Here is a 72,089-nt window from a genome sequence, read left to right on the forward strand (position 1 = left end):
CGCCCCTGGAACTGGTTCTAGCCGGCAGATGCGTAGTGAGCACCGGGGTGCCACTCCGCAGTCACCTTCTTGCAAAGCCCTACCTACCCAGAATACACAAACCCTGTCTGGGACGGTGCGAACACCGCCCTTGACAGGAAACCCTTTGTCCAAGCTCTCCTCGCTGGAAGGACTCCCAGCAGCAGGAGGTCAGACTCGTGTCTGTGGTAGCAGCGTCCATTTTGTGGAGCTGAGGCTTCAGTTAACTTTAACCGGGGTTCACAGTTACGTACATGTCGTGTCCCTCTAGAAGGGCGGAATGCTAACCTCGTCGCCAGAATTGGTGAGGGGGCAGCATCCCGATTCGTATGACACCTTACTCGACATGTCTTGATAACGCAATACCGAAGTTACCTATATGATACGCGTTATCATGGAACAGCCATTGGGTCTTGGTTCCGCAAGCTGCAACCGGGCTCGGCTCGTGCCGAAGCCCAATTCACACGGTTCCATGCACTCTGCCTTCAGGATTGTCAAGGCCTGCCATAGGAGTGACTGAGAGGAACTCGAGTGTCCATTTTAAGGTTAGGCATAGGGATACTACACCTACAGCAGCGGGCGAGTACGCCACGTGGCCCCAGCTGTCGTGCAGCCAGTTGTGTCAGATTTAGATGGCCATCCAGGGGTGGCATAATACATGCTTCAGCCCCTGGTAGGCCCTGGGTACACCGATGCCCTGAGTTACAGGGTCTGACAGGGTGGCCCAGTTCCAACTGGGTAATGCACCTAAGGTACACATAGCAATTTAGTGAGAGAACAGCTAGGCTGTGGGTCTGATTGGCAGGCCCACAGCCCGAGAAAGTCATAAACCAGTGAAACAAAAGCAAAAAGTCCGGGTGATCATAGGATTGCAGACCCTACTCTCCTACATGACCCCCCCCAAACGTTGGGACAATAAGCTAACCTTGACCAGGTGAGTCTTCTTGTTCTAAGTGGAAATACCTGGAGAGCCCATCTGCATTGCCATGATCAGTGCCAGGTCTATGCTCCACTGTGAAGTCCATCCCCTGTAGGGAAATGGACCACCTAAGCAGTTTGGGGTTTTCACCCTTCATCTGATTTAGCCATAGGAGGGGCTTATGGTCGGTCTGAATCTTGAAATGAGTGCCAAACAAGTATGGCCTCAGTTTCTTCAGGGCCCACACCACAGCGAAGGCCTCTCTCTCTATAGCTGACCAATTTTTCTCTCTGGGGGTCAGCCGTCTGCTTATAAAAGCAATGGGCTGGTCATTACCATCAAAATTCAGTTGAGATAGAACAGCTCCCACACCCAACTCAGAAGCATCTGTTTGGACAATGAATGGTTTGGAGTAGCCTGGACTCTTGAGGATAGGTGCCGTGCACATGGCCTGTTTTAGGTCATCGAATGCTTTTTGACAGCTCGCTGTCCACTGAACCTTTTTTGGCATTTTCTTACTCGTCAGTTCATTGAGCGGGGTCACAATCGATCCGTAATTTCTGACGAACTTCCGGTACTAACCAGTCAGGCCCAAGAAAGCTCGAACCTGAGTCTGGGTGGTTGGAGGAGCCTGATTGACTGTATCTTGCTCTCCAGTGGTTGAACTTGGCCTCCACCGACAAGGTGGCCCAAGTATACAACCTGTGTCTGCCCTATCTGGCACTTGGTAGCCTTGATAGTGAGACCTGCTGCTTGCAGAGCCTCTAACACTTTCCGCAGGTGGACCAGGTGATCCTCCCAGGTGGAGCTAAAGACAGCAATATCGTCAAGATACGCCGCACAGAAGTCATCCAGCCCAGTGAGAACGTGAATCACCAACCGTTGGAATGTGGCAGGTGCATTTTTCAAACCAAAGGGCATCACCACGAACTGATAATGCCCACCAGGGGTAGAAAATGCGGTCTTAGGCTTGGCGTCCTCAGCTAACCTGATTTGCCAATACCCAGCTGTCAGGTCAAACGTACTTAAGTAGTTGGCCGAAGCCAATCTATCGATAAGCTCGTCTGCCCTTGGTATTGGGTGGGCATCAGTTTTAGTGACTGCATTGAGACCCCTGTAGTCTACGCAGAACCGCATCTCTTTCTTACCGCCCGGGGTGTGAGGTTTCGGCACTAGAACTACGGGACTAGCCCAGGGGCTATCCGAGGGTTCAATGACTCCCAGCTCCAACATTTTCTGCACTTCACTCTTGATGCAGTCTCTAACGTGATCAGGCTGCCGGTAGATTTTACTCTTGACGGGCAAGCTGTCACCAGTGTCAACCTCATGGGTGCACCAATTGGTCTGACTGGGTGTTAGAGAGAACATATGCCGGAAGGATTGAAGAACCTGTTTACAATCCTCCTGTTGATGTTCGGAGAGGCTGCCACAAAAGACAACACCATCTACCGATCCATCGTCAGGATTCTGAGTGAGCAGGTCGGGGAGAGGGTCACTCTCCTCCTCCTGTCCCTCATCTATGGCCATGAGCAAACTCATGTCCTTCCTGTCGACATATGCCTTGAGCCTGTTGACATGGAGCACCCTGTGGGGGCTCCGGGGAGTTCCCAGGTCCACCAGGTAGGTGACCTCTCCCTTCTTCTCCAGGATGGTGTAGGGCCCGGACCATTTGTACTTGAGTGCTGCTGGGGCCACTGGCTCCAACACCCACACCTTCTGTCCGGGCTGATAAACAGTCAAGACAGCCTTTTGGTCATGCCAAGCTTTTTGGAGTTCTTGGCTGGCCTTAAGGTTTTCGGATGCCTTCTCCATGTACTCAGCCATCCGCGAGCGGAGACCAAGCACATAGTCCACTATGCTGGTTGCAGGCTTTTTGAGAGGTCTCTCCCATCCTTCCTTCACCAAACACAGGGGTCCTCTTACAGGATGCCCGTACAAAAGTTCAAAAGGGCTGTAGCCAACCCCCTTCTGTGGGACTTCTCTGTAAGCGAATAAAAGGCAGGGGATCAGGACGTCCCATCTACGCCGAAGCTTTTCAGGTAGTCAATGAATCATCCCTTTCAGGGTCCTGTTGAATCTCTCAACAAGCCCATTGCATTGTGGATGATAGGGTGTAGTGAACTTGTAGTTGACACCACATTCCTTCTACATAGCAGTTAAGTAGCTCGACATAAAGTTTGCACCTCTGTCGGAGACGACCTCCTTAGGGAAGCCCACTCTGGAGAATACTCCAACTAGGGCTCTTGCCACAACAGGCGCTGTAGTGGTCCTAACGGGAATAGCTTCAGGATACCTGGTGGCATGATCCACTACCACCAGTATAAACTTGTGCCCTGATGCTGTTGGTGGTTCCATGGGACCGACGATGTCAATCCCCACCCGTTCAAAGGGCACCCCCACCACAGGCATTGGTATAAGGGGGGCCTTGCTCGTGCCACCTGACTTACCACTGGCTTGGCAAGTGACACAGGAGCGGCAAAACTCCTTGGTATCGTCGTTCATGTGAGGCCAGTGAAAGTGTGAGACAAGCCTGTCCCACGTCTTCGTCTGGCCTAAGTGTCCTGCTAAGGGAATCTCGTGGGCCAAGGTAAGGAGGAAACCACGCTGAGACAAGGGGACGACCAGCCTCCTGGTCATGCCAGGCTTGGGGTCTCTTGACTCAGTGTACAGGAGTCCATCTTCCCAGTATACCTTGTGGGTACCTGTGGCGTTCCCAGCAGCCTCAGCAGCAGCCTGCTGTCTGAGGGGTTCAAGGGAAGGGCAGTCTAACTGGTCCTTCCCCAGGTCCTCTCGTGTGGGTCCCCCTGAGCCCAGAAACTCAACTTGATCAAGTTCGAGTTCTTTAGGTACAGTTTCCCGCTATTCTTGGAGGTCAGCCTCCTCTGAGTCCTGATCCTCGACCTGGGGCAAGGGGGAAGGCGAGGCCTTAACCCGACTGCTCTTCTTCTTGGGAGGTGTCTGGTCCGTTGTTCCAGGATCCAGCACCTGTTCAGTGGGGCATCGTCTGACCTGTGACCTGGTCACAGCAAACACGTGTGCTGGCAAGCCTAACATCTCCATGTGAGTCCGTTGCTCCACTTCTGACCATCGTGATGACTCCAAATCATTGCCCAACAAACAATCCACTGGGAGGTCTGAACTAACAACAACCTTTTTCTGGCCATTTACCCCTCCCCAGGAGAAAGCAACAATCGCCATACTATGACTGGTAGTGACGTTGCTGGCATTGGTCACCAGGAAATCTGTACCTGGCATGATCTGTCCAGGGTTCACAAAGTTAGGCGTCACCATGGTGACGCTGGCACAAGTGTCCCTGTAGGCCTGAGCCATTCTTCCATTTATTAAAGGCGTCTGTCGGCATTTGCCCAAAGTATTGGGACTGACATCAGGGGATATATCCACATCCCCTGTACAGACAAGGACAGCCTGAGTGAGTGTACCAGCTAAGCTGTCACACCCCTCAGAACCCAAGGTTAACCCAACTAGTCCCTTGGGAGGCGCACTACTACTGCTGGCTGTACTAGGGGGCACAGGTGCCTTAGGGGCTGCAGTAGCAGGAGTCTGCCCTCCTTTCTTGGTGCACTCACTAAACCAGTGAGTTTTACTTTTACAGTATTGGCACCACCTTTTCGATTGGCCTTCTTGATTCTTCTTTTTCTGGGAAGCCTGACCCCCCCCCTCTTTGGGTTGTTGGGGACCTGTCGAAGACTTCTGGTCAGTTTGTTCCCCTTTCGAATCTTTACCCTTCTGGTCTGCTTTCTTCTGACCACCCTGGTTCTGGCCCTGGTTTTGCTTAACCCTTGTTCTGACCCATCTGTCTGCCTTCTTTCCCAATTCTTGGGGAGAGGTCAGATCCGAGTCGACAAGGTGCTGATGCAACAACTGGTTCTGACAATTGTTTAAAATCTGTTCTCGCATGATCAAATTATACAATCCCGTGTAATCAGTAACCTTACTGCCCAGCAACCAGCCCTCCAAAGCCTTAGTGGCACAATCAACGAAATCAGACCAGTCCTGAGACTGAGTTTTCTGGGTATCCCTGAACAGCAACCTGTACTGCTCAGTGGTTAGGCCGAGCCCATCAATCAGTGCGTTCTTCAGGACCTGGTAATTGTTAGCGTCCTCTACTCTAGTAGTGAGGAGCTTATCTCTACCTTTACCTTCAAAGGAGAGCCAAAAGATAGCCGCCCACTGACTCTGGGGGATGCACTGTACAGTGCAGGCCCGCTCCAAAGCAGTAATCCATTTGTGGATGTCGTCCCCTTGCTTAAAGGGGTGCACTATCTTATTCAGGTGCTTAGTGTCTAAACTCCTGGGTTCCCGTGGGGGAATGCTGCCACCAGTGGGACTTGTCCCACTCAACTCTTGCTCTCGAGCAAAGGCGAGTCTCTCTTTGGCTAGGGCAAGTTCTTCCCTCTCGATCCTCAGATTGACTTTCCGCTCCTTTGCTTCGTACACTCTCCTCTGAGGTGATGTCATCCCTCTTCGAGCAGAGCCTTGTGAGCTATTGGTTCGAGCGGATCTGTTAGAGCCTCTCGACAGAGACCTAACTCGTCCGTTCCCAATGTTAAGCTGGCCCGAGAGAGGGCCCAGGGGTCCCCTAGTACCAATCTCGTGCCGGCTTAAGTTGTCCTGAGTTAGCTGACTAACTATGACTGGACCTTTGTCTGCCTCGTCCCCAGATGTCTCCGGTTCCTCGTTCTCCTCTTCGCCCTCGGCGGAGAGATGGATAAGGTCAGGGTCACCTCGGGTTCCCTCGAGGGGAGGCATATCCACTTCTGGATGAGAAGGGTCGGTGTTACCCGCCCTCCTAGCATCATAAGTCTCCAAGAGACCAATCAGAAACAGAATGGTAGGGTTTGCACCCTGTTTTAACTTCCGAGATGTACAGATCTGTCGCATCTCATGGAAGCTAAGTGCAGCATATCTGGAGGTGACCTGTGGAAGGTCGACTGACACAAGGGGAGACTCAGAGTTTCCTCCTTTGTCTGACATGCTGCTTCTAGTGTGGTGTAAGTGATGCACCTACCTACACTATGGGTTTACCTACTGATCCCTTGCTAAGAGTTGTAGCCAAGGTGTGCTAAGCCTTGAGGAGCTACAACAGCTGGTTCAGTAGAACTAAGTTATATGTACCTGGAGTACTTATGTGATCTTTCACAAGATATTCTTAGGATACGCGTGGTAAAACAACAGCAAGCTCAAATCCCAACCGCTGCTCACCAATGTGAGAAGGTGGCCCGATATGCAGCGTTCGCTATTCTAGCGACCACTATGTATCGTTCCAACGACCCTTATGGTGATTGGTTGTAAGTCAACCTTAGACCAGCTATCCTAGTAGCGTGGATACGAGCAGTCTTCGGGCTAAACTCTAGAGGGCGTGTTAAGCCAGCTGTTATACCATCACATACCCCTTGAACACCAAGTGAAAGGACACCACACAAGTGTTTTGAAAATGAACAGTATATTTATTAGAATCACAACAGCCCTGTACTCTTTATGAGGACAGGGTACTAAGCACAGAACCAAAAGCTCTTAGAAAATACTTCAAGTGCACAATTAAAACAAGTGCCCGAGGGCACGGAAAGTTTAGTGGTCTCGGGCGGACCCGATAAGGCAAGTCGGAAGCGAGGGACTCGGGACCCTAGAGTAAGGAGGCTATGCAGGCACCGAAATGCCGAAGTTACCTAGCCACGAGGGCTGCGGCTGCACAAGTCTTACAGGCGTCGGGGGTCTTCGCTGACGAGCCAGGAGCCGGAAGAAAAGGAGTTGCTGGCCGGCGACCAGTGATGAATAGTTCGTAGTGATCCAAGCCTGGATCAGTGATCGTTGATACCTGAAAGCAGAGGGGACCAAGTTCGTACTACTAGCCAGTAGTCAGAGGGTACCAGGAAGGCACCGGATGGCCGTCACCTCGACTAGGTGAGTGGGCGACGCTAGGCTCTGCAGTCTCACGGACCAGGAGGCGTTGTCGGCGACCAGGATGGAGGTGCGAGCTGTCCCACGAAGGTTGATGCTGTCGGCGTCGCTGGGCCCAGGATTGGGGCAACAAGCCTTGGCAGATTTCAGGGCCACGTGGTGGGCCTAAAATGGCGTCTTGAGTGGACCAGGAGGGTCCGGGGTGCTCCTCTCGAAAAAGGGAGCAAGGGCCGATCTGGAGCAACCAGACCAGCAGCGTTGGTTGTCGGATGTCGTCAAGGAAGGGCACAAGCCAGCGGCTAGTGACCAGACAACGTGCTGAGCAGCGAGCAGAAGGGCCCCACGCAGATCGTGGAGATGCTGGGAGACTGCACTTCGGTGCTGGAGCTACTCAGGGTCGGGGCTTCTCGGACCCCAGAGCACTCACCAGAGAATTGCTTCGATGGTCGTGCTGATTAAGAAAGCGTGCAGGTTTTGATGATGGCCGGTCCCTCGAGGTCTCGTCGCACCCACAGATCTCAGCTGAGCTGACGATGTGGGTAGAGGTCAGAGGTGCCAGGGAAGCCGGTTCTCGTCGAGCTGGGCCGTCGGATCCTTGAGGAAGGACTTGCAGCAAACCGCAGAGTTCTTAGATGGTGCCTGCGGGTGCAGGGTGACTACTCCTTAGCCACAAGGGAGAAATCTTGAGAAGAGTCTCGAAGTCCTTTCGTAGAAAGTATTCTTGATTCAAAGATGATCTAATTTGGAAGGGTCCCCGCTCCGGCCTTTATCCTAAAGAAAGGGGTGGGTACTTGACTAGGTCCTGCCCTAATGGTGGGACCAGGAAGGGGGGTAGTTACACCCCTCTCCCCCTGCTGGACTTTCCCCAGGTCAGGGGCTGCGCGCCCCTGGAACTGGTTCTAGCCGGCAGATGCGTAGTGAGCACCGGGGTGCCACTCCGCAGTCACCTTCTTGCAAAGCCCTACCTACCCAGAATACACAAACCCTGTCTGGGACGGTGCGAACACCGCCCTTGACAGGAAACCCTTTGTCCAAGCTCTCCTCGCTGGAAGGACTCCCAGCAGCAGGAGGTCAGACTCGTGTCTGTGGTGGCAGCGTCCATTTTGTGGAGCTGAGGCTTCAGTTAACTTTAACCGCGGTTCACAGTTACGTACATGTCGTGTCCCTCTAGAAGGGCGGAATGCTAACCTCGTCGCCAGAATTGGTGAGGGGGCAGCATCCCGATTTGTATGACACCTTACTCGACATGTCTTGATAACGCGATACCGAAGTTACCGATATGATACGCGTTATCATGGAACAGCCATTGGGTCTTGGTTCCGCAAGCTGCAACCGGGCTCGGCTCGTGCCGAAGCCCAATTCACATGGTTCCATACACTCTGCCTTCAGGATTGTCAAATGAGTAAGAGGAAGGGGTCCCAGTAGCATAGGAACAAATAACCACAATGGTGCACTTAAATCAATGAAACAAAAATTAATTAAAACATTGTTTTATTCACAATGGGAGAGCACAATAGAAATACACTGTTTCAAGACAATGAATTAGTGGTTTTCACAGTGCCCCATAGCAGAGGGGAGAAGGGGAGGGGGGGGTGTGTGATAACGTGAGGAAATAGTGAACAGGAGAGGAAAATTCTTAGGTGACGATATAATCAACAAATATAACTCATATGTCTATGTCACGATTTATGTACACAGAACAGGACCGTTAAGTTCATACAAATGTTTTCAAATAAAAATCATACTCCGCAAAGTTCAATGGATGAAAGCAATGGGGTGTGGAGTCGATTTAATGGGCAAATGGTTGTCGACGTTTCGACCCTCATATGTGCAGATAGTGGTGATCTTGCTGCGGGGTCTTCTTCAGGACTGGAAGATGGGGACACACAACCTGTACGGTGTAGAAATATATATTTTTAATTGAAGAAGGGAAAGTTAATCCCTAGTTTAATCAATGACATGAAGGCACATCAGTCCATAGTAGGATCTATAGGGGTCAGTTAAAGTTAATAATTGCCAGAGTCCTGCCCAAGTTACTGGGAGAGTTCTGGGAAAGCTACCATGCGCTAGAGCAGTCACAGCTATTCAATACATGATTCAAAACCAGAAGGGTCAACGAGCCATTGAGGATTCAAAACCAGAAGGGTCACCGAGCAGTTGAGGATAGGCCGGCCGGCATGGGTGGACAGGGTCATATGTTTCTGAATTTAAAAACACGGATTACATAGTGAATCCGGGAGGTGGAGACTGAAGTACCATTTTAAATTCCAAGTCGGACAAGTCAAGGTTAGGTAGTGCTAGTGATAAAATCATCAACTGTTAAAGTTACCACATGTGTGGTATAGACAGGACGCGATGTGGTGTTTAATTAGAGGTCGATATTGATGATCTAAGGGATTAAAATGTACAATTATACACGACAATATTGGGGTGGAGGCGTGTCTTAGAGGTAAGTAATAGTAGATGACTCACTGTAATGTGAAACATACGTTGAGTGTAGTAGTTAGAGGGCAGATCGTGGTCCTAGATACCACCGATAATATGAAATCTATCGAGGAAATAATAAATAGGAGTTGCATTCAGAGAAACACAAAAGAACTTAAAAGCATCGGAATTGAAGGTGCAATTGAGAGAGAGCACTCACCCAGTCGCCGTGAAACACGTCCGACGGGTATGCACGTTAGGATTGCAGTCTGATTGAGAGGGTCTTCATTAACGGATCTAGAGAAAGGGGATCGAGTTAACTTCAGGGACAGAGCCAGCATGAGAATTCAATCGGCTTCAGCTCATAGACGAGTGTTCATGCAGTTGGAAAGGCGCTTACCTTCACACGGAGTGTGTCACGTCTCAAGCGCTGCTCCGAATCGCTATGGCGAGATCGGGTTCTGGGTTTGGTGAAATCACCAAGGGAACAGGGTCACGTGATGCAGACCCGTGTTAAACACAGTAGACGGACTAATTACGTTGCTAGGTTACAACATGTAAACAATGAACCGAGTAGAAAGACTATTTGCGCTGCCGTGTGGCGCTGCGCTCAGTAATATGACCTGAACAAGCCGCTACACACAATTGATTGCCTAATTAAGCCAGACAGTTGCGTCCATCAGCTGACTGCATGTATATTTAATTTAATTGTGTGGTCTGATTGTGAGTGCAACGTGACAAGCAAATCAGGGGCAAACCTTGTTGGAGTAATTGGTAAATTACAAGTTGCGAGGCATGCTTGACAACTTAACACTTGTTACTAAGCGGTGGATATATGAATAAAACATTGAAGATAAGTATCTTAACCTCGGATATTATAACACGGAGTGGTGTACCTCTCACAAGAGGGTAAAGACCACATCACAGAGCATTATATTTCAATAAGATTTTGTATTGAGATCAGGGAGTGGCGTACTTCTCACATGAGGGTAAAGACCACATCACGAAGCATTGTTATACTGAGCGTATAGTTCATAGAAGTCGGAAATAACTAACAGCATACTATACACTTTTTGAAGAGAGGACATTTTAACATTGAGAGTGTTGTTTATACTGAGCGTATAGTTCCCAGAGATGGTGAAGCATTCGGGAATGACTGACAGCATACTATACACTTTTTAAAGAGAGAACTTCTTGACAATGAGAATTATGGCATACCACTCGCATGAGGGTAAAGGCCACATAGCCAATAAGTGAAAAGTGTTTAGAGCAGGGTGGCTAACTGAGAGAAGGAGCTATCTTGTTCATTAAGCCCGGACTCTATCGAGTCAAATGTGTACATCCATTTCAACTCCCGGGTGTTAAGGATGTTGGCGATGTTGCCTCCCCTGGGTCCCAGTGTGACTTTCTCAATGATTACCCACTTAAGACTTTCTGGTGAATGTCCAGCTGTGGAGAAATGATCCACCATTGGTGCGCCCTGCACCTGGCAGCGAATTCTACTCATATGCTGGAGTATTCTCACTTTAGCTTTTTGCTGTGTCTGTCCAATGTATATCAGTAGACATGGGCATAGGATGGCATAGATGATGTTTACAGAGTTGCAATTGGTGTATGACTTGATGGGGATAGTGTGAGAAGGTGGCCTGATATGCAGTGGTCACTATTCTAGTGAACACTATGTATCAGTCCAGCAACCCTTATTGATGATTGGTTGTAAGTCAACCTTATAGACCAGCTATCCTAGTAGCATGGATACGAGCAGTCTAAGGCTAAAGACTCGAGAGGGCGTGTTAAGCCAGCTGTTATACCACACATATACCCCTTGAACACCAAGTGAAAGGACACCACACAAGTGTTATGAAAATAAACAGTGTATTTATTAAAATCACAACAGCCCTGTACTCTTTATGAGGACAGGGTACTAAGCACAAAACAAAACTCAAACGAAAATACTTAAGTTAGCACAGTATATACAAATGCCCGAGGGGCACGGAAAACCATATACTCTGAAAGTGGAATGCGAAATTACTAGCAGGTAAGTACAGTACTAATAGGCTTAGGAATCGCTAGGACTTGACTATAGAATCTTCAGATTACTTCTAGGAGGCCTAGGGGACTCGGGTGCAGAGTGTGCACTCTCACGCGTGATGCGGGACAAAGTCTATGGTAGCTAGTAATGACAAAGTGAGTGTTCTCGGGCGAACCCGACCTGGTAGGAGGAAAACCAAAGTGGATCCTGACCCTTGGATAGTGAGGCTATGCTGGGGCACTGAAATGCCGAAGTTACCTAGCCCAGGGGCTGCAGCTGCATAGGTCTCAAAAGACATCGGGAATCCTCGTAGACGGACCAGGAGCCTGGAAGAAAGAAGTTGCTGGCAGGCGACCAGTGAAGAAAGTTCGATGGATCCAAGCCTGGATCGAAGGAAGATGACACCTGAAAGCAGAGGGGACCAAGTTCGAGACTACTAGCCAGTAGTCAGTGGGCACCAGGAGGGCACCGGATGGTAGCCACCTCGACTAGGTGAGTGGGTGACGCTGTGCTCGCAGATCTCACGGACCAGGAGGCGTTGTCGGCGACCAGGATGGAGGGGCAAGCTGTCCCACGAAGATTGAAGCTGTCGGCGTCGCTGGACTCAGGATTGGGCAACAAAGCCTTGGCAAATTCAAGCCCACGCGGTGGACTCAAAATGGCGTCTGGAGTGGACCAGGAGGGTCCGGGGTGCCTCTCTTGAAGAAGGAAGCAAGGGCCAGTCTGGAGCAACCAGACCAGCAGTAGTGATGTCGTCGGGCGTCGTGAAGAAGGCCACAAGCCAGCCGGCTAGTAGCCACACAGCGCGGTGAGCACGCAAAAGCAGAAGGGCCCCACGCAGATCGTGGAGATGCTGGAGGGCTGATCTTCGGTGCTGGAGCTGCTCAGGGTTAGGGCTTCTCGGACCCCAAAGCACTCACCAGTGGAGCACACGGTGGGCTTGTTGCAAAGAAGTTCTGCAGTCTTGGCGATCGTCGGTCCCTCGAGGTCTCGTCGCACTCACAGTTCTCAGCTTTGCTGTAGAGGTGAGTAGAGGTCAGAGGTGCCAGGGAAGCCGGGTCTCGTCGAGCTGGGTCGTCGGATTCGTGAAGAAGGACTTGCAGCAGACCGCAGTGTTCTTAGGATGGTGCCCGCTTGATGCAGGGTGACTACTCCTTAGCCACAAGGGAGAATCTTGAAGAAGGAAATCTTGATGTCTTTCGCAGAAAGTCGTGTCTTGATTCCAAAGATGATCTAATTTGAACAGGGGGCCCGCTCCTATCTTTATACTAAGAAAAGGGGATGACCCGGTGACTAGGTCCTGCCTATGGGTGGGACTAGGAGGGGGGTGGTTACACCCCTCTGCCATGCCGGACTTTCCCCAGGCCAGGGGCTGGTGTGCCCGTGGAACTGGTTCTGACCGGCCTATGCGTAGTGAGCACCGGGGTGCCACTCAGCAGTCACCTTCCTGTAAAGCCCTGCCTACCCAGGATACACAAAACCATGTCTGGGACGGTGCTAGCACCGCCCCTGACAGGAAACCCTTTGTCCAGGCTCCCCTCGCTGGAAGGACTCCCAGCTGCAGGGGGTCAGACTCGTGTCTGTGGTGGCAGCATCCATTTTGTGGAGCTGAGGCTTCGTTTAACTTTAACCGGGGTTCACAGTTACATACATGTCGTGTCCCTCTAGAAGGGTGGAATGCTAACCCCGTCGCCAGAATTGGCGAGGGGTTAGTATTCCAATTCGTATGACACACTACTCGACATGTTTTGATAAAGCAATACCAAAGATAGCATTTAACCGCGAGGATTATAATGCACTTAAGAGTATATGGTATGCGATATCATGGAACAGCTATTAGGACTTGGTTCCGCAAGCTGCAGACAGGCTCAGCTCATGCCAGAGCACCATCTCACACGATTCCAAGCACTCTGCCTTCAGGATTGTCAAGGCCTGCCATAGGAGTGACTGATAGGAATCTGTGTGTCCATTTTAGGGTTAGATATAGTTATACTATATCTACAGCAAAGGGTGATTACACGACTTTGCCCCAGCTGTCATGCAGCCAGTTGTGTCAAATTTAGGAGGCTAGGGTGGCATAATACATGCTTCAGCCCCTGGTAGGCCCTGGGTACACCTATGCCCTGAGTTACAGGGTCTGATAAGGTGACTGGGTGTCAGAGAAAACATATGTCTGAAAGACTGAAGAACCTGTTTACAGTCTTTCTGTTGATGTTCAGAGAGGCTGCCACAAAAGACAACCCCATCTACTGACCCATCATCAGGATTCTGAGTGAGCAGGTCTGGGAGAGGGTCACTCTCTTCCTCCTGTCCCTCATCTATGGCCATGAGCAAGCTCATGTCCTTCCTGTCGACATATGCTTTGAGCCTGTTGACATGGAGTACCCTGTGGGGACTCCTGGGAGTTCCAAGGTCCACCAGGTAGGTGACCTCTCCCTTTTGCTCAAGAATTGTGTGGGGCCCAGACCATTTGTCTTTGAGTGCTGCTGGGGCCACTGGCTCCAACACCCACACCTTCTGTCCAGGCTGGTAAACAGTCAGGACAGCCTTTTGGTCATGCCAAGCTTTTTGAAGTTCTTGACTGGCCTTAAGGTTTTCAGATGCCTTCTCCATATACTCAGCCATCCTGGAGCGGAGACCAAGTACATAGTCCACTATGTTGGTTGCAGGCTTTTTGAGATGTCTCTCCCATCCTTCCTTCACCAAACACAGGGGGCCTCTCACAGGATGCCCAGAACAAAAGTTCAAAAGGGCTGTAGCCAACCCCCTTTTGTGGGACCTCTCTGTAAGCAAACAGAAGGCAGGGAATCAGGACATCCCATCTACGCCTGAGCTTTTCAGGTAGTCCATGAATCATCCCTTTTAGGGTCCTGTTGAACCTTTCAACAAGCCCATTGCATTGTGGATGATAGGGTGTAGTGAATTTGTAGTTGACACCACACTCCTTCCACATAGCAGTTAAGTAGCTTGACATGAAGTTTGCACCTCTGTCAGAGACAACCTCCTTAGGGAAGCCCACTCTGGAGAACACTCCAACTAGGGCCCTTGCCACTACAGGAGCTGTAGTGGTCCTAAGTGGAATAGCTTCAGGATACCTGGTGGCATGATCCACTATCACCAGTATAAACTTGTGCCCTGATGCTGTCTGGGGTTCCATTGGACCAACAATGTCAATCCCCACTCTTTCAAAGGGCACCCCCACCACAGGCATTGGTATAAGGGGGGCCTTTGTTGTGCCACCTGACTTACCACTGGCTTGGCAAGTGACACAGGAGCGACAAAACTCCTTGGTATCCTCATTCATGTGAGGCCAGTGAAAGTGTGAGACAAGCCTGTCCCAAGTCTTTGTCTGGCCTAAGTGACCTGCTAAGGGAATCTCATGGGCCAAGGTAAGGAGGAAACCTCTCTGAGACAAGGGTACAACCAGCCTCCTGGTCATGCCAGGCTTGGGGTCTCTTGCCTCAGTGTACAGGAGTCCATCTTCCCAGTATACCTTGTGGGTACCTGTGGCGTTCCCAGCAGCCTCAGCAGCAGCCTGCTGTCTGAGGGGTTCAAGAGAAATGCAGTCTAACTGGTCCTTCCCCAGGTCTTCCCTTGAGGGTCCCCCTGAGCCCAAGAATTCAACTTGATCAAGTTCAAACTCTCTAGGCTCAGTTTCCCTCAATTCCTGTAGGTCAGCCTCCTCTGAGACTTGATCCACAACCTGGGGCAAGGGGGAAGGCACAGCCTTAACCCTACTGCTCTTTGTCTTGGAAGGTGTCTGGTCCATTGTTCCAGGATCCAGCACCTGTTCAGTGGGGCATTTCCTGACCTGTGACCTGGTCACAGCAAACACATGTGCTGGACTACAGGCAAGATGGCGACCGTGTGAGACGGTCGGGAAGCAGCTCGTGTGAGGTGGAGCGCTATGGAGGATTAAGGCCCCGTATTTCCCCACTAAATCGGAATTGGATGAATAGTTGAAGTTCGAGTCTCTGAAAACGTTTTGAGAGAGGAGATCAGGTGAAAAAGAAGAGTTTCTAGAGGAGGCGCGGCTGGATGAAACTGACCTGCAGCTTGCCGCTGAAGCGGCTGCTCCTGGAGATCGCGCAGCTGACACGGAGGCTCAGAGGCGGAGCTGTCATCGGACCGCAAGCGGAGGCGGCGGAGCTTACGGAGTTTGTATTCAGCCTGGAAGCCTCGCGGAGTTTGGTTTGGAGGCGGCGAACCCGGCAGAGAAAGAAGCAAGGGAAGGCGGTTTCGAATCTATCGTGTGGCGAAAGGGGGCAGACAAAGAGCACTCTGGAGGGCATCGGAGCTCTGCAGATTGAGGCGGAGACGGAGACGGTTGAAAACGGAGATCTCCCAACCGGTAAGGAGACATTTGGGCCAGAGGAGAGGCGGAGGGAAATAATGGCCCCTAAGCAGAGTGCCAGTGCAAAAGCGGCTGCTAGGAGGAAGGCAGCAGCGGAGTTAGCGGAGGCATCAGACATGGATGGTTGTAAGGGGAAAAAAAAGCAAGGGTCCCCTCAAGTTAAGAAATCAGTACAGCAGGGCACCGGTAAAGGAAACCCGGATAACGCGGGTACTATCCCAATTTCGGATATTTTTCAAAAGTTGAACAAGACCAAGGACATAAAAGAACAAAAGGAAGATAACATACAGGCTGTCCCTGCTGCCCCTGCTACCCCTGCTCCCCCTGCTTCCCTTGTTGTTGTTGGTAATGAGGAAGCTTTACCAGGTATTACAGTGGAAGAACCTGCCGATCAACCAAATACAGTAATAGTGGGTGAAGGTGAAGGTGAACATCAAGTGGAGATGACAGTAGGAGCTCAGTTGGGGGATAGTAATACACTTCTACCTGGCGTAGAAAAAATTCTGGAAGACAATACTGGGGGAAGTAGTTGCAGTAAAAAAGAGGCACTGAGTGAGGCATTTTTCTCAGTATCTGAAGGCGGTGAATGGTCGGAGGATGGAGAAGACAGTTCGGGACAGGAAACCAGTGACATAGAGACTGGTAGCGATTTAGAACTTGAGGAAAGTAGTCCCCCTAATACAGCAGTAAAATTGGTGGGGAGAGCGAAAGTCTCTAATCAAAGCAAAGATGTATTACAACCGATTGCCTCAGCAGATAGCTCAGAAGGAGACTCAGCACAAATGTCACTCTTGGAGGTCATCCACCAGGAGATACTGGCTCACAGAGAAGAATCACGGCAAGAAAGTCGGAGATCACAGGCGGCGGTTAGAAAAATGCAAGGGGTGGTGAGAAAACTTACCAAGGCCTGTGTGAACCTGGGTGAACGAGTGACCAATTTGGAAGAGAGAGTGGTGTCCACAGAAGCGGATGCTGCAGCAGCAGTTGATAAAGTTGACACTCAAGCAAAAAATCTTACGGACATCCAATGGAAATTGGAGTCGTTAGAGAATAGATCGAGGCAAAATAACTTGCGCGTCCTGGGAATTCCGGAAGGGGCTGAGGGGACAGACATGAGAGGTTTCATTGTTAAACTGTTTTCATCCGCCTTCATAGAACTTAAAGATTGGGATTTCGATAGGGAAATCCAGAGAGCGCATCGCACCCCATCTAATATCTACAAAAAGGCTAAAGAGGGGGATAAACCTAGGGCGATATTAATTTTTCTGGGTAATTTCAACCTAAGGCAAGCAATCTCTGAGAGGGCAAGGCCTGACAAAAAAAGAACAGTAGATGAGTATACCTTTTTTGTCCGTCCTGACTTTTGTCACATTACAGTTGAGAGGCGGTGGAGGTTGCGTCAAATGATAAAACCTTTTCAGGACAAGGGTATGCAGGCTTATCTGATTAATCCTGCCCAGCTGAAAGTAATCCAGGGTGGGAAAACATTTTATTTCTCCTCAGAGATTAAAGCCAAAGAGTTCCTGCAGTCTTAGATGGAGTTATAGATGGAGTACAAGGAATGCCAAATAGTACTAGGAAATTTGCTTAATGAACTACTGAAATATTCGTAGGGGGAGTGTTCAACTTTTGGGTGAGATGTTTTCATTGAGGGGTGAAAGGGGGAAAAAAGAAAATGGTGAAATAAAAAAAAAAAAAAAAAAAGGGGAAGGGGTCTAGTTAAAGTATAAAAGGTTGAAGCGTGATCCTTTCCTCACACTAAGCTGCAACCATCACATGCACAGACCTCAGGTCTGAGCGCCTCTAGTCCAGCAGGGGGGGTGAGGGGAGGCCCTAAATTGGAGCCTCGGAGGGGGAGGGTGAGAGTGCAGAGGGAGGAGTGGGTGGGGGTGGGGAGGGAAGGGGGGGTGAAAATAATGAAAAAAAAATTTGAGATGGAAAGGAATAGTTTTCAAGCTGATATCAGGTATCTGGATATGATTTTTTGTGGGAAAGGTAAATTTGTAAAATATGCCAGACATTAGAATATGTAGTATAAATGCTGGGGGGTTAAATGACTGGAAGAAACGGCAGAGAATGAGTCATCTGGTGAGTTCGAATAATATGGACATAGTTTGTGTCCAGGAAACCCATATCCCTTGGAATAATAGGAAGGTCTTAGAACTGTATGGGTTTACATTGATCGGATGTTCCACCCAGACAACAATGACAAGGGGAGTGGCTATATTAGCTAAGAATTATCTGGGCGGTGCTAAACGTATAAAAACGGATGGTTCGGGTAGATGGATTTTAGCGGAGATGAGTATGGGGTTTACATTATGTGTAATATATGGTCCAAATGAGGATGATCCTACGATATTCGACAAGCTAGAGGAGGAATTGGCTAACTGGACAGCCCCAATGATAGTATGTGGGGACATGAATATTTCTATGGATTGGCAACTGGGGACTATTTTTACAGGGCGCAAACGCAAAGTTAATACAGCGATCAGCTCTATGTTACAATCCCATGGCTTGCTTGATGTATGGGGAGAAAAGATGCCAGGTGATCGTGGTTATACGTATTTCTCTCATCCAGCACAAAAGTACTCTAAGCTGGATTATTTTTTTATTTCACAAGAGGAGATAGGCAAGGTAAATATTCAGAAATTACCGAGGGTAATCTCTGATCACAACCCGTTGATACTTGAATATAAAGTTCCCAGTGTAGGTAGGAAAATATCCAGATGGACTTTTGAGAGAAAGTTATTAAATGATGAAAGATTCCTAAAACATATGAAAAGATGGACAAAAGAATTCTTTGATTGTAACAGATATAGTGCCTCCAGGAATGGGGTTTGGGAGTCGTTCAAAGCTGCATTAAGGGGGGAGACGATTAACTGTTCATCGAGAATCAGGAAAGAGGACAAAATTAAGATAGATAAATTGACAGCAGATCTGGCAGAGAAAGAGAGATACCATATTGATGAAATAATAACTGGTAAGGATAGTAGTGAGACCATAAGAAATATGGCCAGGATTAAGGGGGATCTTTTAAAATTAATTACCCAAAAGGAGATTTGTGAATATCAGACACAAAGAGCGAGGCGTTATGAGACAGGGGAGCAAGCTGGGAGAGCATTAGCATTGCGTATAAGACAAGATCAGAACAGAAATAAAATTAGTAAAATGAAATTTAATGGGAGTGAGTACAATTACCCAAAATCCATAGTACAGGTGTTTCAAGAGTTTTATCAAAAGCTTTATGATCATGAGCCAGGGAGGGTATCCCATAGAAAAGATCAATTTCCTATAACACCTAGGGTTGGGGAGGATGATAGGGATCGATTGGAAGCAAGCATAACAAGCGAGGAGATAATGAATGCTTTAAGTGAACTGGCATTGGGCAAAGCAGCTGGCCCAGATGGAATTCCGATTGAGGTTTACAGGGCTCTGAGTGAAGAAATTCTCCCAGTCCTTGTGGATCTTTTTAACGGAGTTATATGTTCAGGTGTTATCCCAGATACGTGGAAGCAGACTAACATTGTGGTATTTCACAAAAAGGGGAAGCCAGAGGATAACCCTGGGTCATATAGGCCAATTTCATTGATAAATACAGACGCGAAACTATATTCAAAGGTTTGGGCTAAGAGACTAGGAGGAATTATAGGTCATCTGGTGTCACCCTGGCAGCATGGTTTTGTCCCAGGGCGAGGTACCACCGAACATACAGCCAGGGCTATTGCATTATTCGATGCGGTTACTGCTGCCGGGAGTGACATGGCCATGATTTTATTGGATGCCGAGAAGGCGTTCGATCGGGTTGAATGGAATTTTATGTGGGAGGTGTTGGAGAGAAGGGGTTTTGGAGAAAACTGTAGGAAGGGTATTAGGGCTATGTATGTGAATCCGGTGGCTAGAATTACCACCATGGGGCTCCAATCAGAGGAGATATCGATTAAAAGGGGCACACGTCAGGGTTGCCCGTGTTCACCCATTTTGTTCGCGCTATACATAGACCCTCTGATCAGGAAAATTGTGGCGACGGAGAGGATTTCCCCTGTGATATCTCACGGTCATACTACCAAGATTTTAGCATATGCAGATGACCTAGCAATAGTTACAAACAAACCGGATACTGCAATACAAGAATTAAACAACCTGGCTCAGCAGTTTGGTATATATTCAGGATATAAACTTAATACTGATAAAACAATAATAATTTGTACAAAGAACATCCCGAAAAAAGATCAAAGATATGTTGATGCGGCGATTTATTTAGGAATTAAAATCAATGCTGATGTGGGTAAAATAACTCAGGAAAATTATCTGCCAGTATTAGCGGAGATTGAGAAAGAACTAAAGAGGATTGATATTTTACATCTCTCCCTGATTGGACGAGTTAATGTGCTCAAGATGACAATGTTTCCAAAATTGTTGTACTTATTCCGGGCTATCCCGCTGCTAATTGATGAATCCCTGATGAAAAAAATGGACTCAGTCTTTTCAAGATTTTTGTGGCAATACGGGAAAGTGAGAAGATCATTGGCTAAATTGTCATTACCAATAGAGAGAGGAGGGCTAGCAGCTCCTAATCTAAGGTTATATCATTGGGTATGCTTATTGCTACATATGAAACACCTACTATGTTTTAATTTAACTGATGATCCTCCTAGGGTCCCTACAATATACGAATTGGTAGTTGGTGAAAAAGCCAATGGAATTTTAACCCGGGAAGTGAGTGCTCAATTCTTTAAGAGGAGTAAAAGTAAGGTGATGCTAGGTGTATGGGGGGTTTGGAATTTAATGTTGAAATTTCTTAAAATCCCTAAAATCAATGGAATTATAGACCTGTGGGAGTCAACCCCATTCATACATCTGGGACAGAATAGAAATAGTGCTCTCTGGAAAAGGTTGGGCATTCAGTATTTGGGGGATGTTATGAATAAGGAAGAGATGTTGGGATTTGAGACCCTACAACAAAGGTATGGTATCTCAGCGAATCACTGGATGTTGTACAACCAAGTAGAACAATCGGTGAAATCGATTAGACCCAAGATCTCTATTCAGGAGATGAATCCGATTGTTCAATATGTAAGGAATGGGGGCAGGAAGATTAAAATAGGTTATGGCTTCCTGTTACAGGCCATGGAAGATGATGTTGTACATGTGGAAAATGCTTGGGCTACTAAAATCGGGGATCCAAATGTGGATGTGGATTATGCATTGGCATTGAATAAGAAAATTTTAAGAGCAACTAACCTAAAAGCTCAACACTATAAGATGATTTTTAATTTATATTACACACCTGCGAAATTGTATCAATGGGGAAAAAGGGATACGGACAGATGTCCAAGATGTGATCAAGGCCCAGCAGATTTAATCCATATGTTTTATTCCTGTCCAAATCTAAAACCGATTTTAACCGAAATGGAGAAGTTTTTATCGGGGCTGCTAGAGGGCCAAATTCTTCTATCCCCAACGATTGTTTTAATTGGCAGGGATGAAAACTGTAATATTACTCAGGATGCGGAAGCCTTTGTATTCTTGTGTGTTGCAGTATTAAGAATTCTAATAGCGGCAGCCTGGAAAGATCCAATAGCACCCTCATTCCAGATATGGTTAACTAGATTGCTAGGGATTCACAATATTGAGGATTGTTTATATAACTTTAAGGGACCAAAGAAGAAAAATCTTGGGGAAAAAATTTGGGCACCCCTTAGTAAATGGAGGGAATCAAGAGGATGATATGCAGTATTTGTAAGTTTAATAACAAGAAGTTAGTTTGCAGCTAGATATTGACCATTTTTAACCCTCCATGCATATCGACTTTTTTAAACTTTTATGCATATTTCTATGTTTTTACCCAGTTGATAATCTATACCTGTGTATGTATGTTTTCTGTTTTTTCCTTTTGTATTCTAACCCATCTCATTAATAAAAATAAAAAAAAAAAAAAAGCAAACACATGTGCTGGCAAACCTAACATTTCCATGTGAGTCCTCTGCTCCACTTCTGACCATTGTGATGACTCCAAATCATTGCCCAACAAACAATCCACTGGGAGGTCTGAACTAACTACAACCTTCTTTTGGCCAGTTACCCCTCCCCAGGAGAAAGCTACAATTGCCATACTGTAATTGGTAGTGACATTGCTTGCATTGGTCACCAGGAAATCTGTACCTGGCATGATCTGTCCAGGGTCCACAAAGTTAGGTGTCACCATGGTGACACTGGCACAAGTGTCCCTATAGGCCTGAGCCATTTTTCCATTAATGAAAGGTGTCTGTCTGTATTTGCCCAAAGTATTGGGACTTATATCAGGGGACATATCCACATCCCCTGTACAAACAAGGACAGCCTGAGTGAGTGTGCCAACTAAGTTGTCACTCCCCTCAGAACCCAGGGTTAACCCAACTAAACCCTTGGGAGGTGCACTACCACTGCTGACTGTACTAGGGGGCACAGGTGCCTTAGGGGTTGCAGTGGCAGGAGTCTGCCCTCCTCCTTTCTTGGTGCACTCACTAAACCAGTGAGTTTTACTTTTGCAGTATTGGCACCACCTTTTAGATTGGCCTTCTTGGTTTTTCTTCTTCTGGGGAGCCTGACCCCCACCCTCTTTGGGTTGTTGGGGACCTGTCGAAGACTTCTGGTCATTTTGTTCCCCCTTAGAATCTTTACCCTTCTGGTCTGCTTTCTTCTGACCACCTTGATTCTGGCCCTGGTTCTGTTTAACTCTTGTTCTGACCCATCTGTCTGCCTTCTTTCCCAATTCTTGGGGAGAGGTCAGATCTGAGTCAACAAGATGCTGATGCAACAACTGGTTATGACAATTGTTTAAAATTTGTTCTCTCTGTAGGAGAGTAGGGTCTGCAATCCTATGATCACCCAGATTTTTTGCTTTTGTTTCACTGGTTTACGACTTTCTCTGGCTGTGGGCCTGCCAATCAGACCCACAGCCTGGCTGTTCTCTCTCTAAATTACAACATGTACCCTAGGTGCATTTACCAATTGGTACTGGGCCACCTTATCAGACCCTGTAACTCAGGGCATAGGTGTACCCAGGGCTGCCAGGGGCTGCAGCATGTATTATGCCACCCCTTGCTGGCCTCCTAAATTTGACACAACTGGCTGCATGACAGCTGGGGCAAAGTCGTGTAATCACCCTTTGCTGTAGGTGTAGTATACCTATACCTAACCCTAAAATGGACACACAGATTCCTATCAGTCACTCCTATGGCAGGCCTTGACAATCCTGAAGGCAGAGTGCTTGGAATCGTGTGAGATGGTGCTCTGGCATGAGCTGAGCCTGTCTGCAGCTTGCGGAACCAAGTCCTAATAGCTGTTCCATGATATTGCATACCATATACTCTTAAGTGCATTATAATCCTTGCGGTTAAATGCTATCTTTGGTATTGCTTTATCAAAACATGTCGAGTAAGGTGTCATACGAATTGGAATACTAACCCCTCGCCAATTCTGGCGACGGGGTTAGCATTCCACCCTTCTAGAGGGACACGACATGGATCTAACTGTGAACCCCGGTTAAAGTTAAACGAAGCCTCAGCTCCACAAAATGGATGCTGCCACCACAGACACGAGTCTGACCCCCTGCAGCTGGGAGTCCTTCCAGCGAGGGGAGCCTGGACAAAGGGTTTCCTGTCAGGGGCGGTGCTAGCACCGTCCCAGACATGGTTTTGTGTATCCTGGGTAGGCAGGGCTTTACAGGAAGGTGACTGCTGAGTGGCACCCCGGTGCTCACTACGCATAGGCCGGTCAGAACCAGTTCCAGGGGCACACCAGCCCCTGGCCTGGGGGAAGTCCGGCATGGCAGAGGGGTGTAACCACCCCCCTCCTAGTCCCACCCATAGGCAGGACCTAGTCACCGGGTCAGCCCCCTTTTTTAGTATAAAGATAGGAGCTGGCCCCCTGTTCAAATTAGATCATATTTGGAATCAAGACACGACTTTCTACGAAAGGACATCAAGATTTCTTCTTCAAGATTCTCCCTTGTGGCTAAGGAGTAGTCACCCTGCATCCGCAGGCACCATCCTAAGAACACTGCGGTCTGCTGCAAGTCCTTCTTCACGAATCCAACAACCCAGCTCGACGAGACCCGGCTTCCCTGGCACCTCTGACCTCTACTCACCTCTACAGCAAAGCTGAGAACCGTGAGTGCGACGAGACCTCGAGGGACCGACGATCGCCAAGACTGCACGACTTCTTTGCAACAAGCCCACCGTGTGCTCCACTGGTGAGTGCTTTGGGGTCCGAGAAGCCCCAACCCTGAGCAGTTCCAGCACCGAAGATCAGCCCTCCAGCATCTCCACGATCTGCGTGGGGCCCTTCTGCTTTTGCGTGCTCACCGCGCTGTGTGGCTACTAGCCGGCTGGCTTGTGGCCTTCTTCACGACGCCCGACGACATCACTGCTGCTGGTCTGGTTGCTACAGACTGGCCCATGCTTCCTTCTTCAAGAGAGGCACCCCGGACCCTCCTGGTCCACTCCAGACGCCATTTTGAGTCCACCGCGTGGGCTTGAATTTGCCAAGGCTTTGTTGCCCAATCCTGGGTCCAGCGACGCCGACAGCTTCAATCTTTGTGGGACAGCTTGCCCCTCCATCCTGGTCGCCGACAACGCCTCCTGGTCCGTGAGATCTGCGAGCACAGCGTCACCCACTCACCTAGTCGAGGTGACTACCATCCTGGTGCCACCTGACTACTGGCTAGTAGTCTCGAACTTGGTCCCCTCTGCTTTCAGGTGTCATCTTCCTTCGATCCAGGCTTGGATCCATCGAACTTCCTTCACTGGTCGCCTGCCAGCAACTTCTTTCTTCCAGGCTCCTGGTCCGTCTACGAGGATTCCCGACGTCTTTTGAGACCTATGCAGCTGCAGCCCCTGGGCTAGGTAACTTCGGCATTTCGGTGCCCCAGCATAGCCTCACTATCCAAGGGTCCGAATCCACTTTCGTTTTCCTCCTACCAGGTCGGGTTCGCCCGAGAACACTAACTTTGTCATTACTAGCTACCATAGACTTTGTCCCGCATCACGCGTGAGAGTGCACACTCTGCACCCGAGTCCCCTAGGCCTCCTAGAAGTAATCTGAAGATTCTATAGTCAAGTCCTAGCGATTCCTAAGCCTATTAGTACTGTACTTACCTGCTAGTAATTTCGCATTCCACTTTCAGAGTATATGGTTTTCCGTGCCCCTCGGGCATTTGTATATACTGTGCTAACTTAAGTATTTTCGTAAGAGTTTTGTTTTGTGCTTAGTACCCTGTCCTCATAAAGAGTACAGGGCTATTGTGATTCTTAAAAAATATCTTGTTTATTTTCATAACACTTGTGTGGTGTCCTTTCACTGGGTATTCAAGGGGTATATGTGTGGTAAACAGCTGGCTTAACACGCCCTCTCGAGTCTTTAGCCTTAGACTGCTCGTATCCACGCTACTAGGATAGCTGGTCTATAAGGTTGACTTACAACCAATCATCAATAAGGGTTGCTGGACTGATACATAGTGTTCACTAGAATAGTGACCACTGCATATCAGGCCACCTTCTCACATTGGTGAGCAGCGGTTGGGATTTGAGCTTGCTGTTGTTTTACCACACGTATCCTAGGAATATCTTGTTGAAAGATCACATAAGTACTGTTAGGTACATATAACTAAGCTTAGAATACTCTGAGTTCTACTGAACCAGCTGTTGCACCTCCTCAAGGCTTAGCACACCTTGGCTGCAACTCTTAGCAAGGGATCAGTAGGCAAACACATAGTGTAGGTAGGTGCATCACTTACACCACACTAGAAACAGTATGTCAGACAAAGGAGGAAACTCTGAGTCTCCCCTTGTGTCAGTGGACCCTCCACAGGTCCTCCCTTCCTGATATACTGTGCTTAGCTTCCATGAGTTACGACAAGTGTGTACCTCTAGGAAGATAAAGCAGGGGTCTAACCCCACAACTTCCTTTCTGATTGGTCTCTTAGAGACTTATGATGCCATAAACGCTGAGAAACTTCTTAGCTCTTCTCATCCAGATGGAAGCATGCCTCCCCTTGAGGGAACCAGAGGAGACCCTGACCTAATCCACCTCTTAGCTGAGACTGAAGAGGGGGAGGAGGAAGAGGAGCCCTCTGGAGATGAGGCAGATAAGGGACAGGTAGAAGTCAGCAGACTAACCAGGTCCAACTTAAGCAGGCATGAGATTGGTACTGGGGGAACCCTGGGGCCACTCTCAGGTCAGCTTAACATTGGGAGTGGACGAGCTAGATCTCTATCAAGAGGCTCTGGCAGATCTATTCAAACCAATGGCTCTCAAAGCTCTTCTCACAGAGGGATGACTTCCCCTCAGAGAAGAGTGTATGAAGCTAAAGAAAGGGCAGTCAATCTGAGGATTGAAAGGGAAGAACTTGCCCTGGCCAAAGAGAGGCTTGCCTTTGCTAGAGAGCAACAGTTGAGTGGGGTAGTCCCCACTGGTGGCAGCATTATACCTAGCAATAGGGAAAGGAGTTTTGATACAAAGCACCTGGGTAAGATAGTGCCCCCCTTTAAACAAGGGGATGACATCCACAAATGGATTACTGCTTTGGAGAGGGCCTGCACTGTGCAGGGTGTTCCCCAGAGTCAGTGGGCAGCTATCTTGTGGCCCTCCTTTGAAGGTAAAGGTAGAGACAAGCTCCTCACTACTAGAGTGGAGGATGCTAACAATTACCAAATCTTGAAAAGTACACTGATTGATGGGTTTGGCCTAACCACTGAGCAGTACAGGTTGCTGTTCAGGGATACCCAGAAAACTCAGTCTCAAGATTGGTCTGATTTTGTAGATTGTGCCACTAAGGCTTTGGAGGGCCGGTTGCTGGGCAGTAAGGTTACTGATTACACAGGATTGTATAATTTGATCATGAGAGAACAAATTTTAAACAATTGTCAGAACCAGTTGTTGCATCAGCATCTTGTTGACTCAGATCTGACCTCTCCCCAAGAATTGGGAAAGAAGGCAGACAGATGGGTCAGAACAAGAGTTAAACAGAACCAGGGCCAGAATCAAGGTGGTCAGAAGAAAGCAGACCAGAAGGGTAAAGATTCTAAGGGGGAACAAAATGACCAGAAGTCTTCGACAGGTCCCCAACAACCCAAAGAGGGTGGGGGTCAGGCTCCCCAGAAGAAGAAAAACCAAGAAGGCCAATCTAAAAGGTGGTGCCAATACTGCAAAAGTAAAACTCACTGGTTTAGTGAGTGCACCAAGAAAGGAGGAGGGCAGACTCCTGCCACTGCAGCCCCTAAGGCACCTGTGCCCCCTAGTACAGTCAGCAGTGGTAGTGCACCTCCCAAGGGTTTAGTTGGGTTAACCCTGGGTTCTGAGGGGAGTGACAACTTAGTTGGCACACTCACTCAGGCTGTCCTTGTTTGTACAGGGGATGTGGAGATGTCCCCTGATATAAGTCCCAATACTTTGGGCAAATACAGACAGACACCTTTCATTAATGGAAAAATGGCTCAGGCCTATAGGGACACTTGTGCCAGTGTCACCATGGTGACACCTAACTTTGTGGACCCTGGACAGATCATGCCAGGTACAGATTTCCTGGTGACCAATGCAAGCAATGTCACTACCAATCACAGTATGGCAATTGTAGCTTTCTCCTGGGGAGGGGTAACTGGCCAAAAGAAGGTTGTAGTTAGTTCAGACCTCCCAGTGGATTGTTTGTTGGGCAATGATTTGGAGTCATCACAATGGTCAGAAGTGGAGCAGAGGACTCACATGGAAATGTTAGGTTTGCCAGCACATGTGTTTGCTGTGACTAGGTCACAGGCCATAAAATGCCCCACTGAACAGGTGCTGGATCCTGGAACAATGGACCAGACACCTTCCAAGAAAAAGAGCAGTAGGGTTAAGGCTGTGCCTTCCCCCTTGCCCCAGGTTGTGGATCAAGTCTCAGAGGAGGCTGACCTACAGGAATTGAGGGAAACTGAGCCTAGAGAGTTTGAACTTGATCAAGTTGAATTCTTGGGTTCAGGGGGGCCCTCAAGGGAAGACCTGGGGAAGGACCAGTTAGACTGCCCTTCTCTTGAACCCCTCAGACAGCAGGCTGCTGCTGAGGCTGCTGGGAACGCCACAGGTACCCACAAGGTATACTGGGAAGATGGACTCCTGTACACTGAAGCAAGAGACCCCAAGCCTGGCATGACCAGGAGGCTGGTTGTACCCTTGTCTCAGAGAGGTTTCCTCCTTACCTTGGCCCATGAGATTCCCTTAGCAGGTCACTTAGGCCAGACAAAGACTTGGGACAGGCTTGTCTCACACTTTCACTGGCCTCACATGAATGAGGATACCAAGGAGTTTTGTTGCTCCTGTGTCACTTGCCAAGCCAGTGGTAAGTCAGGTGGCACAACAAAGGCCCCCCTTATACCAATGCCTGTGGTGGGGGTGCCCTTTGAAAGAGTGGGGATTGACATTGTTGGTCCAATGGAACCCCAGACAGCATCAGGGCACAAGTTTATACTGGTGGTAGTGGATCATGCCACCAGGTATCCTGAAGCTATTCCACTTAGGACCACTACAGCACCTGTAGTGGCAAGGGCCCTAGTTGGAGTGTTCTCCAGAGTGGGCTTCCCTAAGGAGGTTGTCTCTGACAGAGGTGCAAACTTCATGTCAAGCTACTTAACTGCTATGTGGAAGGAGTGTGGTGTCAACTACAAATTCACTACACCCTATCATCCACAATGCAATGGGCTTGTTGAAAGGTTCAACAGGACCCTAAAAGGGATGATTCATGGACTACCTGAAAAGCTCATGTGTAGATGGGATGTCCTGATTCCCTGCCTTCTGTTTGCTTACAGAGAGGTCCCACAAAAGGGGGTTCGTTACAGCCCTTTTGAACTTTTGTATGGGCATCCTGTGAGAGGCCCCCTGTGTTTGGTGAAGGAAGGATGGGAGAGACCTCTCAAAAAGCCTGCAACCAACATAGTGGACTATGTACTTGGTCTCCGCTCCAGGATGGCTGAGTATATGGAGAAGGCATCTGAAAACCTTAAGGCCAGTCAAGAACTTCAAAAAGCTTGGCATGACCAAAAGGCTGGTAAAAGGTTTACCAGCCTGGACAGAAGGTGTGGGTGTTGGAGCCAGTGGCCCCAGCAGCACTCAAGGACAAATGGTCTGGGCCCCACACAATTCTTGAGCAAAAGGGAGAAGTCACCTACCTGGTGGACCTTGGCACTCCCAGGAGTCCCCACAGGGTACTCCATGTCAACAGGATCAAAGCATATGTCGACAGGAAGGACATGAGCTTGCTCATGGCCATAGATGAGGGACAGGAGGAAGAGAGTGACCCTCTCCCAGACCTGCTCACTCAGAATCCTGATGATGGGTCAGTAGATGGTGTTGTCTTTTGTGGCAGCCTCTCTGAGCATCAACAGAAAGACTGTAAACAGGTTCTTCAGTCTTTCAGACATATGTTTTCTCTGACACCCAGTCAGACCAATTGGTGTACCCATGAGGTTGACACTGGTGACAGCCTGCCAGTTAAGAGTAAAATCTACAGGCAGCCTGATCATGTTAGAGACTGCATAAAAACTGAAGTGCAGAAAATGTTGGAGTTGGGAGTCATTGAACCCTCAGATAGCCCTTGGGCTAGTCCAGTAGTTCTAGTGCCAAAACCTCACACCCAGGGTGGTAAGAAAGAGATGAGGTTCTGTGTAGACTACAGGGGTCTCAATGCAGTCACTAAGACTGATGCCCACCCAATACCAAGGGCAGATGAGCTTATAGATAGATTGGCTTCTGCCAACTACTTAAGCACATTTGACCTGACAGCTGGGTATTGGCAAATCAGGTTAGCTGAGGATGCCAAGCCCAAGACAGCATTTTCAACCCCTGGTGGGCATTATCAATTTGTGGTAATGCCCTTTGGTCTGAAAAATGCGCCTGCCACCTTCCAAAGGTTGGTGAATCATGTTCTCACTGGGCTGGATGACTTCTGTGCAGCATATCTAGATGAGATTGCTGTCTTTAGCTCCACCTGGGAGGATCACCTGGTCCACCTGAGGAAAGTGTTAGAGGCTCTGCAAGCAGCAGGCCTCACTATCAAGGCCACCAAGTGCCAGATAGGGCAGACACAGGTTGTATACCTGGGCCACCTTGTAGGTGGAGGCCAGGTTCAGCCACTGGAGAGCAAAATACAGTCAATCAGGGACTGGCTCCTCCAACCACCCAGACTCAGGTTCGAGCTTTCTTGGGCCTGACTGGTTACTACAGAAAGTTTGTCAGGAACTATGGATCAATTGTGACTCCATTAAATGAACTGACAAGTAAGAAAATGCCAAAAAAGGTTCAGTGGACAGCAGGCTGTCAAAAAGCATTCGATGACCTAAAGCAGGCCATGTGCACAGCACCTATCCTTAAGAGTCCAGACTACTCCAAACCATTCATTGTCCAAACAGATGTTTCTGAGTTGGGTGTGGGAGCTGTTCTATCTCAACTGAATTTTGATGGTCAAGACCAGCCCATTGCTTTTATAAGCAGAAGGCTGACCCCCAGAGAGAAGAATTGGTCAGCTATTGAGAGGGAGGCCTTTGCTGTGGTTTGGGCCCTGAAGAAGCTGAGGCCATACTTGTTTGGCACTCACTTCAAGATTCAGACCGACCATAAGCCCCTCTTGTGGCTAAATCAGATGAAGGGTGAAAACCCCAAACTGCTTAGGTGGTCCATTTCCCTACAGGGGATGGACTTCACAGTGGAGCATAGACATGGTACTGATCATGGCAATGCCGATGGGCTCTCCAGATATTTCCACTTAGAACAAGAAGACTCACCTGGTCAAGGTTAGCTTATTGTCCCAAAGTTTGGGGGGGGGGTCATGTAGGTCTCATGGAGGGTCTCTCTCTAAATTACAACATGTACCCTAGGTGCATTTACCAATTGGTACTGGGCCACCTTATCAGACCCTGTAACTCAGGGCATAGGTGTACCCAGGGCTGCCAGGGGCTGCAGCATGTATTATGCCACCCCTGGCTGGCCTCCTAAATTTGACACAACTGGCTGCATGACAGCTGGGGCAAAGTCGTGTAATCACCCTTTGCTGTAGGTGTAGTATACCTATACCTAACCCTAAAATGGACACACAGATTCCTATCAGTCACTCCTATGGCAGGCCTTGACAATCCTGAAGGCAGAGTGCTTGGAATCGTGTGAGATGGTGCTCTGGCATGAGCTGAGCCTGTCTGCAGCTTGCGGAACCAAGTCCTAATAGCTGTACCATGATATCGCATACCATATACTCTTAAGTGCATTATAATCCTCGCGGTTAAATGCTATCTTTGGTATTGCTTTATCAAAACATGTCGAGTAAGGTGTCATACGAATTGGAATACTAACCCCTCGCCAATTCTGGCGACGGGGTTAGCATTCCACCCTTCTAGAGGGACACAACATGGATGTAACTGTGAACCCCGGTTAAAGTTAAACGAAGCCTCAGCTCCACAAAATGGATGCTGCCACCACAGACACGAGTCTGACCCCCTACAGCTGGGAGTCCTTCCAGCGAGGGGAGCCTGGACAAAGGGTTTCCTGTCAGGGGCGGTGCTAGCACCGTCCCAGACATGGTTTTGTGTATCCTGGGTAGGCAGGGCTTTACAGGAAGGTGACTGCTGAGTGGCACCCCGGTGCTCACTACGCATAGGCCGGTCAGAACCAGTTCCAGGGGCACACCAGCCCCTGGCCTGGGGGAAGTCCGGCATGGCAGAGGGGTGTAACCACCCCCCTCCTAGTCCCACCCATAGGCAGGACCTAGTCACCGGGTCAGCCCCCTTTTTTAGTATAAAGATAGGAGCGGGCCCCCTGTTCAAATTAGATCATCTTTGGAATCAAGACACGACTTTCTACGAAAGGACATCAAGATTTCTTCTTCAAGATTCTCCCTTGTGGCTAAGGAGTAGTCACCCTGCATCCGCAGGCACCATCCTAAGAACACTGCGGTCTGCTGCAAGTCCTTCTTCACGAATCCGACGACCCAGCTCGACGAGACCCGGCTTCCCTGGCACCTCTGACCTCTACTCACCTCTACAGCAAAGCTGAGAACCGTGAGTGCGACGAGACCTCGAGGGACCGACGATCGCCAAGACTGCACGACTTCTTTGCAACAAGCCCACCGTGTGCTCCACTGGTGAGTGCTTTGGGGTCCGAGAAGCCCCAACCCTGAGCAGCTCCAGCACCGAAGATCAGCCCTCCAGCATCTCCACGATCTGCGTGGGGCCCTTCTGCTTTTGCGTGCTCACCGCGCTGTGTGGCTACTAGCCGGCTGGCTTGTGGCCTTCTTCACAAAGCCCGACGACATCACTGCTGCTGGTCTGGTTGCTCCAGACTGGCCCTTGCTTCCTTCTTCAAGAGAGGCACCCCGGACCCTCCTGGTCCACTCCAGACGCCATTTTGAGTCCACCGCGTGGGCTTGAATTTGCCTAGGCTTTGTTGCCCAATCCTGGGTCCAGCGACGCCGACGGCTTCATCCATCGTGGGACAGCTCGCTCCTCCCTCCTGGTCGCCGACAACGCCTCCTGGTCCGTGAGATCTGCGAGCACAGCGTCACCCACTCACCTAGTCGAGGTGACTACCATCCGGTGCCCTCCTGGTGCCACCTGACTACTGGCTAGTAGTCTCGAACTTGGTCCCCTCTGCTTTCAGGTGTCATCTTCCTTCGATCCAGGCTTGGATCCATCGAACTTCCTTCACTGGTCGCCTGCCAGCAACTTCTTTCTTCCAGGCTCCTGGTCCGTCTACGAGGATTCCCGACGTCTTTTGAGACCTATGCAGCTGCAGCCCCTGGGCTAGGTAACTTCGGCATTTCGGTGCCCCAGCATAGCCTCACTATCCAAGGGTCCGAATCCACTTTCGTTTTCCTCCTACCAGGTCGGGTTCGCCCGAGAACACTAACTTTGTCATTACTAGCTACCATAGACTTTGTCCCGCATCACGCGTGAGAGTGCACACTCTGCACCCGAGTCCCCTAGGCCTCCTAGAAGTAATCTGAAGATTCTATAGTCAAGTCCTAGCGATTCCTAAGCCTATTAGTACTGTACTTACCTGCTAGTAATTTCGCATTCCACTTTCAGAGTATATGGTTTTCCGTGCCCCTCGGGCATTTGTATATACTGTGCTACCTTAAGTATTTTCGTAAGAGTTTTGTTTTGTGCTTAGTACCCTGTCCTCATAAAGAGTACAGGGCTGTTGTGATTCTTAATAAATATCTTGTTTATTTTCATAACACTTGTGTGGTGTCCTTTCACTGGGTATTCAAGGGGTATATGTGTGGTAAACAGCTGGCTTAACACGCCCTCTCGAGTCTTTAGCCTTAGACTGCTCGTATCCACGCTACTAGGATAGCTGGTCTATAAGGTTGACTTACAACCAATCATCAATAAAGGTTGCTGGACTGATACATAGTGTTCACTAGAATAGTGACCACTGCATATCAGGCCACCTTCTCACACTCTCATTATCAAATTGTACAATCCTGTATAATCAGTAACCTTACTGCCCAGCAACCAGCCCTCCAAAGCCTTAGTGGCACAATCTACAAAATCAGACCAATCCTGAGACTGAGTTTTCTGGGTATCCCTGAACAGCAACCTGTACTGCTCAGTGGTTAGGCCAAACCCATCAATCAGTGTACTTTTCAAGATTTGGTAATTGTTAGCATCCTCCACTCCAGTAGTGAGGAGCTTGTCTCTACCTTTACCTTCAAAGGAGAGCCACAAGATAGCTGCCCACTGACTCTGGGGAACACCCTGCACAGTGCAGGCCCTCTCCAGAGCAGTAATCCATTTGTGGATGTCATCCCCTTGTTTAAAGGGGGGCACTATCTTACCCAGGTGCTTTGTATCAAAACTCCTTTCCCTATTGCTAGGTACAATGCTGCCACCAGTGGGGACTACCCCACTTAACTGTTGCTCTCTAGCAAAGGCAAGCCTCTCTTTGGCCAGGGCAAGTTCTTCCCTTTCAATCCTCAGATTGGCTGCCCTTTCTTTAGCTTCATACATTCTCCTCTGAGGGGAGGTCATCCTCCTCAGAGCAGAGTTCTGAGAGCCATTGGTTTGAATGGATCTGCCAGAGCCTCTGGATAGAGACCTAGGTCGCCCATTCCCAATGTTAAGCTGGCCTGAGAGGGGTCCCAGGGTTCTCCTAGTACCATTCTCATGCCTGCTTAAGTTGTCCCTAGTTAGCTGACTTACTACTTCTGGACCTTTGTCTGCCTCATCCCCAGATGTCTCCTGATCATCATCCTCCTCACCTGAGAGATGGATGAGATCTGGGTCACCCCTGGTTCCTTCTAGGGCTGGCATATCCCCTTCTGGATGAGAAGAGCTAAGAAGTTTCTCAGCTTTTCTGGCATCATAAGTCTCTAAGAGACCTATCAGAAATGGGATTGTGGGGTTAGACCCCTGTTTTAGCTTCCTGGAGGTACACACTTGTCTCATCTCCTGGAAGCTAAGGGCTGCATATCTAGAAGAGGCCTGTGGAGGGTCCTCAACCACCAGAGGGGTAGACTCTCCGAGGTTAGACATGCTTCTAGTGTGGTGTAAGTGATGCACCTACCTACACTATGTGTTTACCTACTGATCCCTTGCTAAGAGTTGCAGCCAAGGTGTGCTAAGCCTTGAGGAGCTACAACTGCTGGTTCAGTAGAACTCAGAGTATTCTAAGCTAAGTTATATGTACCTAACAGTACTTATGTGATCTTTCAACAAGATATTCTTAGGATACGTGTGGTAAAACAACAGCAAGCTCAAATCCCAACCGCTGCTCACCAATGTGAGAAGGTGGCCTGATATGCAGTGGTCACTATTCTAGTGAACACTATGTATCAGTCCAGCAACCCTTATTGATGATTGGTTGTAAGTCAACCTTATAGACCAGCTATCCTAGTAGCATGGATACGAGCAGTCTAAGGCTAAAGACTCGAGAGGGCGTGTTAAGCCAGCTGTTATACCACACATATACCCCTGGAACACCAAGTGAAAGGACACCACACAAGTGTTATGAAAATAAACAGTGTATTTATTAAAATCACAACAGCCCTGTACTCTTTATGAGGACAGGGTACTAAGCACAAAACAAAACTCTTACGAAAATACTTAAGTTAGCACAGTATATACAAATGCCCGAGGGGCACGGAAAACCATATACTCTGAAAGTGGAATGCGAAATTACTAGCAGGTAAGTACAGTACTAATAGGCTTAGGAATCGCTAGGACTTGACTATAGAATCTTCAGATTACTTCTAGGAGGCCTAGGGGACTCGGGTGCAGAGTGTGCACTCTCACGCATGATGCGGGACAAAGTCTATGGTAGCTAGTAATGACAAAGTTAGTGTTCTCGGGCGAACCCGACCTGGTAGGAGGAAAACGAAAGTGGATCCTGACCCTTGGATAGTGAGGCTATGCTGGGGCACCGAAATGCCGAAGTTACCTAGCCCAGGGGCTGCAGCTGCATAGGTCTCAAAAGACGTCGGGAATCCTCGTAGACGGACCAGGAGCCTGGAAGAAAGAAGTTGCTGGCAGGCGACCAGTGAAGAAAGTTCGATGGATCCAAGCCTGGATCGAAGGAAGATGACACCTGAAAGCAGAGGGGACCAAGTTCGAGACTACTAGCCAGTAGTCAGTGGGCACCAGGAGGGCACCGGATGGTAGCCACCTCGACTAGGTGAGTGGGTGACGCTGTGCTCGCAGATCTCACGGACCAGGAGGCGTTGTCGGTGACCAGGATGGAGGGGCGAGCTGTCCCACGAAGATTGAAGCTGTCGGCGTCGCTGGACCCAGGATTGGGCAACAAAGCCTTGGCAAATTCAATCCCAGGCGGTGGACTCAAAATGGCGTCTGGAGTGGACCAGGAGGGTCCGGGGTGCCTCTCTTGAAGAAGGAAGCAAGGGCCAGTCTGGAGCAACCAGACCAGCAGCAGTGATGTCGTCGGGCGTCGTGAAGAAGGCCACAAGCCAGCCGGCTTGTAGCCACACAGCGCGGTGAGCACGCAAAAGCAGAAGGGCCCCACGCAGATCGTGGAGATGCTGGAGGGCTGATCTTCGGTGCTGGAGCTGCTCAGGGTTGGGGCTTCTCGGACCCCAAAGCACTCACCAGTGGAGCACACGGTGGGCTTGTTGCAAAGAAGTCGTGCAGTCTTGGCGATCGGCGGTCCCTCGAGGTCTCGTCGCACTCACGGTTCTCAGCTTTGCTGTAGAGGTGAGTAGAGGTCAGAGGTGCCAGGGAAGCCGGGTCTCGTTGAGCTGGGTCGTCGGATTCGTGAAGAAGGACTTGCAGCAGACCGCAGTGTTCTTAGGATGGTGCCTGCTTGATGCAGGGTGACTACTCCTTAGCCACAAGGGAGAATCTTGAAGAAGGAAATCTTTCGCAGAAAGTCGTGTCTTGATTCCAAAGATGATCTAATTTGATTATCTTTATACTAAGAAAAGGGGCTGACCCGGTGACTAGGTCCTGCCTATGGGTGGGACTAGGAGGGGGGTGGTTACACCCCTCTGCCATGCCGGACTTTCCCCAGGCCAGGGGCTGGTGTGCCCCTGGAACTGGTTCTGACCGGCCTATGCGTAGTGAGCACCGGGGTGCCACTCAGCAGTCACCTTCCTGTAAAGCCCTGCCTACCCAGGATACACAAAACCATGTCTGGGACGGTGCTAGCACCGCCCCTGACAGGAAACCCTTTGTCCAGGCTCCCCTCGCTGGAAGGACTCCCAGCTGCAGGGGGTCAGACTCGTGTCTGTGGTGGCAGCATCCATTTTGTGGAGCTGAGGCTTTGTTTAACTTTAACCGGGGTTCACAGTTACATACATGTCGTGTCCCTCTAGAAGGGTGGAATGCTAACCCCGTCGCCAGAATTGGCGAGGGGTTAGTATTCCAATTCGTATGACACCTTACTCGACATGTTTTGATAAAGCAATACCAAAGATAGCATTTAACCGCGAGGATTATAATGCACTTAAGAGTATATGGTATGCGATATCATGGAACAGCTATTAGGACTTGGTTCCGCAAGCTGCAGACAGGCTTGTAGAAAAATAGAAATATTGATGTACATAAGCAACGTTCATTTCCCTTTTCCCACTCCTCTTCCTGCGCATACCCTGAATACCGTAAAGCATTTAACTACATCCTACTGCCAGCAAAGGCCTGTACCCGTGTATACATGACAGCCATTTTAGGCACCCTGGCCCTTTTTGCCCGCCTAAGATTAGAATCACCGGCTCCCCTTCTGCATGTACACGACCCTGCCCTGAAAGGCAGCCCCTTTTTGCTCGACCCACGCAAACCCCCCGTTCCCTCTTGAAGAGGCATCCTTCGCCCTAGCAGGCATAGCCCTCCCCCAGCTGCACCTGACTGCCCCCGCTCTCATGTACGGGTCATAAGATCTCTCTCGCTCTCTGTGTGACTCTGTCCTTGTGTCCACCCTGGCTACCCCTCCCTTCTCCTCACGTAGGCAAGTCATAAACCCTCTTCTTCTGCAAGACCCTGTCCTTCTGCAAGACCCTGTCCTTGAGAATCACGGCCTGACCAACCCCTCCTTCCCTTCCATGAATGCCCCTCTGTTGACAAGCCTTCCCTCCGCACTCGATTGTCCACGCGGCATTAATACCACTCCTTTGATGACCCTTTCCCCCGAGTCCAGCTGACCACACATGTCCGAGGCCATCGCCTGAGCCAGGAGATACCATTTACTGCCCTTATTGTATGAAGTCACTCCTCTCCAAAGGATCCTCTATTGGTCTTAGCCACCCCACCCCTTGGGCTATGATCAGGCGTACACATCCTACAAAACACTCAGTTGCGTGATTGCCCTCCCCTCTTATCAGCAGGTCAAGGGTCCCCATTGTGAATGTATATGGGTAGGATCACCACGAGGATTATAGGGATGTCTTTCCTTTTGCGTCACACCGTCCTGATTGTGTTATCATGTGTTCTGTAGAGTATAAAAAGCCAGAGTCTCAGCTCACTTGTTAGAGCACCTCCCGAAAGACACTGTGTTTCGTGTCCGAAATGACATGCTCTCCTCATGAGAAATAAACTCTGTTCTTGATTCCTGCTTCCAGCGCCCGTCTCTTTATTTTGGTAGTTACTCAACATGGGAACTAAGAGGCGGTTTGCGCCAGCGGCCTGGGCACCGATAGGGTTATGGGCACGTTTTCCACAATTGGCGTCCCAACGCGGGGCCCATCAGTGACATGGGGTTCGGTAAGAGAGATCCAGACGAAGCAGTGAACATCTAAAATGATCGGGGCATGCCTGCCTTGAGAGGGCCCTCGCCCGGCGGCCGATCGACAGAGCTTCACCAATTCTGAACGGACCTCTCTTGCAGTGACCTATTGTCCTGACTGGAATCCCACAGGAATGCTACATGGAGTAAGAGAACGAATGGGCGCTGGAGGAGGAAGTCGAAGAACTATCCGTATGGTCCGGTCCGGGTAAGATTAAGTAGGGCGTTCCTACGCCTGATTGGTAGGGTGGTTCTATCCACCCAATTGTTGATTGATTGTATTGAAAATCGGTATTTGTATACCGAAATTGCTGATTGTTGATTGTTTGTATTGAAAATCGGTATTTGTATACCGAAATTATTGGTATTGGTTCATTTAGCTTTGAGGGCTACTTGACATATTGGTTCTCTTCTGAGAACGAGACATTCTCTGTTTTCAAACAGCGGCGAATAGGAACGTCGTCCCTCTTTGCAGATAGAGAAGGGTAGGTAATACAGACTTTTGTCCCCGGTATTAATTCGTCATGCCTACTTTTCTCCCCACTGAATTGTTTGAAGTCGATTGATAACCGATTGTTGTTCTTTAAGAATTGTTGAAGTCGATTAATAATCGATGTTGTTCTTTGAGAATTGTTTGAAGTCGGTTGATAGTCGATGGTTGTTCTTTGAGATCTTCCCTGTCTACAAACTGAGACGAGTAGAAATATTCTGTCTTCCTTTTTGGATAGCGAAGGGCAGGCAATGCAGACATTTGTCCCCGTTGTAATCCGTCATGCCTGTTTTTCTCCCCACTGATTGATTGAAAACCTGGACATTATTGTTCCAGGAATTGTTTCGTTTGAGGTATTTTCTGCCTGCAAACAACGTGGAATAGAAATATTCTATCTAGTCTTTGCAAGTAGTAAAGGGTAGGTTATGCCCCTTTGTGAATTCGTCAGTCCTACCCACTCCCCACTGTTTGGGGGGTAGCTCGCATGGTCCGCCCAGGAGACTACCCTTATGGAGGACATATACTCCCCGCTTATGGGCCATTTAGTGGAGGTAGACCATCTGGTCCGTCCAGGAGGCTACCCTAGTAGATGGAAGTACATCACTCGGTCTGTCCAGGATGATACTCCAATGAAGGAATATATGTTCCCCTTTTGATCGATAATCTCGTTCCACCCCGGACCATTTATTGGAGGGAACTCGTCTGGTCCGCTCAGAAGTACCCCCCCCCCCAGTGAAAAGGACACATAAAAATATGAAGTGATCACCGTTCCCTACTAACAGAAAGCCTTAGCTCGAAACACGCTAAGGAAGAGAAAGAAAACTAAAAAGAAATCAGGCTAAGTCAGTAACCCCCTGATGAGCTTTTGACTTCACTAAAAATAAGAAACATTAGAAATAGTTCATAATAAGAAATATAAAATGGCGAGAAGTTTGGCAGCAAAGATAGCCACGAGGTAGCTAGGCTTCAACGCCTGTTCCTGTTCCCAACATGCCTGCCTCATTGCCCGCCACGCCCAAATAACGGTCACATGAAATAGAAACAATCAAATAGGTACCTACCCTCATTCCGGAAGCTCCCAAAGTGCAACAGGTCCGCGGTTACGCCCATCCGGAAGGCGAGGCCTCGAGGCACGAGGGGCCCGCCTGACCACGGTCGGGAGGAGATGATGTTGGGCAGGCGGTCCAAAGAATGGCAGAGTCCTCTCCTTCTCTCCTCTTCCGCTGCCCTGCAGGCCACGGGGGGGGGGGCTGTCTTGCCTCAGCCACCGACCACCCCCCCCCTTTCTGTCTCTCGCCTGGTCCGACCCACGAAGAAGGCAGAAGCCGAAGGCGAGAATGGCGGCGAATCAAGTAGTCCCGCCACATGTCAAATTCCCTGGATAGTTACAGGTAGTGCTGCCACATGTCGACGTCTGGACAGTTGCAGATAGTCCCGCCACATGTCAAGGGAAAGGGGGGGCTGTCTTGCCTCAGCCGCCGACCACCCCCCCATCTTCAATAGCCAGCACGGCCAATATCGAAACGACGGAGCCGAGTAACGGCGCGGGGTCGCTGGAAGGGGGAGGTGATGCGAACGAGCCTCCCCCGCCTCCCTCCAGGTGGAGGCTTCCAGCGACACCCCAATGCTCTTACTTAAGGAGGGTCAACATCATAAAGCGGTCCTCTGCCCAGGACGGGCACACGTTCCATGCCTTCTCCCCTCAACCTTGAAGATTCTATAAGAGCCAGGGGGCCCCGACCCCTCCGCATGGGTGCCCCCGCCCCCTTCACTGGGAACCACGACACCGGTGCAACTCCTGCCGGCACCAGCCTCGGGTTGGAAATGGCTAAAATGAAGCCACGGCACGGACTTGTTCAGTTCCGGAGGAACGCCAGGATGACCCGGTAGGAAAATTGTTGCCGCCCTTCCCACTCTTTGACTCATGGTCCATATTTGCTAAACTGTTAACCATATAGCACAAAACTTTTTGAACTACCAACGGAAAGTTCTGGGCCAACAACGCGAGACTAGAGACTTTCTGACTGTGCTGGAACTTGCCTGACCCCACCTAAAATGGCGCCGCCGAAAAATGAAACGTATTTGAATAAACTTTGTTGCACCCAGGTTGCGCAGCTTGTCGTCCCGAGATCTATGTGCAGTTTTTGGATAATGAACGTAGATATGAAGGGTGTTGAGTATGTACTTGGATAATGAATTGACTTGGGGTGGGTACTGATTATGATTTGGAAAATGAATTGGTGTAACTTAGATAACGAATGAATATTGGATAAATGAATTTTTGAATTAATTAAAATGAATTTTTGACATGCATCATGTTTGCTCTGTAAGGTAATTTTAATACGATTCTATTTGCACTGCTGCACTTTATGCAATGAACTGCCACCAATTTCGTTTATTAAAAGTATTTTGAAGAAGAAAGCATGATCGTTGCAGTTGCATTAATGAGTTTTGTAATGCCTTACTACTGTGAGCGAAGAGTAAGTATGATGAAGGATGTAGATCAAAAGGGATCAGATATTTGGCAGCTACCTTATGTGCCACAAGCAACCGGAAAAGTGTTTCAGATACCCTTAAAAATGACACCACAGAAAATGCCTTCTGACCGTCACCCTTGCACCCGATAAAGACGGTTACGACCAAGTAGCTCATGTAGATGCTCGGATCGTCAATGATTATCTATATGACACCACTGGTCCCTCTGGGCTGAAATGCCGAGATGGCAAGGGAATGCAGTACGAGGAGATCGGGCGAGTATATGGTAGGTAAAAAGATTTTCGAACTACTGCATGATGATGTGCTTTGAATGCTGCCCCCCACCCCTTCTTCCTCCCTTCTGCAGGTCACGTCAGAACGTCGACTGAAGTATGGAAGAGCGACGGTCGGACCACCGACGAAAAAGGGGAAAGGGGAAATATGTGTTTAGTCGTTATAACAGATAAGCTTTTTAAAGACGTAGGCTTAACATGACTGTTCCTCCTTAGGACATAGCGACTGAGAGGATGGACTGACATAGAAACTGGACAGGTACTGAATGACGAAAAAAAAAATTGACTAGAAATGACGTATTAAATAATGTAACTGGACGTTCGACTAGGTAGGGAAAGGACAAAGAAAAATTATACAGGTAAGGGTTGCCACGGCACCACCCGTCTAGGAAGTTAGAAATATTGCTGATGTTCAAAATGCACTACCCCCTTTCTCACACTCTTATAGATATAGCCAAGCTGTCCGACTGTTCTCCCGATCAATACTTGCCGTTGCCTCAGCCTGGAGAACTTCCCACCACAGGAGGGAACAGAAAAATGGCTTAAGATCCAACCATGGGTAACTAGCACGACCAGGTTAATTACTGATCGACCAGCCGAGGTGTGAGTATTGGTAATTGGGAACGCTCGCAGGCGTGACAAGCGAGAAGGGAAAGGGGGGAAGGGTAGAAAGAGCAAGCACATAGATAAAACAGGATAGTAAAGATACGTAGGATATACATATAAAAACAGATGTTGTAGGCTAACAATTGTTTCCTGTCTTGTCGTGAATGTCCTGTATATGTGTAATACATGTGCCGTCTTCCCTGTCTGAGTTTGTGTGTGTGTAAATGTACGAATTTATGTCTTCCCTCTGTCTGTATCTGCATGTTATCTAACCTTTGCTGTTCTGTGTTGTGAGCGCACTAAATGACCTATTTTTGTACACGTCTCTCTCTCTCTCTTTCCCTCTCCCTCTCCCTCTCTCTCTCACTCTCTCTCTCTCTCCCTACATGTCATACGTGTACTGAATGGCTCGTTTAGAATTGCGGACGACTCTCACTCTCTATGAGAGTCTTCCTATTTTTTTTTTCTCTCTCTCTTTTGGTAAAATTTTGCCCCACCGGCACCAGTCTGATTTGATACATATTGAACGCGAAGGTGTTCAGCGAAACTGGCCGAAACTAAAATTATTGTATCTCGCCATATTTCTGCCTCTCCTTTCTGCAAAAATGAATGAACTTGAATTGGCTGAAAAGGAAAGGACAGGTAAGACGACTAAAAGTCCCCCAAATCTGGCCATTTATAGGGGAACTGTATGTCAATGGCACCTTATGTCTGTTCTTCAGAGACGAACGCCAACGTCCAGATTGAACTCCCAACGCCCGGATTGCCCCACCCCCTTTTGCAACCAAGCGCAAGCGCCCGAAGCATCCCCGCCCCATTTTCGATAAACGTCAATTTCTGTCCCGAATATAAACTTGATACACATGAGTAGTTGTTGACCCTCGAGAAGACCCTGTTTTGCCTGACTCTCGATAATAGCACCCCCGCCCTGTTCGAAAAGGTTAGCCAGTCCTGATGGGAAATGTTCTGTAAAATGCTGAATATGATGTAATGCACAGTTGATGGGAACCTCACTTGATTTATAAATAAGACGATGAATAGACCTGCCATGAACCCAGTAGGAATACTGACACGTGCACTGCTTGGCAATGGACCTCTGACTGTGACCAATGAACGTATCTCCCAAATGCGTAGAATTAAGGGAGGAATTCACATGCATAGATATCTTCTTTTGCCATTTCACTGAAACCTTGTCTTGTACCTATTCAAAGATTCGCGATCACCGAAGGAGATGGGTCAGAAGTGACGTACAGCCTGGCCGCGGATCTTGGGACTCGTGTGACCTCGACCAAAGGTGGAGCCGCAGAGCAACAGGATACGGGACGAGACCGCAACTTCAACGTGGAAAATGAAAAACGGCGAGCCACCTCGAAGCCACTCGCCTGCTAAACCCACGTGTGCCTGGAGTCTCCGTCCCCCTTCCTTGAGCCCGATGGATGGGCCTGCCTGCTTGTTATCCTTTGCTCCCTTGGTCCCTTTTGCGTGTCCCAGGAACTCTGACCCAACTCCACCCTCTCCCCTATCGACTATTTGAACCACACTCACCCTCTTCTCCACGTGACTTTTTGCCAAAGGAACGAACTGCATTCCACAGGGAATAGGGTGCTGCCATAGAACTGTGGGTGCCGAGCATAAGGCGCCGCCAACTGGATTGTTTAGGGAACAGGACTGTGGTCTAACAGCAGAGGACTGACCGCACCCTGCAACGCGAAAGGATAGAACAGAGCTGGACCTATAGCTCCACCGCCGGTGCTCAACAGCGCCAACGAAAGTACTCGGACTAGAGCCTACCAGTGATGGCTCACTGACAAAAAGACACTGGGACGAAGAGATATTGTATATTGAACTGAATTCCGCTCTCAACTACCTGGTCAAAACTGTTCATTGGTCACATTTTTTTAAACAGAAACATTTATGCCATGTAGTGCTTTGAAATGGTAGGAACTCGACAAATGCAATCTCCTATGTGCCGTATTCTGCCAAACACATCAACTGTCCATGATTATATACCATATGCTAATATTGACAATGCTAATTTTGCGACCGTGCCTGTTTATATGTACCATCATCGATCACGAAAATGAACTTTTGCTATGTAAAAAGGGGCGACTGTAGAAAAATAGAAATATTGATGTACATAAGCAACGTTCATTTCCCTTTTCCCACTCCTCTTCCTGCGCATACCCTGAATACCGTAAAGCATTTAACTACATCCTACTGCCAGCAAAGGCCTGTACCCGTGTATACATGACAGCCATTTTAGGCACCCTGGCCCTTTTTGCCCGCCTAAGATTAGAATCACCGGCTCCCCTTCTGCATGTACACGACCCTGCCCTGAAAGGCAGCCCCTTTTTGCTCGACCCACGCAAACCCCCCGTTCCCTCTTGAAGAGGCATCCTTCGCCCTAGCAGGCATAGCCCTCCCCCAGCTGCACCTGACTGCCCCCGCTCTCATGTACGGGTCATAAGATCTCTCTCGCTCTCTGTGTGACTCTGTCCTTGTGTCCACCCTGGCTACCCCTCCCTTCTCCTCACGTAGGCAAGTCATAAACCCTCTTCTTCTGCAAGACCCTGTCCTTGAGAATCACGGCCGCGCCTGACCAACCCCTCCTTCCCTTCCATGAATGCCCCTCTGTTGACAAGCCTTCCCTCCGCACTCGATTGTCCACGCGGCATTAATACCACTCCTTTGATGACCCTTTCCCCCGAGTCCAGCTGACCACGCATGTCCGAGGCCATCGCCTGAGCCAGGAGATACCATTTACTGCCCTTATTGTATGAAGTCACTCCTCTCCAAAGGATCCTCTATTGGTCTTAGCCACCCCACCCCTTGGGCTATGATCAGGCGTACACATCCTACAAAACACTCAGTTGCGTGATTGCCCTCCCCTCTTATCAGCAGGTCAAGGGTCCCCATTGTGAATGTATATGGGTAGGATCACCACGAGGATTATAGGGATGTCTTTCCTTTTGCGTCACACCGTCCTGATTGTGTTATCATGTGTTCTGTAGAGTATAAAAAGCCAGAGTCTCAGCTCACTTGTTAGAGCACCTCCCGAAAGACACTGTGTTTCGTGTCCGAAATGACATGCTCTCCTCATGAGAAATAAACTCTGTTCTTGATTCCTGCTTCCAGCGCCCGTCTCTTTATTTTGGTAGTTACTCAACATGGGAACTAAGAGGCGGTTTGCGCCAGCGGCCTGGGCACCGATAGGGTTATGGGCACGTTTTCCACAGGCTCAGCTCATGCCAGAGCACCATCTCACACGATTCCAAGCACTCTGCCTTCAGGATTGTCAAGGCCTGCCATAGGAGTGACTGATAGGAATCTGTGTCCATTTTAGGGTTAGATATAGGTATACTATATCTACAGCAAAGGGTGATTACACGACTTTGCCCCAGCTGTCATGCAGCCAGTTGTGTCAAATTTAGGAGGCCAGCCAGGGGTGGCATAATACATGCTTCAGCCCCTGGTAGGCCCTGGGTACACCTATGCCCTGAGTTACAGGGTCTGATAAGGTGGCCCAGTACCAATTGGTAAATGCACCTAGGGTACATGTTGTAATTTAGAGAGAGAACAGCCAGGCTGTGGGTCTGATTGGCAGGCCCACAGCCAGAGAAAGTCGTAAACCAGTGAAACAAAAGCAAAAAATCTGGGTGATCATAGGATTTCAGACCCTACTCTCCTACAGATAGTATGATGACGATAAGTAAATTGTTTAGTCTGAATTGTGCTTTCACACGCTTTACAGCTGCCACACCTGAAATGTCCAACTATTGGAGGTAAGTTCCAAAGAGTAGTGACAGTGGGGTCCATAGGTGTCTTGAGGAAGGAACGGACCACATGGTCTTTAACACTTCTTGCTTTTTTGAAAGCATGTAAAGGCGGGTCAGTTTGTTTGACATCATCTGATATAAGTTCCCAATGGTGGTTGATTATACGTTTTATTTTGTTGCTTTTTGTATTGAACGTAGTAACACATACAATTCTTTGTTCTGGTTGGTCTTCATTAGTTTTTGGCGTCAATAGCTCCTCTCGAGGGTAGAACCAAGCCCTTTTGCGGGCTCGTTTGATTAGTTGTTTTGGATAGCCTCTGCTTATAAGTCTCTGTTTAAGTTCTTCTGATTCCGTGAAGTAGTGATCTTTGTTAGAGCAATTCCGACAAATGCGAAGGAATTGCCCAAAAGGCAAATTATCTCGTAGGGCTCTCGGATGGTGACTGTCATAATGGAGCAGCGAGTTCCTTTCAGCAGGTTTGCGGTACAGCGTGGTTAACAGGTGTCCTGAGTTCTCATAATATGACCCTGTCCACCCATGCCGGCTGGCCTATCCTCAACTGCTCGGTGACCCTTCTGGTTTTGAATCCTCAACGGCTCGTTGACCCTTCTGGTTTTGAATCATGTATTGAATAGCTGTGACTGCTCTAGCGCATGGTAGCTTTCCCAGAACACTCCCAGTAACTTGGGCAGGACTCTGGCAATTATTAACTTTAACTGACCCCTATAGATCCTACTATGGACTGATGTGCCTTCATGTCATTGATTAAACTAGGGAATAACTTTCCCTTCTTCAATTAAAAATATATATTTCTACACCGTACAGGTTGTGTGTCCCCATCTTCCAGTCCTGAAGAAGACCCCGCAGCAAGATCACCACTATCTGCACATATGAGGGTCGAAACGTCGACAACCATTTGCCCATTAAATCGACTCCACACCCCATTGCTTTCCTCCATTGAACTTTGCGGAGTATGATTTTTATTTGAAAACATTTGTATGAACTTAACGGTCCTGTTCTGTGTACATAAATCGTGACATAGACATATGAGTTATATTTGTTGATTATATTGTCACCTAAGAATTTTCCTCTCCTGTTCACTATTTCCTCACGTTATCACACACCCCCCCTCCCCTTCTCCCCTCTGCTATGGGGCACTGTGAAAACCACTAATTCATTGTCTTGAAACAGTGTATATCTATTGTGCTCTCCCATTGAGAATAAAACAATGTGGATTTAATTAATTTTTGTTTCATTGATTTAAGTGCACCATTGTGGTTATTTGTTCCTATGCTACTGGGACCCCTTCCTCTTACTCATTCACCAACCCAGGTCCCCGTAACTTCAACTGGGTACAACCCCCCTATTAATACTTCAGGATTGTCAAGGCCTGCCATAGGAGTGACTGAGAGGAACTCGGGTGTCCATTTTAAGGTTAGGCATAGGGATACTACACCTACAGCAGCGGGCGAGTACGCCACGTGGCCCCAGCTGTCGTGCAGCCAGTTGTGTCAGATTTAGATGGCCATCCAGGGGTGGCATAATACATGCTTCAGCCCCTGGTAGGCCCTGGGTACACCGATGCCCTGAGTTACAGGGTCTGACAGGGTGGCCCAGTTCCAATTGGGTAATGCACCTAAGGTACACATAGCAATTTAGTGAGAGAACAGCTAGGCTGTGGGTCTGATTGGCAGGCCCACAGCCCGAGAAAGTCGTAAACCAGTGAAACAAAAGCAAAAAGTCCGGGTGATCATAGGATTGCAGACCCTACTCTCCTACCGTGACAATACTACGTTGAGGTGCCATGCCGGAGGGGGCGCCTTAACGGAGGAAACTTCCTGAAAAGACCTTTAAAGAACTGTCGAATGATTCTGGATGAACAGAGAGACGTTGAGCCATCATGGCGGTAGCGTGAAATAGCTGCCAGAAAAACTCTCAAGGTGGCATGCGAGAGACCAGACTGAGCGAGGCTCAGAAAGAATGGCAAAAGCTGCTCCGGAGTGGAATCAATTGGATGAACATTGGATGCAGCGCACCAATGACAGAAATGCTTCCACTTTAACTTATAAGTTTTGATGGTTGATGGAGCTGTAGCAGACGCTAGAATGTCTCTACAATCTTGGGGTATACTCAAGGAGGCAAATTCAACGTACTCAGGTTCCATGCCGACAACTGAAGCGTTGATGGGTCTGGATGGCAAATTTGACCGTCGTCCATCGTCAGGAGGTCCGGACGTTTATGCAGATGAATGGGCTTGCATTGTGACATTAGAAGGAGTTCCGAAAACCAAGCCTGCCTGGGCCAACGTGGGGCAATTAGAATCAAGCAGCAGGGTTGCCTGCGCATCTTCCACAACGTTCTTGGCACCAACGGGATCGGTGGAAACGCATAAGCAAACAGTCCGCTCCAATCCATGAGTAGGGCGTTGCCGCTGGATTCTGGATGAGGAGGCCAACTTGCGAAAGTCTGGCACTTCCAATTCACTGGGGTTGCAAAGAGGTCTATCCTGGGATGACCCCATCGGCGGAACACCAGGTCTAGAGTTGGTTGATGCAACTCCCATTCGTGAGTGGATGACGCAGACCTGCTCAGGGAATCTGCCAGTATGTTGGATGTCCCCGGCAGATGGACTGCTGTCAAAGAAATGTTGTGACGAAGTGCCCATTCCCAAATTCTTTGAGCTAGACGAGACAGAGGCTGAGATCTTGTGCCGCCCTGTTTGTTCATGTAGTGCATGCTGGTGGTGTTGTCTGTTTAAACCACCTTGAAGCCACAATTACCATCCTGAGATGTAGGCGAAATGATAAAAAAGAAAAAAAGTGAAAAATGTGAAACATAATCATGTGAAATGTAATTGAGTGACCACGCTGTATATAGAGTATATTGTATATGGCCTATAATATAAATGACACTAAGGAAACATCCAATGTTGATGATAAAATGTCTGTTTTTATTTACTTTTTGAAATATATCAAATCTTGTTAAGTCTTATGTAAGATGTTGTGATGTGTTGAGCAATGGTAAAGAAAACTAATTCTGGTTAGCAGATGGATTGTTGCTTTATGTTCAGTATTTTTATTGTGTTATATTATTGTTGCTGAGATATTTTTATTTTAAATTGCAGTTATCTTGGGAAGACAGTTAATATTTTTCCTGATGAAGACGGCTGTATGATTCTTGGTCCGTCGAAACGCGTTGAGGATTGGGGGAGAAAATCGATTCTATAACTATGAAAGGAGTATTCTGACTAGGCTGAATATACCTTTTTTGAGTATCTCCCTTGGTTTAGGTTTAGGAACTCATTTGATGAACTTTAGAGTATAATTTGTTTCCATATATTGTCTGTTTTCCCTTGATTGACATATGTTTTTAAAATCTGTTTTTTAACTCCAATTTTAATTTATATAATAAAACTGTGCATATTGAATTTATTTGTTGTTTCAGAATTCGGTTTACCATTAGATTGCTCGTAGTCTGTCTGTAATGTTGGTGTACGTCTTGCTATTCTGCTCTCATTAATGTGCCCAAAGGGAATCTCTGTTTTGACAAAGTCATTAGTTGGTACCCCATCCCTTTGGTAGAGGGTCCCTCTCTCTTTTATTAGAGAGTTGTCTGTTTGAACCAGCACCGATTCCCCCTGCAACACGGGCAAGAATGCTTTGAGCGCCAGGAAGATTGCCATCAACTCCAGTCGGTTGATATGCCAGGCTCGCTGAATCGCCGTCCATTTTCCCTTGATGGAAAGGTCCAGGAGATGAGCACCCCATCCTTCCATGGACGCATCCGTGGTCAATGTCAGATCCGGAGGCTGGGCAAGGAAAGAAACCCCTTAGTTCAGATTGGCTTGTTGTTCCCACCAGAGCAGACTGGTCTTCATGCGGGGTGTCACTGTCACCTGGTCGTTGAACGACCCCGACACTTGTCGCCATTGCAGGTCCAATTCCTCCTGTACAGGACGGGTACGTAACCTGCAATTTGGGATCAGTGCGATACAAGATGATGCCATCCCCAGAAACAACTTTAACATTCGCACAGAAACTGACTGCGTTGACCTGATGATTGAGACCAGACGAACTATCTTCTGTCGCCGTTCGATGGAGACGAACGCTTTTGACACGTCTGTGTCTAGGATTGCTCCGAGGAAGTTCCTTTTCCTCAGAGGTGTGAAGTGTGACTTTTCCACATTGATGGTCAACCCTAGAGACTTGAACAGGTTTTGGCACAAACGTGTGTCGTGAGCTAACTGTAGCGAGGATTGGGATTTTAGAAGACAATCGTCCAGGTAAGGAAATATCTGAACTCCCTGAAGACGCAGATGAGCCATGACCGGAGCCAGAACCTTCGTGAAAACACGAGGAGCTGATCGGAGGCCAAAAGGCAGGACTTTGAACTGATAGTGTAGTGAGTTAACAATGGGGTATACCCTAAGAACTCTCTGACCTGGGTCAGTGAACATAAGTACGTATAAAGTGGTCAGGTTCTATGGATTCTTGGTCAGGAATTAATCATAAATTACTTTTTTCAAAACAGAATTATTTAGCATGAAGTCCCAAGGTGTGATACACAAAACAAATTTATTTCAACATTGTCGTAGCGTTATGAATAACACGAAAGCGTTAGAAAACATAAAAGCTAAAGAAGGACCAATTACTTCATTGGATCAGAAGAGGACTGGAGGACGTAAGTCCCAAATATTTTCTTCTATAGCAACGTTACATGAGGACAATTGTTAAACATACAATGTATATAATGAATATTTACATAGTGCGCTCAAAGTGACATGGAAAAGGAGACAGTTAGGTAGGTTGGGGGTGAATGGGTAGAGGTGAGGACTGGGTAAAGGGTGTTGTGATCTTAAAACAATCACAGTGGTTAGAAATGCAACCTTTACAGACTAATTTAGTTCATTAGTTCCATTCATTTCTTTAACATAGGGTACGTGTTACTCAATGGGTTGCTTCCTATGTTAAGAAGATCGGATGAAATCAAGTCTACGTTTCGACCCCTGAATGGTGGGTTGATTGGAACCTCAGGCTGGGGTCTTCTTCAGGACGGGTAGGAACAGGAGCTCCTAAAGGTTAATATAATATTTTAGAAAGGGGAATTGTATCAATATATTCGCAGAAAATCTGTGTAATTACCAAGGGCTCAATTAGCAAAATGGGCTTCTTACTTCGTATAGGGCCGTCCAGTGGCCTATTGAGAATGGACCTGTGTCGGTTCCATAGTGGTGTAGGAAGCCTAGAGGTGTATTAAAATGAAGATTTTAGATACTGGATCCTGAGCGTATGGGCTCAAAAGAGAGAAACATTGGTGGACACTTACTGGGGCGTCGATGGGTATCCAATCGAAACTACACAATTTCAGATCGAGTTGCGTCCGGGTATAATGGATTAATCTGTGAATAGAAGAAACAGGAGTATGTATAAGTTACCCTGTTTATGTGGCATTGGAAGGTAGTGTTAACAATATAAATGTACACCCTGCATGGTTGTGGCGACAACCCATGCTGGATTGGTCCATGTATCGGGGTAATTACGTGTGATATACATGGTCAGGGAGTGAACCAGAACGGGGCAAAAGACCTTAGGGTAACCAGTATTGCCTCGTGTGGATACTGGCGTCAGCCTGTCTAGCACAGTAGGGCCCATAAAAGAAACCACTTCTAAATACTAGAGACGTATCGGTTACCTTCTCTGTGTTTAAATTATTCGTTGTCCTCGGAGCTGCCTCGGGAAAGTTGCTTGTTGCAGCGCTGCCCGGTCGCGAGTGAAGCCGCGAGGTGCAGGCGCTGAGTGCTTGCCGGGGGCTCGGCGGTATCCACCAATCAGGTGGCTGCCTGGGCCTGCACATTAGGGAGCGTCTGAAAAAGCCCTATCTGAACGAGCGGTTTCTTACGTATCCTAGCACCGCAAGGGAGCGGATCCATTAGTAATGCTCAGTTTCGAGTATTTAAAGCAATATTGTGTTGAGGCAGGACGGCATTCAACACTGACTGTACACCGGCCCAGTAACTACAAACGCTGAGTGCAACATGTAGACATGGATTGCATGTCAACCCAGTAAATACAAACGCTGAGTGCAACATATAGGCATGGGACAGAGCACTGTCCAACACAATATCTTTGATGAGAAAATTATACATAATACATTTTGGAACACACATAGAAAACATGACGGGGTATGTAGAAAACCCGTGTGTATGTATTAGCGTAATTCGCAAAGCCTCAATGAATGCATCGTACATAGGTGAGTCATGCCCTATCCGATAAATGTTCATAAGTAAGGCAGTGGATATTCATGCAGATTAAAACACACATTAACAACCGTAGAAAATTATGTGAGACCCAAATGAATGTTCTAGGGTTAATCACAGTTGATCAGAGCCATTTGGGAAAAAGTTACATCAATTTCGTTGAGTCCATTCTGTACAGAGTTAAATCTCTGCATCCATTTGCATTCACGTATGTTCAATACAGAATCGAGATCACCTCCCCTGGGTCCCAATGTGATTTTTTCTATAACCACCCACTTAAGGGATTCAGGTGTGTGATTTAGTGCCTGAAAGTGTTCCACTAGAGGTGCCCCCATGGTTTGACATCTTATTCTGCTACAGTGTTGTAGTACCCTGTTTTTTATTTTTTGCTTGGTTTGTCCGATGTAAATTAGGTTACATGGGCACATGATGGCATATATCACACTATTGCTATTGCAGTTTGTCAATGTCTTTAGATCAATGGTGACATTATTGTGTGTGAAGCTCTTGGTTTCTATGCATAGTGCACATGCCTTGCAGTTACTGCATTTGTAGTTTCCAATAATGTTCGGGAGGTTCCACATTGATTGAATAGTGGGCGCTGGTGGGATGTCTAGCATAGAGCGGACCACCACATCTCTGATGCTTTTAGCTTTTTTAAATGCATGCATTGGTGGTTCTGGGACTTCAATCAGGTCTGCTATGATGTCCCAATGGCTGTTGATTATCTTGCGAATCTGATTGCTTTTGCTGCAAAAGGTTGTGACACAGATCATTCTATTGGCTGGATTTGGACGATTCCTTGGTGCGAGTAGTGTCTCTCTATCATTGAACCAAGCCCTTTTGCGTGCCCTTTTTACCAATCTCCTGGGGTATCCTCTTTCCAGCAGTCTGTAGATCAAGTCGTCTGATTCTGCAAAGTAATCCTCTTTCAGGGTGCAGTTCCTCCTGATGCGAAGGAATTGCCCAAAAGGCAGGTTATCACGAAGAGCCCGGGTATGGTGACTAGTATACCGGAGTAAGGTGTTCCTTTCGCTAGGTTTCCTGTATAACGTGGTGTGGAGTATTCCCTCTCGTTCCTTAATGGTAATGTCTAAAAAGTCAATGGATTCATTGCTGTGCTTTGCGGTAAATTTGATGTCTTCCGATTGGGTGTTGAGCCATTGAGTGAATTCAATTAGGTCTTGGTTCTGTCCTGTCCAGATCATAAAGATATCATCAATATATCTGTGGTATTCAGATATATTGTTCACAAAGGGATTGTTGGATGACAAGATGGTGTGCTGTTCAAAATCACTCATATAGAGGATCGCCAGGTCTGGAGCAAATGCTGCCCCCATGGCCACGCCCTTCCTCTGCATATAAAACTTATTTTGAAAGGTGAAGAAATTTTTTGTCATTGCGATCTCAAGGAGATCTACCAAGAATTCCGTAGGTACACCCGTTGGTTGGGGTCTCGTTGCCAAGGCTCTCTGTATGGTTGTTAGAGCGGGTGCCTGGGGGATACTCGTGTATAGGGACACGATATCCATGGTTACAAGTAGTTGATTGTCTTTATTGAAGGGTTTTTTATCAACTATGTTTATCACCTGTGTGGTGTCCCTCAAGTAAGTGGGTGTCGCTTCAGCTAGAGGTTTCAAAAAATTGTCCACATATTTGCAGAGAGGCTCCAGGAGGGAGCCGCATCCAGAAATTATAGGTCTTCCAGGTGGTTTATGAGGGTTCTTGTGGACCTTAGGTAGAGTATAAATCGTCGGAATCCGAGGTTGGTCCACATTCAGGTATGAGTATTCTTTGTCAGTTAGAAAGCCCAATTCCTTCCCTTTTAGGGTTAACAACCTGATTAGGTTTCTGATTTCAGGAGTTGGGTTAGCTCGAAGCGGTTGATAGCTGACTCCATCGCTGAGCTGAGACTCGATTTCTTCTTTATAGTCATCCACATCCATGATGACTATAGCTCCCCCCTTGTCGGCAGGTTTTATCACTAAGGTTTTGTTCTTCCTTAGGCCATCTAGGGCGGTCCGTTCATTCTTAGTGATGTTTTGCTTCACATACTGTTTCGTCCTACAAAGCTTGAGCACATCTTTCATGACCAGGCTTTCATAGGTCAGAATCCGATGGTGGACCATAGCAGTTTGAGGAGTGAAGGTTGATGGTGGTCGTAGGGTGGTGAAGGCTCTCGGGGTACTTGGAGCTTTGTGTAGAAAAAAGTTTTTTAGCCGGATCTTACGGAAGAACTTGGTGAGCTCCGTCTTGATGTTGAACAGGTTCGCATGGGATGTCGGCACAAATGACAAGCCTTTACTAAGGACCTGGATTTCTTCCTCTGTCAGTACTTGGTTGGATAGATTTATGATTGGGTTGTCTCTGCTTACCAACGATAGGTTTTTCTTCTCGTATTGATTTCTCCATGGTTGTCTTGCTGAAACCGTACTTGTTTGTTGGTATATCCTTGCTGGCGCGAGTTGTCCCAATTCTGCGTGTTCTGTCCCCTTGTGGGACGTCTGTTCCAGTTGCCACCCCGTCCTCGGGGGGGTCTCCAGGAGCTCTCCTCTAAAAAAGCTTGCTGTTGCCTGTTCTGGGGATCTTGTGGTGGTTGGTACCATTCTTCTTGGTTATGATAACCACTGCTTGTCCCGGCTCCCTCGTTGTCACTGCTGCCACTGTAGGAAGAATCCGAGAAGTTCGTGTACCTCTTCCCTCCTCGTTGGCCGCCTCTATAGCTACCTCTTCCCCTGTTGGAGAATCGTCCCTGGTTGTCTTGCTTGAAGTAATCTTCAGCTAGGTAAGGGTATGTTCTTTTTTTATTATAATACTGAATGTCTTTAGCCAGCTTTTCAAGTTTTTTGTTTTGAGACTCTACGTCGAAGTCCTTGAGGGTTTTGTTCAAACGTTCTAGAGTTTCCTTTGCACTAGCAACAGCTGAATGGCTCGTGATTTCTGCTCGCAAATCGGTTATTTCTTTGGTTAACTGTTCCACCTGGTCCCTAGCAGTCTCCACACCAAGGACCATCCAGTGGCGAGAACAGTTATTCGCCACAAAGCTGAATCCTTCCTTGAACTTGGGATTGTCCACGAATATCGCCGGTTCGTTCCGAACCTGTAGGCCTGTTGGAATTACGTTGGCTCTCAAGTAGCCGGTGAGAAGATGGCCATGTAGTTTAGTACGTACTAGTTTTTTCTCCAGGCGCTCTAGTTTATTGATTTTCTCATTCAGTGAGAAATCAACTGTTGTGGTGTTGGTTGAAAGGAAAACTGCCCCAGTGTCCCCAATGAGATCTCTAATATGATCTTCACTATAAGAGAGGGTCTCTGATTCCAACATTGTCTAGCCCCCAATGTAGAGCATGTGCGTTAAATGCGATTACTCAAAATGAAGATATGCAAAAAATTTTATATGACAACCCTCGCAAGATAGGCTCTTGCACAAAGAGTAGTGAGTTAACAATGGGGTATACCCTAAGAACTCTCTGACCTGGGTCAGTGAACATAAGTACGTATAAAGTGGTCAGGTTCTATGGATTCTTGGTCAGGAATTAATCATAAATTACTTTTTTCAAAACAGAATTATTTAGCATGAAGTCCCAAGGTGTGATACACAAAACAAATTTATTTCAACATTGTCGTAGCGTTATGAATAACACGAAAGCGTTAGAAAACATAAAAGCTAAAGAAGGACCAATTACTTCATTGGATCAGAAGAGGACTGGAGGACGTAAGTCCCAAATATTTTCTTCTATAGCAACGTTACATGAGGACAATTGTTAAACATACAATGTATATAATGAATATTTACATAGTGCGCTCAAAGTGACATGGAAAAGGAGACAGTTAGGTAGGTTGGGGGTGAATGGGTAGAGGTGAGGACTGGGTAAAGGGTGTTGTGATCTTAAAACAATCACAGTGGTTAGAAATGCAACCTTTACAGACTAATTTAGTTCATTAGTTCCATTCATTTCTTTAACATAGGGTACGTGTTCCTACCCGTCCTGAAGAAGACCCCAGCCTGAGGTTCCAATCAACCCACCATTCAGGGGTCGAAACGTAGACTTGATTTCATCCGATCTTCTTAACATAGGAAGCAACCCATTGAGTAACACGTACCCTATGTTAAAGAAATGAATGGAACTAATGAACTAAATTAGTCTGTAAAGGTTGCATTTCTAACCACTGTGATTGTTTTAAGATCACAACACCCTTTACCCAGTCCTCACCTCTACCCATTCACCCCCAACCTACCTAACTGTCTCCTTTTCCATGTCACTTTGAGCGCACTATGTAAATATTCATTATATACATTGTATGTTTAACAATTGTCCTCATGTAACGTTGCTATAGAAGAAAATATTTGGGACTTACGTCCTCCAGTCCTCTTCTGATCCAATGAAGTAATTGGTCCTTCTTTAGCTTTTATGTTTTCTAACGCTTTCGTGTTATTCATAACGCTACGACAATGTTGAAATAAATTTGTTTTGTGTATCACACCTTGGGACTTCATGCTAAATAATTCTGTTTTGAAAAAAGTAATTTATGATTAATTCCTGACCAAGAATCCATAGAACCTGACCACTTTATACGTACTTATGTTCACTGACCCAGGTCAGAGAGTTCTTAGGGTATACCCCATTGTTAACTCACTACTCTTTGTGCAAGAGCCTATCTTGCGAGGGTTGTCATATAACATTTTTTGCATATCTTCATTTTGAGTAATCGCATTTAACGCACATGCTCTACATTGGGGGCTAGACAATGTTGGAATCAGAGACCCTCTCTTATAGTGAAGATCATATTAGAGATCTCATTGGGGACACTGGGGCAGTTTTCCTTTCAACCAACACCACAACAGTTGATTTCTCACTGAATGAGAAAATCAATAAACTAGAGCGCCTGGAGAAAAAACTAGTACGTACTAAACTACATGGCCATCTTCTCACCGGCTACTTGAGAGCCAACGTAATTCCAACAGGCCTACAGGTTCGGAACGAACCGGCGATATTCGTGGACAATCCCAAGTTCAAGGAAGGATTCAGCTTTGTGGCGAATAACTGTTCTCGCCACTGGATGGTCCTTGGTGTGGAGACTGCTAGGGACCAGGTGGAACAGTTAACCAAAGAAATAACCGATTTGCGAGCAGAAATCACGAGCCATTCAGCTGTTGCTAGTGCAAAGGAAACTCTAGAACGTTTGAACAAAACCCTCAAGGACTTCGACGTAGAGTCTCAAAACAAAAAACTTGAAAAGCTGGCTAAAGACATTCAGTATTATAATAAAAAAAGAACATACCCTTACCTAGCTGAAGATTACTTCAAGCAAGACAACCAGGGACGATTCTCCAACAGGGGAAGAGGTAGCTATAGAGGCGGCCAACGAGGAGGGAAGAGGTACACGAACTTCTCGGATTCTTCCTACAGTGGCAGCAGTGACAACGAGGGAGCCGGGACAAGCAGTGGTTATCATAACCAAGAAGAATGGTACCAACCACCACAAGATCCCCAGAACAGGCAACAGCAAGCTTTTTTAGAGGAGAGCTCCTGGAGACCCCCCCGAGGACGGGGTGGCAACTGGAACAGACGTCCCACAAGGGGACAGAACACGCAGAATTGGGACAACTCGCGCCAGCAAGGATATACCAACAAACAAGTACGGTTTCAGCAAGACAACCATGGAGAAATCAATACGAGAAGAAAAACCTATCGTTGGTAAGCAGAGACAACCCAATCATGAATCTATCCAACCAAGTACTGACAGAGGAAGAAATCCAGGTCCTTAGTAAAGGCTTGTCATTTGTGCCGACATCCCATGCGAACCTGTTCAACATCAAGACGGAGCTCACCAAGTTCTTCCGTAAGATCCGGCTAAAAAACTTTTTTCTACACAAAGCTCCAAGTACCCCGAGAGCCTTCACCACCCTACGACCACCATCAACCTTCACTCCTCAAACTGCTATGGTCCACCATCGGATTCTGACCTATGAAAGCCTGGTCATGAAAGATGTGCTCAAGCTTTGTAGGACGAAACAGTATGTGAAGCAAAACATCACTAAGAATGAACGGACCGCCCTAGATGGCCTAAGGAAGAACAAAACCTTAGTGATAAAACCTGCCGACAAGGGGGGAGCTATAGTCATCATGGATGTGGATGACTATAAAGAAGAAATCGAGTCTCAGCTCAGCGATGGAGTCAGCTATCAACCGCTTCGAGCTAACCCAACTCCTGAAATCAGAAACCTAATCAGGTTGTTAACCCTAAAAGGGAAGGAATTGGGCTTTCTAACTGACAAAGAATACTCATACCTGAATGTGGACCAACCTCGGATTCCGACGATTTATACTCTACCTAAGGTCCACAAGAACCCTCATAAACCACCTGGAAGACCTATAATTTCTGGATGCGGCTCCCTCCTGGAGCCTCTCTGCAAATATGTGGACAATTTTTTGAAACCTCTAGCTGAAGCGACACCCACTTACTTGAGGGACACCACACAGGTGATAAACATAGTTGATAAAAAACCCTTCAATAAAGACAATCAACTACTTGTAACCATGGATATCGTGTCCCTATACACGAGTATCCCCCAGGCACCCGCTCTAACAACCATACAGAGAGCCTTGGCAACGAGACCCCAACCAACGGGTGTACCTACGGAATTCTTGGTAGATCTCCTTGAGATCGCAATGACAAAAAATTTCTTCACCTTTCAAAATAAGTTTTATATGCAGAGGAAGGGCGTGGCCAAGGGGGCAGCATTTGCTCCAGACCTGGCGATCCTCTATATGAGTGATTTTGAACAGCACACCATCTTGTCATCCAACAATCCCTTTGTGAACAATATATCTGAATACCACAGATATATTGATGATATCTTTATGATCTGGACAGGACAGAACCAAGACCTAATTGAATTCACTCAATGGCTCAACACCCAATCGGAAGACATCAAATTTACCGCAAAGCACAGCAATGAATCCATTGACTTTTTAGACATTACCATTAAGGAACGAGAGGGAATACTCCACACCACGTTATACAGGAAACCTAGCGAAAGGAACACCTTACTCCGGTATACTAGTCACCATACCCGGGCTCTTCGTGATAACCTGCCTTTTGGGCAATTCCTTCGCATCAGGAGGAACTGCACCCTGAAAGAGGATTACTTTGCAGAATCAGACGACTTGATCTACAGACTGCTGGAAAGAGGATACCCCAGGAGATTGGTAAAAAGGGCACGCAAAAGGGCTTGGTTCAATGATAGAGAGACACTACTCGCACCAAGGAATCGTCCAAATCCAGCCAATAGAATGATCTGTGTCACAACCTTTTGCAGCAAAAGCAATCAGATTCGCAAGATAATCAACAGCCATTGGGACATCATAGCAGACCTGATTGAAGTCCCAGAACCACCAATGCATGCATTTAAAAAAGCTAAAAGCATCAGAGATGTGGTGGTCCGCTCTATGCTAGACATCCCACCAGCGCCCACTATTCAATCAATGTGGAACCTCCCGAACATTATTGGAAACTACAAATGCAGTAACTGCAAGGCATGTGCACTATGCATAGAAACCAAGAGCTTCACACACAATAATGTCACCATTGATCTAAAGACATTGACAAACTGCAATAGCAATAGTGTGATATATGCCATCATGTGCCCATGTAACCTAATTTACATCGGACAAACCAAGCAAAAAATAAAAAACAGGGTACTACAACACTGTAGCAGAATAAGATGTCAAACCATGGGGGCACCTCTAGTGGAACACTTTCAGGCACTAAATCACACACCTGAATCCCTTAAGTGGGTGGTTATAGAAAAAATCACATTGGGACCCAGGGGAGGTGATCTCGATTCTGTATTGAACATACGTGAATGCAAATGGATGCAGAGATTTAACTCTGTACAGAATGGACTCAACGAAATTGATGTAACTTTTTCCCAAATGGCTCTGATCAACTGTGATTAACCCTAGAACATTCATTTGGGTCTCACAGAATTTTCTACGGTTGTTAATGTGTGTTTTAATCTGCATGAATATCCACTGCCTTACTTATGAACATTTATCGGATAGGGCATGACTCACCTATGTACGATGCATTCATTGAGGCTTTGCGAATTACGCTAATACATACACACGGGTTTTCTACATACCCCGTCATGTTTTCTATGTGTGTTCCAAAATGTATTATGTATAATTTTCTCATCAAAGATATTGTGTTGGACAGTGCTCTGTCCCAAGCCTATATGTTGCACTCAGCGTTTGTATTTACTGGGTTGACATGCAATCCATGTCTACATGTTGCACTCAGCGTTTGTAGTTACTGGGCCGGTGTACAGTCAGTGTTGAATGCCGTCCTGCCTCAACACAATAGTGCTTTAAATACTCGAAACTGAGCATTACTAATGGATCCGCTCCCTTGCGGTGCTAGGATACGTAAGTAACCGCTCGTTCAGATAGGGCTTTTTCAGACGCTCCCTAATGTGCAGGCCCAGGCAGCCACCTGATTGGTGGATACCGCCGAGCCCCCGGCAAGCACTCAGCGCCTGCACCTCGCGGCTTCACTCGCGACCGGGCAGCGCTGCAACAAGCAACTTTCCCGAGGCAGCTCCGAGGACAACGAATAATTTAAACACAGAGAAGGTAACCGATACGTCTCTAGTATTTAGAAGTGGTTTCTTTTATGGGCCCTACTGTGCTAGACAGGCTGACGCCAGTATCCACACGAGGCAATACTGGTTACCCTAAGGTCTTTTGCCCCGTTCTGGTTCACTCCCTGACCATGTATATCACACGTAACTACCCCGATACATGGACCAATCCAGCATGGGTTGTCGCCACAACCATGCAGGGTGTACATTTATATTGTTAACACTACCTTCCAATGCCACATAAACAGGGTAACTTATACATACTCCTGTTTCTTCTATTCACAGATTAATCCATTATACCCGGACGCAACTCGATCTGAAATTGTGTAGTTTCGATTGGATACCCATCGACGCCCCAGTAAGTGTCCACCAATGTTTCTCTCTTTTGAGCCCATACGCTCAGGATCCAGTATCTAAAATCTTCATTTTAATACACCTCTAGGCTTCCTACACCACTATGGAACCGACACAGGTCCATTCTCAATAGGCCACTGGACGGCCCTATACGAAGTAAGAAGCCCATTTTGCTAATTGAGCCCTTGGTAATTACACAGATTTTCTGCGAATATATTGATACAATTCCCCTTTCTAAAATATTATGTTAACCTTTAGGCGCTCCTGTTCCTACCCGTCCTGAAGAAGACCCCAGCCTGAGGTTCCAATCAACCCACCATTCAGGGGTCGAAACGTAGACTTGATTTCATCCGATCTTCTTAACATAGGAAGCAACCCATTGAGTAACACGTACCCTATGTTAAAGAAATGAATGGAACTAATGAACTAAATTAGTCTGTAAAGGTTGCATTTCTAACCACTGTAATTGTTTTAAGATCACAACACCCTTTACCCAGTGACCAGTCCTCACCTCTACCCATTCACCCCCAACCTACCTAACTGTCTCCTTTTCCATGTCACTTTGAGCGCACTATGTAAATATTCATTATATACATTGTATGTTTAACAATTGTCCTCATGTAACGTTGCTATAGAAGAAAATATTTGGGACTTACGTCCTCCAGTCCTCTTCTGATCCAATGAAGTAATTGGTCCTTCTTTAGCTTTTATGTTTTCTAACGCTTTCGTGTTATTCATAACGCTACGACAATGTTGAAATAAATTTGTTTTGTGTATCACACCTTGGGACTTCATGCTAAATAATTCTGTTTTGAAAAAAGTAATTTATGATTAATTCCTGACCAAGAATCCATAGAACCTGACCACTTTATACGTACTTTTATTTGAACTGATAGTGAACGTGACCCACGTTGAACCTCAAGTATTGCCGATGTCGAGGGATAATTGGCACATGAAAGTAGGCGTCTTGCAGGTCTATTGTCGTTAAGAAATCTCCGCTGCAGAGAAGTCGTAAGACTTCCGATAACGTCAACATGCGGAAAGATTGTTGCTTGAGGAACAGATTGAGAGCTCTCAAGTCCATAATGGGACGCCACTCCCCCGTCTTCTTTAGAATGAGGAAAAACCTTGAATAGAAACCTTTCCCTTGCTGAGATACAGGAACCACTTCGACTGCACCCTTTGTTAACAAAAGAAGAACTTGATGTTGGAGTTCCTCTAGATGGGGAGGTGGCGGTCCCAAAGGCGGAGAATGTGGAGGAATCTCTGTGAACTCCAAGGCGTGACCCTTGCGCACAATGTCCAAAACCCATTGGTCTGATGTTATTAGAGACCACTGGGAGTAAAACTGCGAGATTCGCCCTCCAACATTCTGCTGAACTCGAAAGTCATTGACGTTTGGTGTGGTTGTTGGATCCTCTATAATTAGACTTTCCTCTATAGGACTTGGAGTGTTGCTGACGAGAAGATTGCTGATTTGAGTAACGCTGGTTTCCCTGATTGTACTGGCGGTACTGTGATTGTCCTCCTCGTGAAAAATTGGACGAGGTGCCTCGTCCACGCTGTAGGAGAGTAGGGTCTGCAATCCTATGATCACCCAGATTTTTTGCTTTTGTTTCACTGGTTTACGACTTTCTCTGGCTGTGGGCCTGCCAATCAGACCCACAGCCTAGCTGTTCTCTCTCTAAATTACAACATGTACCCTAGGTGCATTTACCAATTGGTACTGGGCCACCTTATCAGACCCTGTAACTCAGGGCATAGGTGTACCCAGGGCTGCCAGGGGCTGCAGCATGTATTATGCCACCCCTGGCTGGCCTCCTAAATTTGACACAACTGGCTGCATGACAGCTGGGGCAAAGTCGTGTAATCACCCTTTGCTGTAGGTGTAGTATACCTATACCTAACCCTAAAATGGACACACAGATTCCTATCAGTCACTCCTATGGCAGGCCTTGACAATCCTGAAGGCAGAGTGCATGGAATCGTGTGAGATGGTGCTCTGGCATGAGCTGAGCCTGTCTGCAGCTTGCGGAACCAAGTCCTAATAGCTGTTCCATGATATCGCATACCATATACTCTTAAGTGCATTATAATCCTCGCGGTTAAATGCTATCTTTGGTATTGCTTTATCAAAACATGTCGAGTAAGGTGTCATACGAATTGGAATACTAACCCCTCACCAATTCTGGCGACGGGGTTAGCATTCCACCCTTCTAGAGGGACACGACATGTATGTAACTGTGAACCCCGGTTAAAGTTAACTGAAGCCTCAGCTACACAAAATGGATGCTGCCACCACAGACACGAGTCTGACCCCCTGCAGCTGGGAGTCCTTCCAGCGAGGGGAGCCTGGACAAAGGGTTTCCTGTCAGGGGCGGTGCTAGCACCGTCCCAGACATGGTTTTGTGTATCCTGGGTAGGCAGGGCTTTTCAGGAAGGTGACTGCTGAGTGGCACCCCGGTGCTCACTACGCATAGGCCGGTCTGAACCAGTTCCAGGGGCACACCAGCCCCTGGCCTGGGGAAGTCCGGCATGGCTGAGGGGTGTAACCACCCCCACCTAGTCCCACCCATAGGCAGGACCTAGTCACCGGGTCAGCCCCCTTTTTTAGTATAAAGATGGGAGCGGGCCCCCTGTTCAAATTAGATCATCTTTGGAATCAACACACGACTTTCTGCGAAAGGACTTCACGATTTCTTCATCAAGATTCTCCCTTGTGGCTAAGGAGTAGTCACCCTGCATCCGCAGGCACCATCCTAAAGAACACTGCGGTCTGCTGCAAGTCCTTCATCACGAATCCGATGACCCAGCTCGACGAGACCCGGCTTCCCTGGCACCTCTGACCTCTACTCACCTCTACAGCCAAGCTGAGAACCGTGAGTGCGACGAGACCTCGAGGGACCGACGATCGCCAAGACTGCACGACATCTTTAATGCAAGCCCACCGTGTCCTCCACGGGTGAGTGCTTTGGGGTCCGAGAAGCCCCGACCCTGCGCAGCTCCAGCACCCAAGGTCAGCCTCCCTGCATCTCCACGATCTGCGTGGGGCCCTTCTGCTGTTTGCTGTGCACCGCGTTGTTTGGCTACTAGCCGGCTGGCTTGTGGCCTTCTGAACGACGCCCGACGACATCACTGCTGCTGGTCTGGTTGCTCCAGACTGGCCCTTGCTTCCTTCTTGAAGAGAGGCACCCCGGACCCTCCTGGTCCACTCCAGACGCCATTTTAGGTCCACCGCGTGGGCTTGAATTTGCCAAGGCTTTGTTGCCCAATCCTGGGTCCAGCGACGCCGACAGCTTCTATCTTCGTGGGACAGCTCGATCCTCCTTCTTGGTCGCCGACAACGCCTCCTGGTCCGTGAGATCTCCGAGCCCAGCGTCACCCACACGCCTTGTCGAGGTGGCTACCATCCGGTGCCCTCCTGGTGCCCACTGACTACTGGCTAGTAGTCTCGAACTTGGTCCCCTCTGCTTTGAGGTGTCATCTTCCATCGATCCAGGCTTGGATCCACCGAACTTTCTTCACTGGTCGCCTGCCAGCAACTTCTTTCTTCCAGGCTCCTGGTCCGTCAACGAGGATTCCCGACGTCTTTTGAGTCCTATGCAGCTGCAGCCCCTGGGCTAGGTAACTTCGGCATTTCGGTGCCCCAGCATAGCCTCACTATCCAAGGGTCAGAATCTACTTTCGTTTTCTCCCTACCAGGTCGGGTTCGCCCGAGAACACTAACTTTGGGAAATCTAGCTACCATAGACTTTGTCCCGCATCTCGCGTGAGAGTGCACACACTGCACCCGAGTCCCCTGGGTCTCCTAGAAGTAATCTAACGATTCTATAGTCAAGTCCTAGCGATTCCAAAGCCTATTAGTACTGTACTTACCTGCTAGTAATTTCGCATTCCACTTTTCTAGTATATGGTTTTCCGTGCCCCTCGGGCATTTGTATATACTGTGCTAACTTAAGTATTTTTATAAGAGTTTTGGTTTGTGCTTAGTACCCTGTCCTCATAAAGAGTACAGGGCTGTTGTGATCTTTAATAAATAACTGTTTATTTTCATAACACTTGTGTGGTGTCCTTTCACTTGGTGTTCAAGGGGTATATGTGGTATAACAGCTGGCTTAACACGCCCTCTCGAGTCTTTAGCCGTAGACTGCTCGTATCCACGCTACTAGGATAGCTGGTCTATAAGGTTGACTTACAACCAATCATCAATAAGGGTTGCTGGACTGATACATAGTATTCACTAGAATAGTGAGCACTGCATATCAGGCCACCTTCTCACATTGGTGAGCAGCGGTTGGGATTTGAGCTTGCTGTTGTTTTACCACACGTATCCTAAGAATATCTTGTTGAAAGATCACATAAGTACTTTAGGTACATATAACTTAGCTTAGAATACTCTGAGTTCTACTGAACCAGCTGTTGCAGCTCCTCAAGGCTTAGCACACCTTGGCTGCAACTCTTAGCAAGGGATCAGTAGGCAAACACATAGTGTAGGTAGGTGCATCACTTACACCACACTAAAAGCATGTCTAACCTCGGAGAGTCTACTGAGACCCCTCTGATGGTTGAGGACCCTCCACAGGCCTCTTCTAGATATGCAGCCCTTAGTTTCCAGGAGATGAGACAAGTGTGTACCTCCAGGAAGCTAAAACAGGGGTCTAACCCCACAATCCCATTTCTGATTGGTCTCTTAGAGACTTATGATGCTAGAAAGGCTGAGAAACTTCTTAGCTCTTCTCATCCAGAAGGGGACATGCCAGCCCTAGAAGGAACCAGGGGTGACCCAGATCTCATCCATCTCTCAGGTGAGGAGGATGATGATCAGGAGACATCTGGGGATGAGGCAGACAAAGGTCCAGAAATAGTTAGTCAGCTAACTAGGGACAACTTAAGCAGGCATGAGAGTGACACTAGGACAGCCCTAGGACCCCTCTCAGGCCAGCTTAACATTGGGAATGGACGAGTTAGGTCTCTCTCAAGAGGCTCTAACAGATCCATTCAAACCAATGGCTCTCAGGCCTCTGCTCTGAGGAGGAGTACCTCCCCTCAGAGGAGAGTTTATGAAGCCAAGGAAAGGGAAGTCAATCTGAGGATTGCCAGGGAAGAACTTGCCCTGGCCAAAGAAAGACTTGCCTTTGCTAGAGAGCAGAAATTGAGTGGGTCAAAACCCACTGGTGGCAGCATTATACCTAGCAATAGGGAAAGGAGTTTTGATACAAAACACCTGAATAAGATAGTGCCCCCCTTTAAACAAGGGGATGACATCCACAAATGGATTACTGCTTTGGAGAGGGCCTGCACGGTGCAGGGTGTTCCCCAGAGTCAGTGGGCAGCTATCTTGTGGCTCTCCTTTGAAGGAAAAGGTAGAGATAAGCTCCTCACTACTAGAGTGGAGGATGCTAACAATTACCAAATCTTGAAAAATACACTGGTTGATGGGTTTGGCCTAACCACTGAGCAGTACAGGGTGCTGTTCAGGGATACCCAGAAAACTCAGTCTCAAGATTGGTCTGACTTTGTAGATTGTGCCACTAAGGCTTTTGAGGGCTGGTTGCTGGGCAGTAAGGTTACTGATTATAAAGGATTGTATAATTTGATGATGAGAGAACAAATTTTAAACAATTGTCAGAACCAGTTGTTGCATCAGCATCTTGTTGACTCAGATCTGACCTTTCCTCAAGAATTGGGAAAGAAGGCAGACAGATGGGTTAGAACAAGAGTTAAACAGAACCAGGGCCAGAATCAAGGTGGTCAGAAGAAAGCAGACCAGAAGGGTAAAGATTCTAAGGGGGAACAAAATGACCAGAAGTCTTCGACAGGTCCCCAACAACCCAAAGAGGGTGGGGGTCAGGCTCCCCAAAAGAAGAAAGAAGGCCAATCTAAAAGGTGGTGCCAATACTGCAAAAGTAAAACTCACTGGTTTAGTGAGTGCACCAAGAAAGGAGGAGGGCAGACTCCTGCCACTGCAGCCCCTAAGGCACCTGTGCCCCCTAGTACAGCCAGCAGTGGTAGTGCACCTCCCAAGGGTTTAGTAGGGTTAACCCTGGGCTCTGAGGGGTGTGACAACTTAGTTGGTACACTCACTCAGGCTGTCCTTGTCAGTACAGGGGACATGGATATGTCCCCTGACATAAGTCCCAATAGTTTGGGCAAATACAGACAGACACCTTTCATAAATGGAAAAATGGCTCAGGCCTATAGGGACACTTGTGCCAGTGTCACCATGGTGACACCTAACTTTGTGGACCCTGGACAGATCATGCCAGGTACAGATTTCCTGGTGACCAATGCAAGCAATGTCACTACCAGTCACAGTATGGCAATTGTAGCTTTCTCCTGGGGAGGGGTAACTGGCCAAAAGAAGGTTGTAGTTAGTTCAGACCTCCCAGTGGATTGTTTGTTGGGCAATGATTTGGAGTCATCACAATGATCAGAAGTGGAGCAGAGGACTCACATGGAAATGTTAGGCTTGCCAGCACATGTGTTTGCTGTGACCAGGTCACAGGTCAGGAAATGCCCCTCTGAACAGGTGCTGGATCCTGGAACAATGGACCAGACACCTTCCAAGAAAAAGAGCAGTAGGGTTAAGGCTGTGCTTTCCCCCTTGCCCCAGGTTGAGGATCAAGTCTCAGGGGAGGCTGACCTACAGGAATTGAGGGAAACTGAGCCCAGAGAGTTTGAACTTGATCAAGTTGAATTCTTGGGTTCAGGGGGACCCTCAAGAGAAGACCTGGGGAAGGACCAGTTAGACTGCCCTTCTCTTGAACCCCTCAGACAGCAGGCTGCTGCTGAGGCTGCTGGGAACGCCACAGGTACCCACAAGGTATACTGGGAAGATGGACTTCTGTACACTGAGTCAAGAGACCCCAAGCCTGGCATGACCAGGAGGCTGGTTGTACCCTTGTCTCAGAGAGGTTTCCTACTTACCTTGGCCCATGAGATTCCCTTAGCAGGTCACTTAGGCCAGACAAAGACTTGGGACAGGCTTGTCTCACACTTTCACTGGCCTCACATGAATGAGGATACCAAGGAGTTTTGTCGCTCCTGTGTCACTTGCCAAGCCAGTGGTAAGTCAGGTGGCACAACAAAGGCCTCCCTTATACCAATGCCTGTGGTGGGGGTGCCCTTTGAAAGAGTGGGGATTGACATTGTTGGTCCAATGGAACCCCAGACAGCATCAGGGCACAAGTTTATACTGGTGGTAGTGGATCATGCCACCAGGTATCCTGAAGCTATTCCACTTAGGACCACCACAGCACCTGTGGTGGCAAGGGCCCTAGTTGGAGTGTTCTCCAGAGTGGGCTTCCCTAAGGAGGTTGTCTCTGACAGAGGTGCGAACTTCATGTCAAGCTACTTAACTGCTATGTGGAAGGAATGTGGTGTCAATTACAAATTCACTACACCCTATCATCCACAATGCAATGGGCTTGTTGAAAGGTTCAACAGGACCCTAAAAGGGATGATTCATGGACTACCTGAAAAGCTCAGGCGTAGATGGGATGTCCTGATTCCCTGCCTTCTGTTTGCTTACAGAGAGGTCCCACAAAAGGGGGTTGGCTACAGCCCTTTTGAACTTTTGTATGGGCATCCTGTGAGAGGCCCCCTGTGTTTGGTAAAGGAAGGATGGGAGAGACCTCTCAAAAAGCCTGCAACCAGCATAGTGGACTACGTACTTGGTCTCCGCTCCAGGATGGCTGAGTATATGGAGAAGGCATCAGAAAACCTTAAGGCCGGTCAAGAACTTCAAAAAGCTTGGCATGACCAAAAGGCTGTCCTGACTGTTTATCAGCCTGGACAGAAGGTGTGGGTGTTGGAGCCAGTGGCCCCAGCAGCACTCAAAGACAAATGGTCTGGGCCCCACACAATTCTTGAGCAAAAGGGAGAGGTCACCTACCTGGTGGACCTTGGAACTCCCAGGAGCCCCCACAGGGTGCTCCATGTCAACAGGCTCAAAGCATATGTCGACAGGAAGGACATGAGTTTGCTCATGGCCATAGATGAGGGACAGGAGGAAGAGAGTGACCCTCTCCCAGACCTGCTCACTCAGAATCCTGATGATGGGTCAGTAGATGGTGTTGTCTTTTGTGGCAGCCTCTCTGAGCATCAACAGAAAGACTGTAAACAGGTTCTTCAGTCTTTCAGACATATGTTTTCTCTGACACCCAGTCAGACCAATTGGTGTACCCATGAGGTTGACACTGGTGACAGTCTGCCAGTTAAGAGTAAAATCTACAGGCAGCCTGATCATGTTAGAGACTGCATAAAAACTGAAGTGCAGAAAATGTTGGAGTTGGGAGTCATTGAACCCTCAGATAGCCCTTGGGCTAGTCCAGTAGTTCTAGTGCCAAAGCCTCACACCCAGAGTGGTAAGAGAGAGATGAGGTTTTGCGTAGACTACAGGGGTCTCAATGCAGTCACTAAGACTGATGCCCACCCAATACCAAGGGCAGATGAGCTGATAGATAGATTGGCTTCTGCCAACTACTTAAGCACATTTGACTTAACAGCTGGGTATTGGCAAATCAGGTTAGCTGAGGATGCCAAGCCCAAGACAGCATTTTCAACCCCTGGTGGGCATTATCAATTTGTGGTAATGCCCTTTGGTCTGAAAAATGCACCTGCCACCTTCCAAAGGTTGGTGAATCAAGTCCTTACTGGGCTGGATGACTTCTGTGCAGCATATCTAGATGATATTGCTGTCTTTAGCTCCACCTGGGAGGATCACCTGGTCCACCTGAGGAAAGTGTTAGAGGCTCTGCAAGCAGCAGGCCTCACTATCAAGGCCACCAAGTGCCAGATAGGGCAGACACAGGTAGTATACCTGGGCCACCTTGTAGGTGGAAGCCAGGTTCAGCCACTGGAGAGCAAGATACAGTCAATCAGGGACTGGGCTCCTCCAACCACCCAGACTCAGGTTCGAGCTTTCTTGGGCCTGACTGGTTACTATTGGAAGTTTGTCAGGAACTATGGTTCAATTGTGACACCATTAAATGAACTGACAATTAAGAAAATGCCAAAAAAGGTTCAGTGGACAGCAGGCTGTCAAAAAGCATTCGATGACCTAAAGCAGGCCATGTGCACAGCACCTATCCTTAAGAGTCCAGACTACTCCAAACCATTCATTGTCCAAACAGATGCTTCTGAGTTGGGTGTGGGAGCTGTTCTTTCTCAACTGAATTTTGATGGTCAAGATCAGCCCATTGCTTTTATAAGCAGAAGGCTGACCCCCAGAGAGAAGAATTGGTCAGCTATTGAGAGGGAGGCCTTTGCTGTGGTTTGGGCCCTGAAGAAGCTGAGGCCATACTTGTTTGGCACTCACTTCAAGATTCAGACCGACCATAAGCCCCTCTTGTGGCTAAATCAGATGAAGGGTGAAAACCCCAAACTGCTTAGGTGGTCCATTTCCCTACAGGGGATGGACTTTACAGTGGAACATAGACCTGGTACTGATCATGGCAATGCCGATGGGCTCTCCAGATATTTCCACTTAGAACAAGAAGACTCACCTGGTCAAGGCTAGCTTATTGTCCCAAAGTTTGGGGGGGGGTCATGTAGGAGAGTAGGGTCTGCAATCCTATGATCACCCAGATTTTTTGCTTTTGTTTCACTGGTTTACGACTTTCTCTGGCTGTGGGCCTGCCAATCAGACCCACAGCCTAGCTGTTCTCTCTCTAAATTACAACATGTACCCTAGGTGCATTTACCAATTGGTACTGGGCCACCTTATCAGACCCTGTAACTCAGGGCATAGGTGTACCCAGGGCTGCCAGGGGCTGCAGCATGTATTATGCCACCCCTGGCTGGCCTCCTAAATTTGACACAACTGGCTGCATGACAGCTGGGGCAAAGTCGTGTAATCACCCTTTGCTGTAGGTGTAGTATACCTATACCTAACCCTAAAATGGACACACAGATTCCTATCAGTCACTCCTATGGCAGGCCTTGACAATCCTGAAGGCAGAGTGCATGGAATCGTGTGAGATGGTGCTCTGGCATGAGCTGAGCCTGTCTGCAGCTTGCGGAACCAAGTCCTAATAGCTGTTCCATGATATTGCATACCATATACTCTTAAGTGCATTATAATCCTCGCGGTTAAATGCTATCTTTGGTATTGCTTTATCAAAACATGTCGAGTAAGGTGTCATACGAATTGGAATACTAACCCCTCGCCAATTCTGGCGACGGGGTTAGCATTCCACCCTTCTAGAGGGACACGACATGTATGTAACTGTGAACCCCGGTTAAAGTTAACTGAAGCCTCAGCTCCACAAAATGGATGCTGCCACCACAGACACGAGTCTGACCCCCTGCAGCTGGGAGTCCTTCCAGCGAGGGGAGCCTGGACAAAGGGTTTCCTGTCAGGGGCGGTGCTAGCACCGTCCCAGACATGGTTTTGTGTATCCTGGGTAGGCAGGGCTTTTCAGGAAGGTGACTGCTGAGTGGCACCCCGGTGCTCACTACGCATAGGCCGGTCTGAACCAGTTCCAGGGGCACACCAGCCCCTGGCCTGGGGAAGTCCGGCATGGCTGAGGGGTGTAACCACCCCCCACCTAGTCCCACCCATAGGCAGGACCTAGTCACCGGGTCAGCCCCCTTTTTTAGTATAAAGATGGGAGCGGGCCCCCTGTTCAAATTAGATCATCTTTGGAATCAAGACACGACTTTCTGCGAAAGGACTTCACGATTTCTTCATCAAGATTCTCCCTTGTGGCTAAGGAGTAGTCACCCTGCATCCGCAGGCACCATCCTAAAGAACACTGCGGTCTGCTGCAAGTCCTTCATCACGAATCCGACGACCCAGCTCGACGAGACCCGGCTTCCCTGGCACCTCTGACCTCTACAGCCAAGCTGAGAACCGTGAGTGCGACGAGACCTCGAGGGACCGACGATCGCCAAGACTGCACGACATCTTTACTGCAAGCCCACCGTGTCCTCCACGGGTGAGTGCTTTGGGGTCCGAGAAGCCCCGACCCTGCGCAGCTCCAGCACCCAAGGTCAGCCTCCCTGCATCTCCACGATCTGCGTGGGGCCCTTCTGCTGTTTGCTGTGCACCGCGTTGTTTGGCTACTAGCCGGCTGGCTTGTGGCCTTCTGAACGACGCCCGACGACATCACTGCTGCTGGTCTGGTTGCTCCAGACTGGCCCTTGCTTCCTTCTTGAAGAGAGGCACACCGGACCCTCCTGGTCCACTCCAGACGCCATTTTAGGTCCACCGCGTGGGCTTGAATTTGCCAAAGCTTTGTTGCCCAATCCTGGGTCCAGCGACGCCGACAGCTTCTATCTTCGTGGGACAGCTCG

Source organism: Lissotriton vulgaris, chromosome 7 (genome assembly GCF_964263255.1).
Source record: "Lissotriton vulgaris chromosome 7, aLisVul1.2, whole genome shotgun sequence".
In the NCBI taxonomy this organism is placed as follows: Eukaryota; Metazoa; Chordata; class Amphibia; order Caudata; family Salamandridae; genus Lissotriton; species Lissotriton vulgaris.